Raw genomic sequence first — 72,089 nt, forward strand, 5'->3', positions numbered from 1 at the left:
GAAAGCACTTTAGTCAAAGTGTTAGGAGGCCATTGGGTCGCAACAAAAGATTGCAAGGCATTGTAAGTGAGTTTATGGTCAATGGACCATACTTAATGGAGTTTACGGCCCAGGGGAGTTTACTCCTGGCCGTAAACTCTATAAAGGGTCTCCATTTGAGGCTTAAAGCTATGATGTCTTAAGTGGTTAAGTGTTTTAAGGCTAAACAAGAGGCTAGGTGAGTTTAAGGTCCAAGAAATGACCTTAACTTGTGTTTACGGCCTAGGGACCACTTCCGCATGCGTTTACGGCCGTAAACTCATGGTATGAAGTACCATTTCGATGTTGAAGTCCCTAGTTCAATGGTGTATGGTTCTAGATAAAGTTCTGGGCATAAGGAAGGAGAAAAGGGCATCATTGCACCCTTAAAGGGAGTTTACGGCCTTGGGAGATCCTTGGCCGTAAACTCTCATTCATCTATTGATTCTTGATGTTTCTAAGCTCTAAGAATGTTAAACCTAGTGTACAACGAGTTAGAACAAGAGTAATTGCGATCTAGGAGCTTGAATGGTCGGTTTTGGCCAAGAACACTAGTGTGTGTTCTTGGTGAAACTTGAAGATCTACACAAATGGAATGATTTCACGGATGAAATCATGTAAGATCACTAGTTCATGTAAGATCACTAGTTCATGTAAGATATCAACTAGTTAGGGCAAGAAACTTACGAGTTTTGAAGATCGGGGACGAAGATCGGGATGATACTTGAGAGGATTTCAACCAAGGGAAAGAAAGGAATGAACAAAATGGCCAACACTTCATCATATAGGAGGATTTTACGGCCCACATGGAGTTTACGGCCGTAAACTCCCTTGTGTTGGCCGTGAACTCCTGATTAAGGTGTTATAGGCCTGTTCTTTGTACTATAGCTTCGACAGATAAACCCCGACACTTATCCCTTAATTGTACAAGGCTCAGAATGCTCAAACAGACTCCAAATTGTGCTAAATGATAGCAGGAATGCGTTTGACTTTCAATGAAGTGTTTGACTGTACATGATAGAAAATTTTGGGTTGTCATAATATTCCTTTGTTTTAAAAGTGCTAAATTGTCTCTCTTAAGATAAATGACATCATCCTTTGACCTCTTAATCTCTAATTCCAACTTCTCAATCCACATCCTTCTCTCTTCACTTTTATTTGTTAACATGCTGATTTGATCACTACGGTTAGAATTACTTAGACGTGTTCTTTTTAAACTATTTCTAAAATTTGAGAAAGTGTAATTTAGTGAAATAACCACCAATTACTAGAATACATGAGGGCTTTGAGTCCTTGTGATTCATTTGCTAAATTTGACAAAACAAAGTTGTTGAAGTTGAGTGAGTCATTGTATAAGAATGATTTTAAAGATTTAGAGAGGATGTAACTTGATGATGAACTTGAAATATATTATCACTCTTTACATAAAGATGGTCAGTTCACTAGAATACATGGGGGCTTTGAGTCCTCGTGATTCATTTCCGACCTTTTTCATTTGATGGTGAAAACATGAAAACATCGTTCTTAGGTTGTTAAAGTAAGTTTTGGTTTTACCCATCCCGATCGCAACAGTGGGAAAATGTTTTTCCATGATGAAGCTTTTGAATACAGACTCGCATAACAAAATAAGTAATGATTTTTTGATCGGTGTCGTGATTTGTAATACTAAAAAGAAGCTTTTATAAAGGTTAAGATCGAAGATGTAATGAATCGTTTTCAAAAAAATATAAATCTAGATGTGAAATTTAAAATTCATGTTCGATAACTACTAGTTTGTTATTTTTAATGAACTCATATATATATATATATATATATATATATATATATATATATATATATATATATATATATATATATATATATATATATATATATATATATATATATATATATATATATATATATTTGTAATACTGCTGCTCTTGGTTTAAAAATGCGCCGACTAGGCGCGCTTAAAGCGCTAGGCGCCAATGCGATCAGCAGAAGCGCTTCTAACCTAGTTAGGCGATGCGATTCCTTAATGTGCTCGACTCGGGCCACTTTTAGCGATTTTTTTGTACACGGTAAACGGCGCTTAAGCGCGACTTAATGGGTGACAGGCTTTTAATTATATGTGGGCCATTAGGTTAAATAAATGAATAAAAAAAAATCTTGGAAACCAAGAGTTGCACATCACACGACAAGGATTCATAGGCGGCAAAAAAAAAACTTCATCCATCTTTTCCAACTGTTTTCTCCAAGAATTCCGAATCTTCATCCATCTTCTTCAACTCAACTGTACTCCCAGAATTCCAGTGTTCGTTCCAGTCTTCCACTAAACATCAAGGTACTATTCTTTCTTTCATTTTACTCTGATTCTACTCTTATATCAACTCTTAAGTCTTAACTTTTCATTATGCATTCATGAATCTTGATTCATGATCACGAATGTAACAGAAACAGAGTAACAGTAACTACTAATCTACTATTATATATATTATATAATATATTATTTACTGATGCAGAAAGTGTTATATACAATTATACATCTCTTTTGATCTTTCTTTCCCCCTGTATATAACTTACTTTTTAATATAACTTACTGTTTAATGTATCATGTTTGTTTCCAGTTACATCTCTTTCATGTTATCACGATTGTGACATACTTTTTAATCTGATGTGATCTTCTTCATAATATCATATATGATATATTATATATAAATTATATATAATGATTATGATGTAATCTGTAAATGTATTATATTAATACAAGGTATTAATGTTGTAAATATGTAATTTGTATGACTATATATGTGCTGTTAAATTGTTATTTGTTAAATAAAGTGACAATTAAGTGTTTTAACTGTTAAACTATTAATTAAGTGTTACTTAACTTTGGTTTTCTTACTATTTACAGAATGGTTTCGGATGACCTGGGTAGGAGATATGGTGTTCAAGATCCAAATAATAAAAACAGTTTTACGTGCACTTTTTGTGGACAAGTTACGAAAGGAGGAGTATACCACCTCAAAATACACTTAATTGGTGGTCATAAAGACGCAAAGAAATGCCCAAATTGCTCGGATCATGTTCGAGAAGAATGTAGGGCATACATGCAAAAGAAGGGTGAAACAAAGGCACAACAACATATGGAAGCAAATTTTCGGATGCAACAACAAGCTTATGGATATGAGGGCATTGAAAATGAGGAGGAAGATGTTATTGAAGTAGGTGGTAGTAGCAAGATGCCCCCTCCTAAAAAACCAAGAACAAAAGGTCAAATTGATATGTACTATACTCCTAACCCACAAGACGCAATGAAAGGTAAGAAGAAGGATGGGAAACAACAAACCATCAATGAAGTTTGTCGAAAGGACCTTAGAGATAAAGTTTGTCGCCACATTGGGAGATGGTTTTTTGATGCGGGCATTCCTTTCAATGCTGCGACGTATGATAGCTTCAAAATTATGATTGAAGCTATTGGACAATTTGGTCCTGGGTTGAAACCACCATCTATGTATGAGTTAAGAGTGTCTATACTGAATAACGAAGTAAAAGATGTTCAAAAACAACTTTTGGAGCATGAAGAAGAATGGGCTGAAAAAGATTGCTCTATATTATCTGATGGATGGCGCGATTCCGTGGTGCAAAAAGACATCATCAACTTCATGGTGAACTCTCCAAAGGGTTTGGTATTCAAGAGGTCACTTGATGTTTCCGATGTTTCAAAAGATGCAGATTTGTTGTTCCGTGTTCTTGATAAAATGGTAGAGGAAATTGGTGAAAAGAATGTGGTACAAGTGGTGACCGATAATGCATCAGCGTATGTGAAGGCGGGTAAAATTTTTAACTTCCAAACTTAATATCTTATCTTTTATGAAGGCTAATATCTTGTCTAATTTCAACTACTTTTTATGTGTGGACTTTGTAGGGAAGTTGTTGGAAGCTAAAAGACCAAATCTATATTGGACACCATGTGCCGCACATTGCCTAGATTTGATGTTGGAAGATATAGGCAAACAAGTTCCAAAGGTGAAAAGTGCATTAAAGAAGTCGATTTTTGCAATTGGGTATATATATAGCCATGTGCCTCTTGTGAACATGAGGAGAAAGTTCACAAACCAAAGAAACTTACATAGGCCGACTATCACAAGATTTGCAACATTTTTCATCATTCTTGCCCAAATCCACAAACAGAGAGCCAATTTCAGGAATATGGTGGTTTCTAAAGAGTGGGAATCATCTAAGTGGTCTTCAGATGGGAGGGGGGGGGGGGTAAAAGTAAAAACCTACTTTATGCAAGACATGTTTTGGAGAAATGTGCATTATGCTCTTAAGTTGACGGGTCCCCTAGTTACAGTTCTTAGGATTGTTGATGGAGAAAAATATCCGGCTATGGGCTTCATTTATGAGGCCATGGATAGGGCTAAGGAGGCCATTCGTGATAGCTTTTCAAGACCGGATGACTACAAGACAGCTTTTGAAATTATAGATCGAAGGTGGGAATGTTAATTACATAGACCTTTGCATGCGGCGGGACACTTCTTGAACCCGGGAATCTTTTATAAAGATGTTAGTGGGGTAGCTTGTGAAGAAGTGGAAAAAGGTTTGTATGATTGCATTATGAGGCTTGTTCCCGATCAACGAGTTCAAGACAAGATTTCGGAAGAGTTGGACAAATATCGGAATGCACAAGGACTCTTTGGTAATCCTATGGCTATTAGACATAGAGAGACAAAATCACCGGGTAAATTCCAACTTATTTTTTTCTTCTAAATTATAATTTATAATCTGCCTTTATGTTTTTGTTTTTGTTTTTTATAGCTGATTGGTGGGGAGCATTTGGATCTTCAACTCCTAATCAAAATTTTTTTGCTATAAAGGTTCTTAGCCTCACTTGTGGTGCTACAAGTTGTGAAAGAAATTGGAGTGTTTTTCAACATGTAAGTCTTTTTGACATGTTTTTTAGATTTTACAAATTAATCTGTTTTTTACAGGAAATTTTTTTTATATAAATTTTTTTTACAGAAAAACTGTTTTCTTTGTAGAAAAAATACTGTTTTACAGAAAAAACTGTTTTTTTTCTTCAGAAAATCTGTTTTTTTTTTTTTTTGCTGGAATTTGTTTATTATTGCTGGAAAATCTGTTGTCTATAGAAATTCTGCTTTGTGTTCTTACTTTCTTTGATTTTCTTATTTGTAGCTTCATACGAAGAAACGAAATAGATTGGCACAAGAGAGATTGAATGACATGGTGTTTGTCAAATTCAATCGGTCCTTGGAGCGACGGGCAAAAGACAAAGAGAACGATCACCTTATCCTACAAGAGATTGATGAAAGCAACGAGTGGTTGATGGGAAGAATGGAAGACGAGACTGATGATGAGGCGGTATTTGTTGGTGAAGATTTAACTTGGAGAGATGTAGCTCATGCCTCCGGTGCTTATAAGCCTAGTTATCGAACTAGAGCATCAAGAGTACAAAATGATGGAACCGGAACATCCAGCGTTAATAAGGGAAAAACAACCGTTCAACCATCTCATAGACATTTGGTAGATGAAGATGTGGAAGAAGATATCGGTGTCTATAGTGATGATGGAGGAGGAGATGGTGTCGTCCAAGTTGACGACGAAGATGATGATAGTTTAGACGATCTCTAATTATAACTTATTAGTATTTGGGATCTAATATGATACTATTATGAAACTATGATTTTTGGATATTTTAAGTATTTAAAACTATTTATAAGTATTTACATATTTTTTTTATATATATTTTTTTTAATTCTTGGCGCATCATGTGCTCTAGGCGAGCGCTTTCGCTTAGCGCTTAGCGCATTGGCTCCCAAAGGCTTTAGCGCCTTAGGGCGCATTACGCTTTTTAAAACCAAGCTGCTGCTATAAATTCCTACGTCCGTCGGAGTTGTTGCCCCTTAGAAGGTGATACTCTTGGTCATTGCTTTAAGAATAACTTTGTTGTTATTATTGGTGTCTACAAACCTGTTGTCTAAATTTTTTGACGATATCACCCTTGGTCTACATACTTTAATTGTTGGTAATATTGAAGCTGTCTACAATCTTCATAGCCATTAATAGATGCAACAACTCCTGTCTAGTTTATTAAAGCCCAAAATGCCATGGTTACAATCTTCGTAGCCATTAATAGATGCAACAACTCCCGTCTAGTCTCTTAAAGCTCAAAATACCATGTTGGAGATCCGGGAGAACAAAAAATACTGTCTAGATCATTAAGCCTTATCTTGATGTATGGTTTGCGGTTTTATTATTTTTTTCCTTTTGTTTTTATAAATTTTCCAGCTTGTTTTTATTTTTTAATAAAATTTCTATTGCCGTTAGAAAAACCAAAGTGATAATTATACCATTGATCTAAACCATGACTCTTCTGCCGGTGTTGGTCATTGAACCAACCTACCAACCCCTTGAACTATGACAATTTTAATGGCATTTTAGTGAATACGAAGCCGGAGATGAGACATTTTATAAATGCATCACAATTTGATAATCTTAATTCTTAAAGCACATGGGAATAATTAATAAAGGTTGGTAAGGCACGTGCTAGTTCTGTTATACTCATTTTGCAACTACGCAATTCATCATCATTAAATGAATCATCAGTTATGTAAGGAGAGAAAGGTCGACTAAGATCTTAAGTTTTAGATATTTCTAAGAAGTGCATGCAAGCTGGCAATTCATTATTTTAGTAAGACTGAACATCGATTAGGTAAGGAGAGAGTTGACTAAGACCGTATGTTTTATATATTCACAAGCAGCAATAGACGCAATATCTTCTCAAACACATCTACTTTTATTCTTTGAAACTTTTACTCTTGTTTCCTATTTTTGATCAATCATCAAAAAGATGCCGATTCTAAAAGGGTTCGAACACCTTAGAATGAAACTAGATGCTATAAAAAAAGCAACTAACGAATTTGCAATAGATAATCACATCGGCGGAGGAGGATTTGGACCGGTGTTCAAGGGAGAACTCATTTCGGACGAGACGACGACAAAGACAGTGGCTGTAAAATGTTTAAATCGCAAGTTTGGCCAAGGAGATCCTGAGTTTTTGAAGGAGATCATTATGCTTTCAGCTTATAAGCATGAAAATATTATCTCCCTCTTAGGCTATTGTGAAGAGAAAGATGAGAAGATCCTAGTCTACGAATATGCATCTAAGAAAAGTCTCGACAAACATCTTACCAGCCACGAGTTAACGTGGGTCAAATGCCTTAAAATATGCATCGGAGCAGCTCGTGGAGTGGCATATATTCATAATCCTGCTGGGGGTCATCAAAGACTACTGCATCGCGATATCAAGAGTTCCAACATTTTAATAGATGAAAATTGGAATGCCAAGATCACAGATTTTGGTTTAGCCAAAATCGCTCCAGCCAACCAGCAAAACTCTTTTATTATCACCAATAATAATAATGTTGTAGGTACAGTAGGGTATACTGATCCTCAATATATGGAGAGGGGAATACTAACAAAGGAATCCGATATTTACTCGTTTGGTGTTGTTTTGTTTGAGGTTTTGTGCGGGAGGGTATGTATTATTAACATTAATGATACATCTACTCCATTTTTGACTCATATAGTAAGATACCATCATAGACGAAAGAAGCTAAAGGAACTTGTTTGTCGTAACATAAAGGATGATATACATCCCAGTTCTTACAAGATCTTTTCAGAAATTGCCTATCAATGTTTGCACTGAGAGTACAATTTACGTCCATCTATAGAGCAGATCGTGCGAGAACTTGAAACAAGCCTTGAATATCAAGTAAGTTGACTTTTCTTTTTCGGGTAATTATATTTGTTTTAGCAATCCTTATTACCCTAAACTCTTGGAGGAAGACCCCCTAAAGATGCTCTAACTATCATTGCGAGGAAATATTAACTTTCTTTTCCAAATTGTAGTCAGTCGCAGACACAAATTCGTCCTTAGTGAAAGAGTTTGGACACCTCAGAATTGGACTTGATATCATAAAGCATGCCACAAACAACTTTGGTGATGACCACTTCATTGTTGAAAGTGGATCTGCAGGGAAGGTATACAGAGGAGAATTCAAACACTCTAAGGGACAAGTCATGTGTGCTGTAAAGCGATTGGATTGTACCATGGCCGATACAGATCTTTTGTTTTGGAGAGAGATCATGTTGCTCACAAGCTATAAACATCAAAATATTGTCTCTCTTAGAGGATTTTGTGACGAGAGTAAGGAAAAGATCATTGTGTACGACTATGCATGTAACACCCAAAGTTTTGAAAGCCAAGAAAGGAAAGAAAACCCTAACTTTAAGGGGGACTCGGCGAGTCCAAGGAAGAACTCGGCGAGTCCAAGCGGGATCCGGGTCGAGGAGTAAGTGACCGACTCGACGAGTCGGCCAAGGAGACTCGGCGAGTCAGGTCTGTTCGAGGAAAACCCTAAATTCGGGACTTGGGGCCTATTTAAGCGCCTCTTTCTCTCCCTTAGGGTTCCTTTACAGCCCCTCTAACCCAGAACACCAAACCCTAGCCGTCATATCCATTTTTGAGCTAATTATTGTCTTGAGGAGTGCATTAAAGCTTGGAGAAGGAAGAAGGATCTTGAAGGAGCAAGGAGGGGCTATAGATCTGAGATTGGGAAGATATTTCTGAACATCTGAAGGTATTAAGTCGTTTCCCTTCCTTTAGATCTATTTTGGTTGTGAGTTTTGGGGCTTTTAGCCATGAGTAGTGATCCATGTGAGTTAGAAGCCGGATCTGGAGTTGCTACTTTAAATCTAAGTGTATTTTGGTCTTGGAAAGCATAAAGTTTCAGCCCTTGAGTTGATTATGGAGCCTCTTTGCCTTAAACCCTATTTTGTGGTGTATTTTGCCTAGATCTCCTTCTCTACACGTAAAGTTTGCAACTTTACGTGGGGAATAGGCTTGGGAAGGGTAGATCTACAGTTTGGAGTCCATGCATGACTCAAAAGTCCTCTGCATGTATAGAGATCTGAATGGACTCGGCGAGTCCTTTGAGTGGACTCGGCGAGCAGCATGAAGATGAGGAGGAACTCGACGAGTGGGATGAACAGCTCGTCGAGTTGGATAAAGTTGGGTAGGAACTCGACGAGTTGGATGAACAACTCGGTGAGTCTATTGAAGGTTGTCTTGGACTCGGCGAGTCAGGTCACGAAACCCCAAAAACTTCGAGTTTAGACTCGAATCGGTGAGTCGATTGGAGACTCGGTGAGTTGGACAGGTCAGGACTCGGAAATCGGTAGGCTCGACAAGTCATGGACTGACTCGGCGAGTCGAGTCGCAAAGAGAAGGACTCTGAACATATGAACTCGGCGAGTCCCTAGGGTGACTCGGCGAGTAGGGTTGACCTGGAAGGTTGACGTTGACCAGGACTTTGACTTTGACCAGAGTTGACTTGGTTGTCTGTCGGTGGTCAGTTAGACTCAGTGTTGCATTGATATTGGTAATTCGGGGAGCGAGTGGAGCTGAAGTTCAGAGAGTTTCCGTGCAGCAGCTAGTGGGTTCATCAGCCAGATCAGCCAGTGCAGGTGAGTTTCCCTTTGTATGAATGGGTCTACGGCCACAATGCCGGCCCATGTAGTGATGAGTAGAAGACCCGGGGGTTAGCCCTAGGCACAATATGCTAGCATGATATTCGGGACGAGGTCCAATGACAGAGGGCGGGTGCCCAAGGAATGGTTTATGTGATAGTTTATACTTGTTGTCTGTGTGATACTTGTATGTGCCTGGTAGGGAGGTGAGTGTGGGAGAGGTCCCGTATCTCACCAATAGCAGAGTGTGGATGGTGTTTCACATCTCAGTAGCAGCAGATCAGGGGCGAGGCCCAAGTTAGGGAAGGAGTGATGGTGGGCTAGGCCCGTACCTCACTATCAGTAGGAGCATGGATAGGGTTCCATGACTCATCAGCAGTAGGACAAGGGTGGGGCCCAGAGATAGGCGAGGCCTTAGGACAGGATTCGTTAGTATGTGTTTAGCTTATGTGATGAGATGTGAAATGTTTATGTGCTATTATATGTTAGTGGGCGAGGCCCTGTGACAGGCGAGGCCTAAGTGAAACAGATCTGTATCCGAGCGGGGCTCGAAGCCAGGCGGGGCCTGGATCGGCGGGGTCATTGTAGTGGGCGAGGCCCAGGATAGCGGGCGCGGCCTAGTATGTGCAGTATGTGGTTATGCATGGTATGTGGTAGGGTGGGGAAGTCACTAAGCTTCGTGCTTACGGTTTTCCATTTTGGTTTCAGGTACTTCCGGTAGCGGAGGAAAGAGCTCGGGGTGATCGCATGGCACACACCATAGATTAGACAGCTTGGGAATGTTTACTCTGATAACGAACATGTATTTTGGAAACTAATACTCAGCTTATGTTTTGAAATGATGAATTTGCTTTAAGTAATGTTTTATTAGAAGAAATTTTTAGTCTTAATTTTTGGGACGTTACAAGTTGGTATCAGTGCCTTGGTTTGAGGGATTCGGACATGCTCTCGGGTGAGTCTGAACTCAAACCGAGGAATTGGTATAGAAGTTTTCAAAATGAAAAGACAATTTTGTAAAAGAAGGTTTTGGGAAAGAAAACAGTTTTAGAAAAGCAAAAATAATTCAAAAAGAAAAGAACTTTGAAAAGAGAAAAAGGGTGTGGTGCATGCAATCAACCGAGCTCAAGTAAGTACCCCAAAATACACATACAAGTTTATGTTATGATTATCAGTTAATAGAACAGCATGCTAGAATAGGACTAAGGATCTAGGGATGATGCCTTATGTGCCTGTTATTTGTGCTTTTGAGCTGCATAGTAGTGCTGATTAGACAGTAGTAGGATATTCTGTTTAGGTTATGCCTGAGTTTATGAGCTTGTGTGATTCTATCAGTTTGCGTTGCATGCTAGTTCAGATTTTTGCTATGTGGATATGATTGCTTGAGTATGTTGTGGTTAGAGTTTCCCTTGTCTGAATGCTGCTTGCTTTGTGCATTGTGGGATACTGAGTGATGGGAGTTAGCCATTAGGTGGATACGACACGTCACATGTGATCAGGGTTGAATAATCTCAGAGTGCTGGATTTGGTCCTATTGCGCAGCTCTTGTTTGAGTCCAACCGTTGTAGGGACGAGTCTTTTACTTGAAGGATTATCTGAGCCTCGTCACATGTGAGGGTATCCAGGTGATGGCTAATTGGCATCACAATAAGACCTTCAGCAGCTGAGGATTGGTTTGAGTTGAGTCAGAGGTTTTCCCAGGGTAAGCCTAGGATGAGATAGTGTTGGGAGCAGTAGTAGTGGATAAGGGACCTGGTGGAGTCGAAGCAATTCCTGAGGAAAGTATGGATAGATGTGGAAGGTAGTATGGGACCGTACTACTGAAAGCAGAGGATCTGTACTCGATTCGGGAAAGGCCGAGACAAGAACAGGAACCTGGTAGCGCGTGTGTTTGGTCTCGTAGCAGTGATGGGTATTCTGATAGTGGTCGTGTTATGTGTTTCAGCATGGTGACGTTGCGAGAGAGACCAGTGGGCGGATCAGGCGCCGGAGAGGGATCAGGCTCGGGCTCAGGAGCCGAGCAACTCGAGGAACGAATGAGGGAGTTGATATCCGCCGAGGTTGTACGCAGTATGCTAGATCAGACTCCTGTGATCTTTGGCACGGTCAAGGAAGGTATATTGGAGATTTTGGATGAGAGGCTGGGAGCCTTCCGTACTGAGATGATGGCCTTGATAGGAGCGCGTACCTTGACATTTCGGGAGTTCAGGGCTTGCGGGGCACCAGATTATCATGGGGCTAGGGACCCCATTGCTAGCAGCAGATGGTTGGCTGATGTTGCCAACGCATTTCGTACGAGCCGGTGCCCTGAGGGGGACAAGGTCAGACTCACTTCCTGTCTTCTGAAGGACAGAGCAAGAGATTGGTGGGAGGAGATTGGTCATGCTTTGGGGGATGATGCCGCGTTGGACGCGATGACTTGGAGCAAGTTCTCGGCCAGGTTCAGGGCAGAGTTTTCGCCGATTATTGAGGTGCAGCAGTTGGCACGGGAGTTTCAGGATTTGACGCAGACCACTGAGACTGTGGCGGAGATCACCGCCAAGTTCAGGGAGAGGGCTCTTCTTGTACCGCAGTATGTCGCGGATGAGGAAATGAAGAAGGCCCGATATCACGAGATGCTGAGGGCTGACATCAGGGAGTTCGTGAGCAGGTCCGGCTGTAAGACGCTGGAAGATATGATTTCTTGGGCCAGGGAGAGGGAAATTGATTTGGAGCAGATCCGGAAGAGGAAGCCGGATGAGGTTCAGGTGGCCGCGAGTTCGGGCAAAAGGCCCAAAGGATCGGATTCGAGATCGGGGGATTATCAGGACCGCAACCGATGCGGGAAGTGTGGCAGGGCGCACAGGGGTGCATGCAAGAGTGGTAGCGGCGGTGAGTCTGGCTGCTTCAAGTGCGGTCGGACTGGTCATTTTAGCAGGGATTGTACAGCTACCACGACACAAGGATCAGACTTGATATGTTTTCACTGCAATCAACGGGGCCACAAGAAGGCCCAGTGCCCCAGTTTGTTTTCAGCAGGACGGGTGATGGCACCTGCACCTGCAACTTTGAGGATCACAGACGGCCGTCAGGGCCGTGCAGAGGCGCCTGCGGTAGGAGGTAGAGCTTTTCAGATGACTACCTTAGAGGCGCGATCAGCACCGGACATTGCAGGTATGCGATTTTTGTTTTCATTTCTTTTATTTGTGCATGATCATATTGTTATGGTTCTGCATCATTATCGGTATGAGTATTTTTTTGTGAGCATTTGATTGTGATCGAGTTATATGGCATCTGCATACCTTGGTTATTCGAAGGGTAGTGAGGGGATGTGCCTTATTGGAAAAGGTTACATAGGATGCAGTAGCGGTAGCATGTTTGGGAGGGACTTGGTATGTCTCGCTAGATCGGAGTTGTATAGTGTTAGAGATGGATTGGTTAGATCCCTAGCTATGGTGAGCTTGGGTTCCTCAACAGATTGATTATGGAATGGTAGCAAGGATTGGGATTTCTTTTTGAGTATTGAGCAACAAGGGGTAAGCAGGATCGAAGTGGGGGAAAATCCCCCGAGTGTGCAAAGGTAGGGGCACGCAGACCCAGAATGAGTGCGCGACCTCCGAGAAGGAAAAGAAGTGGTTCATCGTTTGATGGATTGAGGACTTCAGGGTTGGGAGTTTGAGAAACTCCCCATCAGCTAGGGCGTGTGATGGCAATGGTTAGTACATGGTTGCGAATTCAGGTTGTGAATCGCCCGTAGGACTCGAGGGAGTTGAAATGAGGATCTTGAGAGCTAATGGCACATGGGTGCCTTCATATTAGCAGTTAGAGGTGGAAGTGTTGTAAGACTATGGGGCAGCCGTAGCATCCACTAGCAGTCAGCAATGGATGGTGATGAAGGACTACGGGTAAGCCGTATCATTCCTTAGTAGCTTCATTGGCGGAGTTGGGGCGAGGCCCTTACCTCCTAGTGATCAGATAAGGATCAGGAATGGGTACTGAATGAGGATGATAGGGAGTCTGCCAGTATGGCCCTAGAGAGGTGAGACCTTGGGAGAGGCTGCTCCAGGATATAGTTGGGTGAGACCCGTGGGCGAGGCCCGAACGAGAGTGTTTAGACTAGTGGGACTAGAAGGATAGAGGCGGGTGGGATCCGTGGGCGAGACCCGTGAGTTTTAGCAGCACAGGTGGGACCTGGTAGGGACATTAATGTCAAGTTAGGGGATCGGGGATCCCAGGTTTGTAGTGCCTGAATGGCAGAATAGATTGAGCAGTTATAGGTAGTCGAAGTTCTTCGGAAGTCGCTGGGAGCGACTAGTGGTGGTGTTGGGACTAGCTACCGGTGGGAGCCGGTAATCCAGATATTGATAGGTTGGTAAGGACCAGAGTGGTCTCAGATCATCCAGAAGGCAGATGAGGAATGGCAGAAATTTCCAGTCAGTAGTGGTGCAGGCAAGCAGTGTATGGTCGAATTTAGTTAGTTGAATCGAGGGGTGCTCGGCACAAAGTTTTGATAGAGAAGAGTGTCAGTGGTTACTGACGGTGACGACCCGTACTGGAAATAGCGAGGATGATGGATTGGTGAAGATAGGATCTTCACAGTGACAGAGGAAATAGTTGGTTATGGAGCTTTGCCTTGGGAAGGCAAGGATTTTGCGTAAGGGAAAGAAAGGGTGAACCCCTATTGGTTCAGTGCAGTACTCGTTGAGTACCAGAAGTATTATCGGTGAGTAAGTTGTGTTCCCAGGATGTTCAGGGTCAGGTTCGACCCGAGGTTTTTTATCCGCGAGGATTATGTTAGTCAGAATGACCGGGTGGAACACCAGCAAAGGTAGGCAGCTGGTGTTGGGATAATTGGTGGGTTGAAAACAGATCGCAGGCAGTGGGCCATAGCAAACTTCGAGGACGAAGTTTAGTTTAAGTGGGGGAGAGTTGTAACACCCAAAGTGTTGAAAGCCAAGAAAGGAAAGAAAACCCTAACTTTAAGGGGAACTCGGCGAGTCCAAGCGGGATCCGGGTCGAGGAGTAAGTGACCGACTCGGCGAGTCGGCCAAGGAGACTCGGCGAGTCAGGCCTGTTCGAGGAAAACCCTAAATTCGGGACTTGGGGCCTATTTAAGTGCCTCATTCTCTCCCCTAGGGTTCCTTTGCAGCCCCTCTAACCCAGAACACCAAACCCTAGCCGCCATATCCATTTTTGAGCTAATTATTGTCTTGAGGAGTGCATTAAAGCTTGGAGAAGGAAGAAGGATCTTGAAGGTGCAAGAAGGGGCTATAGATCTGAGATTGGGAAGATATTTCTGAACATCTGAAGGTATTAAGTCGTTTCCCTTCCTTCAGATCTATTTTGGTTGTGAGTTTTGGGGCTTTTAGCCATGAGTAGTGATCCATGTGAGTTAGAAGTCGGATCTGGATTTGCTACTTCAGATCTAAGTGTATTTTGGTCTTGGAAAGCATAAAGTTTCAGCCCTTGAGTTGATTATGGAAAGCCTCTTTGCCTTAAACCCTAGTTTATGGTGGGATGAACAGCTCGTCGAGTCGGATGAAGTTGGGTAGGAACTCGGCGAGTTGGATGAACAACTCGGCGAGTCTATTGAAGGTTGTCTTGGACTCGGCGAGTCTGTTCTTGGACTCGGCGATTCAGGTCGCAAAACCCCAAACCCTTCGAGTTTAGACTCGAATCAGTGAGTCGATTGGAGACTCGGTGAGTTGGACAGGTCAGGACTCGGAAATCGGTAGGCTCGGCGAGTCATGGACTGACTCGGCGAGTCGAGTCGCAAAGAGAAGGACTCTGAACATATGAACTCGGCGAGTCCCTAGGGTGACTCAGCGAGTAGGGTTGACCTGGAAGGTTGACATTGACCAGGACTTTGACTTTGACCAGAGTTGACTTGGTTGTCTGTCGGGGATCAGTTAGACTTAGTGTTGTATTGATATTGGTAGTTCGGGGAGCGAGTGGAGCTGAAGTTCAGAGAGTTGTCGTGCAGCAGCTAGTGGGTTCATCAGCCAGATCAGCCAGTGCAGGTGAGTTTCCCTTTGTATGAATGGGTCTACGGCCACAATGTCGGCCCATGTAGTGATGAGTAGAAGACTCGGGGGTTAGCCCTAGGCACAGTATGCTAGTATGATATTCGGGACGAGGTCCAATGACAGTGGGCGGGTGCCCAAGGAATGGTTTATGTGATAGTTTATACTTGTTGTTTGTGTGATACTTGTATGTGCCTGGTAGGGAGGTGAGTGTGGGCGAGGTCCCGTATCTCACCAATAGCAGAGTGTGGATGGTGTTCCACATCTCAGTAGCAGCAGATCAGGGGCGAGGCCCAAGTTAGGGAAGGAGTGAGGGTGGGCTAGGCCCGTACCTCACTATCAGTAGGAGCATGGACAGGGTTCCATGACTCATTAACAGCAGGACAAGGGCGGGGCCCAGAGATAGGCGAGGCCTTAGGACAGGATCCGTTAGTATGTGTTTAGCTTATGTGATGAGATGTGAAATGTTTATGTGCTATTATATGTTAGTGGGCGAGGCCCTGTGACAGGTGAGGCCTAAGTGAAACAGATTTGTATCCGAGCGGGGTTCGAAGCCAGGCGGGGCCTGGATCGGCGGGGTCATTGTAGTGGGCGAGGCCCAGGATAGCGGGCGCGGCCTAGTATGTGCAGTATGTGGTTATGCATGGTATGTGGTAGGGTGGGGAACTCACTAAGCTTCGTGCTTACGGTTTTCAGTTTTGGTTTCAAGTACTTCCGGTAGCGGAGGAAAGAGCTCGGGGTGATCGCATGGCACACACCATAGATTAGACAGCCTGGGAATGTTTACTCTGATAACGAACATGTATTTTGGAAACTAATACTCAGCTTATGTTTTGAAATGATGAATTTGCTTTAAGTAATGTTTTATTAAAAGAAATTTTTAGTCTTAATTTTTGGGACGTTACAATGCAATTCATCAGCGCCTTGATGTTCTTCTACTTGACCCCAAATTCACTTGGATTCAACGTCTCAAGGCATGTCTTGGGATTGCATGTGGCTTGGAGCACCTTCATGATCATAAGGGTACCCATCAAAGTGTCGTGCATGGTCATATTAGAAGTGCCAACATCTTATTGGACCGAAATTGGAATGCATATATTACAGATTTTGGCCTATCCAGATACGGGAAAGACAACGAAGATCACAGGCTCCTTTTCTTCGATGAGGAAATCCCTCTTGGCTATTTTGATCCAATATATAAAGATACTGTGTTATTGACAAAGGAATCCGATGTCTACTCGTTGGGTGTGGTACTATTCGAAGCTTTGTGCTCAAGGCCTTGTATTGATAATAGTTATGAGGATGCTCGTCGATCCTTACCAATATTAATTAAGAAGAACTATCTAGAGCATAAACTAGATAGTGTTTTGGATGATAATCTAAGGAAACAGATTGGTCAAAATTGTTTTGACACATTCGTAGAACTTGCATACCAATGTTTGGAAAGTAATAAGTCACGACGCCCCACAACTAATTTGGTTGTGAGCACGCTTAAAACTGCACTTGAATATCAAGTAAGTTGTTTTTTTTTTGAGTAAATTATACGAATGGTGCCTATGGTTTGATAATTTGTACATTTGATTCTTAACTTGTTTTTTTAAATCGGAAGGTCCTATTGTTTATTTTTGTTGCGTTTTTGGTCTCTGTCTTACCTAAAACAATTATTTTGCCTTGATTTTTTAATTTATTTATATAAACAAACCTCCAACCACACTTCCACTCACCTTATCTTACCTATCCCATATTATTTAAATAAATTAAAAAAATTAAGGGTAAAATAGTCTTTTTGGGTAAGACAGGAAGTAAGCACACAACAAAAACAAATTGTAGGAACCTTTCGAGTAAAAAACAAAATTAAGGATTAAATGTGCAACTTACCCCAAACCATAGGGACCATTCGTGTAATTTACTTTTTTTTTTATTCTATTGAGTTATTTTTTTATAATCATCTTAACCTGTTTTTTACTACTTATATTTTGAAGAAATAATTAGAACATGAATATAGATTGATATACCTACGTAAGATAAGAAATAGAAATAATATATTCATATTCTCCTACCGTACACATTTGACTGGTTTATGGTAGAAAATTCTGAATTTAGAGTAAAATTTTTAATTTGTCATTATGGTATAGTAAATATGAAAAAATAAACAAAAAAAAAATACACATCAAGTTTCTGATTGGAAAATTATGCATGGTTTTTGTACTATGAGCTCAATTCATACAAAATAACAATTCTTTGGTTTTGGAATAAATCCCAAAAATAAATCTTAAGTTTATTACAAAACATCATCATCTTTTACCCACTTTTTGAGCAGGAGGTCTTTGAAGCAAAAGCAAATCGCCTATTGGATTTTGAAGAAATCTGTCCTCCCGGGGGAAGCGATTTGGTAATTTTGTACACAACAAGCATCAAAGGCATTAGAAAGACGTCAAAAGATTGCTCCAGGGTTCACTCTCTTCTCAAGAGTTTAAAGGTTTTATACCAAGAAAGGGATGTATGTACTCGGATTTCAGAGATGAATTGCAGAAATTGGGAAAATTAACGGCATTACCCCGACTGTTTATAAAGGGTAGGTACATTGGCGGAGCAAATGACATTTTTCTGTTGCACGAGCAAGGAAAATTCCAGCCACTCGTTCGTGATATACTAAACATATCGGAAGAGCCATGCAAAAGGTGTTCTGGAGCTCGGTCTGTGGTGTGCCGTAAGTGTAATGGTAGCAATATTCTGAAATCTGTTGAAGGGGGCAGAACGATGTGTACGGAATGTAACAAGAATGGTTTGATCAAATGCCCCATTTGCTTCTGAAAATATTTATTTTTAATTTGGTCCGTGCCATATGTATTGTTGCCACTTGCCACTATCATGTGATGATAAATCTGGTTTGAGTATTTATATATGTATATGTTATTATCCCATATTATTGATGGATTACGGTCTCATCTTCCTCTATGCATTGAAGTAAAATCTCTCTTAAGGTCGTGCCTTGTACAGCATACCGTGGTATAGTACGGTATGCGGTAAACACCGCACTGACCCCCAAATTAAAAGTGTGGTATGCATATTTTGTGGTACAACTTTACCGTACAGGGAACAAAAACTCTCCTTCATATTTACTATTTCATGCATAAAAATATGTATGGTGGGTGTGGTAAGGTATGGTATGACACCCACTAGTTTTGTGGGATGTGGTAAAAAATGACATGACACAAAAAATGTGGTGAATGTGCCACCCTAAAACCACTTTTCGAGATAAAATCCAAGACTTCACACACACACACACACACACACATATATATATATATATATGTATATATATATATATATATATATATATATATATATAACTATTGTATACCATAGAATCTTAATCATTCATAATTGTAATCTAATGGTCCATATCTTGTCATATATATATATATATATATATATATATATATATATATATATATATATATATATATATATATATATATATGACAAGATATGGACCATTAGATAACAATTATGAATGATTAAGATTCTATGGTATACAATAGCTATAGTGGAATACAATACACATAAACATTTCTTTAATAACTAGTCTAATTAAAAAAAAGGTTAATGGGGTATAATGGACAACTTTGATTAATAAGCATTAAAGTTGAGAGAATTTAGGAGTTAACAATTATGATTATGCAAATCACAAATCGGTTACAGTAATAAACCAAAATATCAAAACACAATAAACTTTTATATACGAAGAATATGCATTTGAAGATTAAAGAAATTCTTTAAATATAGTAAATTCTTCAAGAATTCATTATGTTTTTAAAGTACATACATTTCTTACGGTTTTTTTTTTTACATGAAAAATAATTGCATATACGTAAAACATAGTTTAAAAAGTAGTGAATATATGATATTCTTTAAGAATCTACCTACATTTTTGTTAAAGTTTGCAAGATATTCAACTATATGGAAAACTTTAATTATAACTAGCTGGGAAACCCCACTCCGCGGGGTTCGGTTAAGAGCAGTAAAGTATGTTGCTATTGCCTACCATTTGGTTAAGAGCAGTAAATTAATGATTTAATTTAGAAATCATAAGGCTAGAATTTGCTTCCAAGTGATCTTACTTGTTGGTTTTGTATTACAAATGTTTCTTCTACCGATGGTGTCAACAACTACATCATTTGAGTATCAGCATAATCATAACAAATGTGTTCTAATATATCTTTATCAGCAACAAATCGCACCGGTAATAAAAAAAAGTATGTACGATCCAATACAAACAAATGTAAATTTTGCCCTTCATTAGCTCATTTAAGAGAAGACACTAACCTGCTAAGATATAATCACGGAAAATAGATTATTGCTTGCATTACTTTCGAAAGAGCCGGTCTTTACTTTACCAGCTTCTCTAAGATACCAATCACTAAACTAAACAAAGTAGCAAAAATCATAAGAGAAGAAAAGCTCAACTAAGGGTTTGCTTCTTAAGTTGTTGTATTCATAAAAGGTTCTTATCTTTTCTGGGTTGAACGAATTTTTCTTGATCGCATGTAACAGGCTCATAAGAGTGGCAGCTATCTGTGAGTACCTGAAGTGAAAACACAGGATCGGTACTCCATTACAAGTTGAAGAATAGTAGACTTAATAGATGTTTTTATAGTAGTAGACTTACGGTTCTATCCAAAAGTATAACATATGTTTTTCCTCCAAAAGGTGATTGTATCTTTCCCAACTCCCAAAACCCATGTTGGACACGACACCACACTAGGAGTTGCTGAAAGGGTAAAATAGTCATTTACTCACTGGCACCAATGATCTGATAAATCTTCTTAGTTTCCAACTGCTTACAATCTCATTTCAACCCAGTTGATGTAGGCATTCAATTTTGTCGAAGAGTGACCTGAATTTCTCTGAATCTGCCTTCGTTATATAATGTCTGTTGTCTGCAAGAAAAAAAAAAGCAATAAAAAACCTAAAAAATATGCTCTTCATAAGGCTTGATTCTTTAAACAAAATTAGATGACAGGCTTTGTCTGCCGCCGACGACCTCCTTCTGCCGCTGTCGCTGCTTCTACCATCGCAAGTAACCATCGTCGCCCTCCCGTCGTTGATGTCCTGGGGATTGAGCAGGCAAAACAAAGAGACCTATCGGTGGGTGACGATGGCTTACTAACATCGCATACCTGCAATCTACGTTTTGGACTCGCTATCTCCGACTGCATCAATCTCCTCCACGGTTTGTTCCCAATTGTTTCTTGCACTCTCCTATTATCACATCCCAAAACCAAGAACAACAGAAACGTTCAGGGGTGGAGGATGTCATGTGAAGTATCATAACAGTGTAAAGTAGTAAACAAGCAACAACATCATCAATTGAATTAAAAGTAAATTTTTAATACATGTGTGTTCTTTCATAGTAATAAGACACCAAAATATGTAATCAAAATAAAAGACGAGACTTGTCTGCTCCGTCTTCTCAAACCTGGTCATCGTACCTGTCTACTGGTGACCTGAGAATACAAGTTATTTTGAAAGAGTAAATCAGCATAAAGCTGGTGAATTCATAAGTATTTAAGTGTCATTACTCTGTTTTGGAAAGTTGTTATGAATGCCATGTAAATCTTTGAATGAAACATTTGATATAAGTGTGAAAACCCTAGAAAATCCCATATTTCCTACTAGTATAAAAGTAATCTTCTACCAAGACCTAAATGTTTTCAAAGTAACAAAGATGGTTTTTCCCTCGTATGACTACTATTAACAATATATACAGTCTACCTCATCGTTTACGTGAATGTATCACAAAATAAAAGTAATAGGGAAAATATAGCCATATAAGTATTATCCTTTTGTATTAGGATAAACCCGACATCACGACTGTTGAAGAGTATTAACCTTGAACATCCATAGATGTTCATTGTCCTTTGTAGCTAACAGCAGGGTTTAGGAATGGTTAGTCCCGTAAAGGTACCCTAGTATAAGTATTAACCGTAGGCATCCGTGGATGTTCATTACCTCTGTTGCTAACAGTTGGGTGCCGGAATGGTTAGTCCCGTATAGTATCATTTTGTACTAGGATAGACAGAACTAATCTACACGTATAATATGTAATAGTATCTCATCATATAGTATCTAGGTACAAGTATCCATGTAAGTGTATCCATGTAAGAGGATCCAGGTAAGTGTATCTCGTCATATAGCATTTAGTATAGACTCATGAATGAACTGACTCTGGTGTAATTCCTTGTAATAGGAATAATGTTTTGTATCCCCTAAACTATCTCTATAATAGTTTACTGGAATGTATTTGATGTCCAAGAAGGTTTATACACCCTTGTTACTCAAGAGTGTGGGAACTGAATGAAGGATTAAAGCTATCATATCAATACATATATTTATGAAAGATAAGTATATAGATATGGTTTTGAAATAGGTTTTGTAAAACATTTAAGAGTTTTGTACAATAAATAACAATGACTTGATGTCATTTCTTAAAACATTTCAGAAGTAAATCGTTTTGATAATCAAAGTATATTAGTCCAAACCATTGTGTTTATCACATTTTGAAGTATGTGAAATCAGTTGGATGAAAACACAATTATAAGCACGTGTGATTGATTCTATAACATGCTATTTTCTACTTGTATCCCCCCCCCCCCCATTAAAGCATTTAAAATCATTTAAAACATTGATTAAGGGGTATGAACTCACCTGTAGCTGGTGGTTTGGATGAACGGAAGATGTAGGATGCTAAGTGACAAGTGAGGACTTGTACACACACAATGATCCTAGTTAACATATAATCAAACATATATGTATCTAATTAATCAATTAACAACTAATTAACCAAGTTAAAACACCCTAAGACATAAAAACACTTTGATTCAAGTGTTATAGATACCAAAGGGTTGCATCTAAAGGTTGTATGGCATGAAAATGGAGTTTAGGGCCCAAAGACCACTCTTTATGGAGTTTACGGCCTAATGGCATTACCCCCATGAGTTTACGGCCGTAAACTCATGGTACTAAGTGCCATTTGGTGATTTAAGGTCTTACAAGTCAAGATTGAACATCCAATGATCAAGTCCAAGCCTTAGGATAGCATTAAGGGCACAATAACACTACCTAGTAGAGTTTACGGCCTAAGGACCCTTTCCATAGGTGTTTACGGTCGTAAACTCCTATGGGGAGTTGTTTTGATTGTTTTTTAAGGTCTTAAACATTTCTAGGAAGGATAAAGGTTGGCATCTAAGGCATAGGAAGGAACTAAGGTCCAATTTACCACCTTGAAAGGGGTTTACGGCCCAAGATCATCCTTGACCGTAAAATCCTTTGTTTTATGGTTTCTTGATGATTTTCAAGTGTTATTAAGATCATACTAAGCATAAAAGAAGCTAGGGCGAGTGTACTTACAAGATAGGAGCTCGATTGGGTGATTAAGGTCCAAGAACACTAGTGTGTGTTCTTGGTGTTCTTGGTGTTTTGAAGATCTAATGAAAATCAACAATTGAATGGATGAAATGATGTATAATAACTAGGAGATAGGTTATAACAACAAATCAATTCAAGTAATACTTACATTTTCGGAAAATCAGGTGAAGAACGGTATGCTACTTGAGAGAGAATGGCTTTGGTTCTTGAGTTTGGAAGTTAGGAAATGAAAGAATGGAGAGTAAACTCATGCTTAAGGCATGAGTTTGCGGCCCTAAGAGAGTTCACCACCCAAACTCTCTTTGTTTGGCCGTGAACACCAATTCAAGGTGTTGATTGTTCCATTCCATTCCCGATTAACTAGAAATCGCTTCCTTTTATCCGTCCGATTCGTGAATAATTAATTAAAATACTCAAACGGACTTTAAACTGGCTAAAAATTAGCAGAAAAGTATTTAACTTTTAATTGAAGTGTTGGATTGTAGAGTTCGTACGAATGAAAATTTTGGGTTGTCACATCATCCCCCCGATAGAAGGAATTTCGTCCCGAAATTATAGTTTAAGCAAACATGTAGTTACAAATAACTAATCAAAAAGATGAGGATATTTCAGTTTCATTTGATCCTCTCGCTCCCAAGTGAATTCAGGTCCTCGCTTGGCGTTCTAGCAAACCTTCACTATCGGGATATGGATTTGTTTCGTTTGCTTGACCTCTCGGTCCATGATCTCTACTGGTTCTTCCACGAAGTTGAGGCTCTCGTTGATCTCAATCTCGTCGAGTGGGATAACAAGAGTCTCGCCGTACAGACATTTTTTCAAGTTCGAGACGTGGAAGGTAGAATGTACGTTAGTGAGTTCGCGCGGTAGATTGAGTTTGTAAGCTACGGGGCCGATTCGGGAAAGAATCTCGATAGGCCCTATGTATCTTGGATTGAGCTTCCCACACTTTCCGAAGCGTATCAAGCCCTTCCAGGGTGAGACCTTCAGTAGAACGCGGTCGCCCACCTGGAATTCCAATGGTTTCCTTCGCTTGTCAGCGTAGCTTTTCTGTCGGTCTCTAGAGGCTTTCAATCGTTCCCGAATTTGAATGATCTTCTCTGTCGTTTCCTAAATGATCTCCGGACCCGTGAGAGTGCTTTCGGGAACTCGTCCCTTAGCTAATTGGGTATCACCCACCTCAGCCCAACACAGAGGGGATCTGCACCTTCGGCCATAGAGGGCTTCGAAAGGAGCTGCCTTTATGCTCGTGTGATAACTGTTGTTGTAGGAAAATTTGACAAGGGGTAAATGAGTATCCCAAGCTTTCCCAAAGTCAATCACACAGGCTCGCAACATATATTCTAAGGTTTGGATAGTTCTCTCACTTTGTCTGTCGGTCTGTGGATGGTAAGCGGTACTCATGTCCAACCTAGTTCCAAGGGAACTTTGTAACGATTGCCAGAACCTAGAAGTGAATCTACTATCTTTGTCTGAGATAATGGATATGGGAACACTGTGCATTCGTACAATCTCCCTAATGTAGGTTCTCGTAAGTTTCTCCATTTTGTCAATTTCTTTGGTGGGTAGGAAGTGTGCGGACTTGGTCAATCTGTCGACGATGACCCATATGGTATCAAGTCCACCCGTTGTCTTGGGCAACTTGGTTATGAAGTCCATAGTGATCTGCTCCCACTTCCATTCCGGTATCTCCGGTTGTTGCAGAAGACCGGAGGGTTTCTGGTATTCGACCTTAACCTTTGCGCAAGTAAGGCATTTACTTACAAAGGTAACAATATCTGCTTTCATGTTAGGCCACCAGTATAGCTTTTTAAGATCCAGATACATCTTATCTGAACCTGGGTGGATGGAATAATGGGTGTTGTGTACCTCGGTCATGACCAAGTCTCTAAAGCCACCGTGTTTCGGTGTCCAGATCTGATCCATGAGGTATAAGGCTCCCACCCTTGACTTCTAAATTCTTATCCATCCCTCTCAGGGATTCACCTGCCATATTTTCGGGTTTCATAGCGTCGAGCTGAGCCTCCTTAATTTGCGTGGACAAGTGTGAATGGATAGTTAGAGTCAAAGATTTGACTCTACGACCAGAGTATTCTTTCCTACTTAGGGCGTCGGCTACTACATTGGCTTTACCCGGATGATAACGAATTTCGCATTCGTAATCTCTGAGTAGCTCGACCCACCGTCGTTGTCTCATGTTGAGCTCCTTCTGGTCGAATATATGTTGTAGACTTTTGTGGTCGGTAAAGATCGTGCTTTTTGTACCATACAGGTAGTGTCTCCAGATTTTCAGAGCAAACACAACTGCTCCTGGTTCAAGATTGTGGGTGGTGTAGTTAACCTCATGTGTCTTCAGCTGTCTCGAGGCATAGGCAATGACTTTACCTCACTGCATCAGAACACATCCGAGTCCTTGGTTTGATGCATCGCAATAGACAACGAAGTCTTCTATCCCTTCGGGGAGGGATAGTATTGGTGCGGTGCACAAGGCTCGCTTAAGCGTTTGGAATGCTCTCTCCTGTCTCTCTTCCCAGTCAAAGGCCACACCTTTCTGGGTCAGTGTTGTAAGAGGTTTCGCTATGCGGGAGAAGTTCTGAATGAACCTGCGATAGTAGCCAGCGAGACCTAGAAATTGACGAATTTCTGTAGGCATCTTCGGTGCAGACCAGTTCTCAACGGCCTTGATTTTGGAAGGGTCCACGTGTATTACCTCTTTGCTAACAACATGACCCAAAAATTCGACTCTTCGAATCCAAAATTCGCACTTAGAAAACTTCGCATAGAGCTTCTCCGATCATAATGTTTCTAAGACTCTGCGAAGATGTTGACTATTTTCCTCCTTACTTCGAGAGTAGATGAGTATGTCATCAATGAAGACGATGACGAACTGATCCAAGTAAGGACGACACACCCTATTCATCAGATCCATGAATACTGCGGGCGCGTTAGTTAATCCGAATGACATCACTACAAACTCGTAGCGTCCATAACGAGTTCGGAAGGCTGTCTTCGGAACATCCTCCTCTAGCACTCGTAGCTTGTGATATCCGGATCGTAGATCTATCTTCGAGAAGTAGTTGGCTCCTTGAAGTTGATCAAATAAGTCGTTAATGCGGGGTAAGGGATAACGATTCTTAATGGTAAGCTTGTTGAGTTCCCTGTAGTCGATGCACATGTGAAACGATCCATCTTTCTTCTTGACGAACAAGACCGGTGCTCCCCATGGTGAGAAGCTTGGCCTAATGAATCCCTTCTTGAGAATTTCGTTAAGCTGACTAGAAAGTTCCTGCATCTCTGCCGGTGCCATACGGTAAGGAGATTTGGCTACGGGAGTAGCCCCTAACACTAAGTCGATTCTGAACTCGACTTGGCGTTATGGTGATAATCCGGGAAGTTCTTCTGGGAAGATGTCGGGAAAGTCGCGTACTTCGGGGATGTTCTGAATGTCTTTTTCTTCTTGACTCGTATCGACGATGTGTGCGAGGAATGCATGATATTCCTTTTGTAAGCACTTCTGGGCTTGGATGCACGAAATGATGCGAAGGCTCGTACTAGGTTTGTCGTCATATATAACTAAGGTTTCGCTGTTAGGAAGGTTAAGACGAACTGCTTTTTCAAAGCACATGATGTCGGCGCGAAGAAGACTCAACCAATCCATGCCGATAATAACGTCGAAACATTTAATTGGGATTGGCATGAGGTCTATCTTGAAAGTATGGCCATCTAAAGTTAAAGTACAACCTACGTATATGCAATTAGTACTTTCCGTTTTCCCGTTTGCCATTTCTACCATGAATGATTTGTCTAATGCACATGGTTTTTGTTGAAGTAGGTGTGCAAATTTATGACTTACGAAACTTTTCTCTGCTCCACTGTCGAAAAGTATGCAAGCATATGAGTTATCGAGGAGAAACGTACCCATAACTATCATAGGATCAGCTACGGCTTCCTCGTGGCCTATGGCCAGAACTCTTCCTACTCCGCCAGCCATCCCCGCCTTAGGGCAGTTCCTCTTGTAGTGGCCTACCTCGCCACAACCGTAGCAAGCTTGGCCCACACCAGCGTTAGGAACTTGGGCGGTCGGCCCTGCTGGAGTCTTGCAGAAACGGGCAGTATGCCCCTTCCTGTTGCAGTTAGAGCACTGCATTTCCTTGCAAGGTCCGTGGTGATGGAAGTTGCATTTGTTGCACCTCAGAAAATTTCCAGCATAAGTTTTTGCTGGTAAGGGGTTTGCAGGGACAACAGGGGTTACCGTGGCAGCATTGATTGCCACAAGTTGTTGTCTCTTTAAGGATTCTTGCGAAGCCCCTCTTTTCCTCTTGTTCCACACCTTTTTCTTCTTGTTGTTGTTGTTGTCCTTTTGTGGCCCGGGTGCAAGGATTGTTGGGTTCTGGTGTTTCCCGTGATCTATGAGAGATTGTGCCAGCTCCTTGGCGCTGTCGAAAGTAACAGGCCTGGATGCTAACACACTTGACTGGATCTGGGGCGACAGTCCCCAGATGTATCTCTCTATTCTTTTGCTCTCCAGAGCAACCATGTCAGGGAATAGAATTGCCAGATCACATAATCTATTTGTATAGGTTGATATGTCGGAACCAACCATTTCTAGACCCCAGAGTTCCTGTTCGAGTTTTTGTATTTCCACTCGAGGACAGTACTCTCTCATCAGCATGGCTTTCAAGTTTTCCCAGCTGATAGAATTTGCCACCACTATAGTCAGAGACTTAACATGGCCATTCCACCAAGTTAGCGCTTTGTCAGAAAAGGTGCAAGTAGCAAACTTGCCCTTGTTGCCCTCCGGGCGGGCGCAGATCTCAAAGACTGCTTCTGTCTTTTCAATCCACTATCTTAAGACCATAACCCCACCAGTTCCATTGAAGTTTCGGGGTTTAGCATTCGTAAAATCCTTGTAGGTGCATTCCCGGGGATGCCCATGGCTCTCGTCGTGGTTGGAAGGATGTGCACCTGTTACCGATCCACTAGGGACATGAGTATTGATGGCTGACACGGCAGCTGCTACTGTTGCCGTGAAGGCTGCCTAGAACATAACAACATCGAAAGGAGGAGGTGGTTGAGGTGGTGGAGGAGGTGGAGGTATCGGTGTTTCGTTATTAGGGTTACGCCTTGGATTTCTGTGTGGCCGCATCTTTCAACTATACTTTTAAAAAGATGACAACATTGATACGAACAATTGAATAATGAGAGTGACTCATGGACTAACTCTCCATAGTCCAACAGCACAATGAATAGTATGATTGAATGAAGATGATAGCATTTGGATAATAATTTCCATATGATTAGATATCTGTCAATAATACTGGAATTACAGATGTAACAAGTTTGGAAAAAATGGCCTAGAAGTAGGCCTTACATCAACCAAGATAGGAAAATTTTGACAGAACTATGACTAGATCAAGACCTAACAGGTCTAAGATTTACAAAGATAGGAAATTAGACCAAAGTTTTTACATAAACTAGGTTATATCCAAAAGAGAAGTCGATGAGATTCTATCAGCGACGAGAACTATGAGAGTGAGTTCTTGATCCAGACAGTAGGCGTTCTATGTCCCTCATACGCCTGTCAGCTCTCACTTGCTGAGCTCGAAGTTCCCTAACTTCAGCTTGGGTTTCAGCAAGTTCACTCTGTAGAGTTACATTTCGGACCAGAGTCCTTTCATGAGCAGACTCTAGTTGGCGAATGTGGACTGTGTTAACGCCAGAGTTGGCGTCAATATCTACGACTCGATTGATAGTTGATTGACCGAGTATTATGTTCCGATAAATCCTACGAACCATGATGGGTAGGACCCTGTCAGTAGAACCTCCCTTAGTGAGGTTGTAGAAGCTTCTGTCTCCATTGTAGGGGATAGGTTGACCCTGTTCCTAACTCCATCTATTCAAGTTTGTGGCCCACAGGGGCGTGGGCCCTTGAAATGCTAGGCGAGGGTTTGGGTTTTGAGCAGCTGGAGGTAGGTTGTTGACTTCAGGCTCCGAGTCAGAACTATCAGAAGAGCCTTCAACATGGTGATCATCCAAAGGGATTGGGTGATCATCTTCTGGTTCTTCCTCTATCCATCCAGCGTTGCCTTGGTTTAGGAAGTACGGGTCGCCATGGGGATAGAATCCAACCATGATATCTACGCGAGAAAAGGGATATAAGAAATAACTAAATAGACGAACTAACTAAGATAATTATAAGATGATCTTTATCAGTTGCTTCAATAATTGTTTAGTGCATACCATTTATATGTAGTTAGGATAGGATAGACCTTCGAATAAGCGACCCTAACCCTAAGCCCCCAACCCAACGAGGACAGGACATAAGGCAATTAGTTCACAGATTCTAAGTCTATGACATCCTAGTACATATAACTTTAGTGTATCCACTAAACAACTATTGACATATTAATAAAAATCTATTTAGTTCTCAAATAAGTAATTACAGTAAGACCAAATACCCCTATGGTATTTCTTTGTGGTTGTGTTGGTAAGTTTTTAGACTTGTTGCCACATCACAACCATTCTTGGACATATGTTAATCACTCCTCGGACCAGCATAGTTGATCAAGCTATGTCACTACCAAGACTAACCATACATCCCCAAGCTTACTTGTGATATTCAACAATCGTAATACTTTTGTTCTTGTCATTGCAACACTGTTTTTAGTATGAATGCAGACACATATACTTACTTAAATATTTTATAATTTAAAAGTATAAACTCTTAGTAAGAGTGTTTTAATCCCAAAATATTTATAGTTAGTATATCTTTTATGGGTTGATATACTATATTCACTATAAACAATGCTCTGATACCAATCTGTCACACCCCAAAACCAAGAACGGCGGAAACGTTCAGGGGTGGAGGACGTCATGTGAAGTATCATAACAGTGTAAAGTAGTAAACAAGCAACAACACCATCCATTGCATTAAAAGTAAAGTTTTAATACATGTGTGTTCTTTCATAGTAATAAGACACCAAAATATGTAATCAAAATAAAAGACGAGACTTGTCTGCTCCGTCTTCTCAAAACCTGGTCATCGTACCTGTCTACTGGTGACCTGAGAATACAAGTTATTTTGAAAGAGTAGATCAGCATAAAGCTGGTGAATTCATAAGTATTTAAGTGTTATTACTCTATTTTGGAAAGCTGTTATGAATGCCATGTAAATCTTTGAATGAAACATTTGATATAAGTGTGAAAACCCTAGAAAATCCCATATTTCCTACTAGTATAAAAGTAGTCTTCTACCAAGACCTGAATGTTTTCAAAGTAACAAAGATGGTTTTTCCCTCGTATGACTACTATTAACAATATATATAGTCTACCTCATCGTTTATGTGAATGTATCACAAAATAAAAGTAATAGGGAAAATATAGCCATATAAGTATTATCCTTTTGTATTAGGATAAACCCGACATCGCGACTGTCGAATAGTATTAACCTTGAACATACATAGATGTTCATTATCCTTTGTAGCTAACAGTAGGGTGTAGGAATGGTTAGTCCCGTAAATGTACCCTAGTATAAGTATTAACCGTAGGCATCCGTGGATGTTCATTACCTCTGTTGCTAACAGTTGGGTGCCGGAATGGTTAGTCCCTTATAGTATCATTTTGTACTAGGATAGACAGAACTAATCTACACGTATAATATGTAATAGTATCTCATCATATAGTATCTAGGTACAAGTATCCATGTAAGTGTATCCATGTAAGAGGATCCAGGTAAGTGTATCTCTTCATATAGCATTTAGTATAGACTCATGAATGAACTGACTCTAGTGTAATTCCTTGTAATAGGAATAATGTTTTGTATCCCCTAAACTATCTCTATAATAGTTTACTGGAATGTATTTGATGTCCAAGAAGGTTTATACACCCTTGTTACTCAAGAGTGTGGGAACTGAATGAAGGATGAAAGCTATCATATCAATACATATATTTATGAAAGATAAGTATATAGATATGGTTTTGAAATAGGTTTTGTAAAACATTTAAGAGTTTTGTACAATAAATAACAATGACTTGATGTCATTTCTTAAAACATTTCAGAAGTAAATCGTTTTGATAATCAAAGTATATTAGTCCAAACCATTGTGTTTATCACATTTTGAAGTATGTGAAATCAGTTGGATGAAAACACAATTATAAGCACGTGTGATTGATTCTATAACATGCTATTTTCTACTTGTATCCCCCCCCCCCCCCCCCCATTAAAGCATTTAAAATCATTTAAAACATTGATTAAGGGGTATGAACTCACCTGTAGCTGGTGGTTTGGATGAACGGAAGATGTAGGATGCTAAGTGACAAGTGAGGACTTGTACACACACAATGATCCTAGTTAACATATAATCAAACATATATGTATCTAATTAGTCAATTAAGAACTAATTAACCAAGTTAAAACACCCTAAGACATGAAAACACTTTGATTCAAGTGTTATAGATACCAAAGGGTTGCATCTAAAGGTTGTATGGCATGACATTGGAGTTTAGGGCCCAAAGACCACTCTTTATGGAGTTTACGGCCTAATGTCATTACCCCCATGAGTTTACGGCCGTAAACTCATGGTACTAAGTTCCATTTGGTGATTTAAGGTCTTACAAGTCAAGATTGAACATCCAATGATCAAGTCCAAGCCTTAGGATAGCATTAAGGGCACAATAACACTACCTAGTAGAGTTTACGGCCTAAGGACCCTTTCCATAGGTGTTTACGGTCGTAAACTCCTATGGGGAGTTGTTTTGATTGTTTTTTAAGGTCTTAAACACTTCTAGGAAGGATCAAGGTTGGCATCCAAGGCATAGGAAGGAACTAAGGTCCAATTTACTACCTTGAAATGGGTTTACGGCCCAAGATCATCCTTCGTTGTAAACGCCTTTATTCTATGGTTTCTTGATGATTTTCAAGTGTTATTAAGATCATACTAAGCATACAAGAAGCTAGGGCAAGTGCACTTACAAGATAGGAGCTCGATTGGGTGATTAAGGTCCAAGAACACTAGTGTGTGTTCTTGTTGTTTTGAAGATCTAATGAAAATAAACAATTGAATGGATGAAATGATTTATAATGACTAGGAGATAGGTTATAACAACAAATCAAGTCAAGTAATACTTACATTTTCGGAAAACCGGTTGAAGAACGGTATGCTACTTGAGAGAGAATGGCTTTGGTTCATGAGTTTAGAAGTTAGGAAATGAAAGAATGGAGAGTAAACTCATGCTTAAGGCTTGAGTTTGCGGCCCTAAGAGAGTTCACCACCCAAACTCTCTTTGTTTGGCCGTGAACACTAATTCAAGGTGTTGATTGTTCCATTACATTCCCGATTAACTAGAAATCACTTCCTTTTATCCGTCCGATTCGTGAATAATTAATTAAAATACTCAAACGGACTTTAAACTGGCTAAAAATTAGCAGAAAAGTATTTAACCTTTAATTGAAGTGTTGGATTGTAGAGTTCGTACGAATGAAAATTTCGGATTGTCACACCTGCTTTGTGCAGAGCAGTGGAATCTGAATATGACTGGATGAGAAAGCGGGTGGGGGGAAGATAAGGTGGTAGATTGACAAAGAGTAATGAGTCGATCGTGTGGTGGCTCTGTGTAGAGGTGTCATTCACAAATGGAGGAATCTAGAAAAGAAGTGGTGGCTCTGTGTAGAAGTGATGAAAGTTCAATAATCGTAACACTTTAAGATCGATGCAGTTAATTGTGTTTACTAAATTATCAGAGTTTGCAAGAACTTACAGGAAACAGATTATAATTTATTTCATGCAGAAAAGAAAATGTATTTGTCCATCGGAAAGATACTACACCATTAATTAACTATAGAATGGGATTTCAAACTATTGAAAATTAATAAAACTGGAACATGGAACAATAATATGTGTAAAGAGACATTATCTAGATTAAGTAACCAGGACAAAACATTTGATAAATAGTTAAAAGAAAGAATAAAAGAAAAGTATCCAAAAACATGCCTTAAAATACAATAGTTTTATAAACTTACCATGTTTGAACACAAATTGGCACTCCTTGGCCTTATAGCATTGGAAGTATGGAACATTTAAGCAATTATGAAAACTTATCTTAAAAATATATGCAAGTATGACAAATGTTTACCTTTCCAATGAAAACGGATTTTGATTTTTTGAAGCTTGCACCAACTTTTTCCAATGATATATTCTACAGTGCTTACATTGTAGCATGATTGACCAAGAGAATATTGAAAGAAAGTCATTATTAATGCAATTCAAACATTGTAGACAACAAAATTACAATCGGTTGGTAATTTTAAGAACAAAAGTTACCAGCTACAGTCATCAGCGAGCAGATGAATAGTCAGCAAGACATCAAGCATAAAACCAAAACGAAAAAAACGAATATTGCTCTTACCTTTGAACTGTAACGGTAGACCATCAGTAAAACTTCAATATAACATTATAGAGTGAGCTGGAATGAACGTATTTCATCTAAACAAAGTTGATTTTAGTAGAAAATAAATAGAATAAAAGAGGAGAAAGAGGGATTCAGAACCTGATGAGTATATAACCCGAATGATTCAAAACCTGAAAAAAAAAAAAAACAAATAAAATTAGAAACATACACCTAATGGATTTAAATAAAATGAAACAAAATAAAATCGACTGAAAGACCAATTTCAAAGCAGAAGATAGAGCATTCAAATTGGAAGGTAAATCAAAGAGAAACAGATCATTGCAAAAAAATGGAAGGTAAATAGTTGAGTCACTATTATGTACAGGTAATTCAACGACAAAGGCTTAATATCAAAATTTGCCAAATCAGAAAAACAAATAGGAAATACAAATTCAATTGAAAATACCAAGATTAATATCAAAATCATCAAAATGTTGCATATAATTTTTGAAAGCGAAAATACCTGAAGCGATGCAAAAATCATGCATACATTTTAGATATACCTACCGAGATCTGTATATAAGATCATGTTCATGTGCCCCTTTCATTTTCTCCCCAGCCTTCCACATCTCTATCAATATCAACCCATAACAAATCACATAGGGGCCGCTAATCAGGGAGGATATCAGGACATGCTATATTCCTAATCTGGTCCAAGTTTTTTAAGTCATGGGACAATACTTCGTGCATATAAAGAATATTTTAATCAATAAGAGCATAAACATGGAACCAAATGAAACCAGTCAGTCAATGTCTTCCATAAACAGACATTGAACCTTCTTCGGCTCTTTAAGCGAGTTTTTAGGATATTTCACTTTTTGCTCACTAACCAAATAAAGACCAACATACAATTAGAGGCAAGGGAAAACCCCGAGAACACCCCCTTTGGGGTGACAGATACTCTCCTACTATGACAACCCGAAACTTTTATCCGGTACAATTGATCCCTATATCAATATTAAGCTCGAATTTATCATCTTTTAAAGAAATTGTAGGTCAATATGAGTGCTCTAGGCTTAGTATAACCTAGAAATGAGTCTTAAGAAGGATTAGAAAGTGTGTAGCATCATAAAATCGAGCCAATCACACCAAAGGAAGTGTGTGCGGCTGCACACCCGAGTGTGCGGCCAGCTAGCCGCACACACACTCCCAGCCACACACCCGACCCTATATTTAGGAGAGGACCCCCTTTAATTCACTTTTCTTCTTTGGCTGCACACTACTTTCTCTCTCTACTTTCTCTCTCTAAAAATCTCATCCAAGAACATCTAAGGGCCTAAAAAACGTGAATAACTCCATCATCTAACTTGTTATTCAAGTAAAACACCTAAATCTAAGCCTAAAACTCTGCATGTTTTTCATCCTTTGAAGGAGTGCGGCCGCACACCTTCATAAGGTGGCCGCGCACACACTAAAACTCTCCAAAGTGATGAGTTTGGCCTCCATTTACTAGTTAGGCTTGGTTTTAGCACGTGAACACCTCAAAAAGCGACATTTCAGGCACAAATGAGGAGTGAACGGTCGCACACACCCTCTGTACGGCCGCACACCCTTATGTGCAGCCGCACACACAGTCTGGCCGCACACCCTGGCCACACACTCACCTTTATGGCCATACACCCACTCTAATGCTCATATTTGGCCTTAAACGTGTAAAGATCACTGAGTATGGGATATAGAACACATAGTTCTAGTGATTCCAAGTCTTTAGGGTTGTTTTCCATCATGGTTTCTCATGGAATACTCAATCTAATACATATATGTGCAATATATGTTAATAGGGTCCACTCGCATACAAAACATCGGTTGACACTCGACACTCAAAACCAAACGGACATTTAGATCCTACGCTAAATTGTGAGTCCCTACACTTTTCCGAGTTTTTCATGTTTTCAGGGGGGGATACAAGCTAAACATAAAAGTTTTCATAATTTAAAAACTAATGCAATTACAATGGTTTACTATTAAACATTTAGATACAAGTATCCCTTTTGTAATATGCAGAGCATAAAGGATGTTTTCAAATCATAATTGCATAGTTTTCAAAATCATACACGAATGTAACAACCATTCAAACTATAATAGGTATAGTTTGGGATTTCATTACCAGTCTTAAAGATTCAAACTTCATGCAAAGTCAAACATATAAACTATGTCAGATTTAGTTTATCCATTACTACGAATACCAAAACTAGAGTATCATGCTAAATAATTATTTTATGTATAATTATTTATACTCTACACCGTTACAAACGATTTCGAACTCGAGAACAACCGAACAACACGTAAACTATTTAATACCGGATTGTGAGACCATCTTCGTTTTTGCCACTCAGGGTACCAATAAATCCGCACTGCTGGTATAACCAAAGTCTCCTGGAGGGAGAGCGTGAAATTTGTGGATAGATCTATTCGGGACCGACAATACGACACTTGAATTGTTAGCTACAGTTAGGCGGGCACACCTGGGGTGACAAATTTTGTAATCGTACGACGCCTGAAGAACATCAAGGAGGTCACATGTCAAATTAGTATGGTTATACAACTCACAATAAGTATAAACTAATCATTGTTTACGGGATTTCTTTCTTCTATTGTTTTATTTTAAGTAATAAAACTACTTATCTACTTACTGGACGGTATTCCAGGGACAAAATCTATAGTTTTATTTTAAGAAATAAAACTACTATACATACTGGTGGTAACCAGGGTTTCCAAACGATCATACATTACATACTGGTGGTAGCCAGAGTTTTCAAACAGAATGTACTTTTCATGCAAGAACCAACAAACATGTGAGAAAATATTGGATTTTCTTGGAAAACATGCACACGTATTTCAGAACATGATAACGGTTTTCGATACAAACGATATTTACTTATAATGGAAAGAAACTATTTATACAAATTCAGTGACTAGTTTTCAATACAAAAACATGCTTATGAACTCACCAGCTTTATGCTGATATGTTTTCAAAACCGCTTGTATTCTCAAGGCAACGATAGACAGGTACCTAGCCAGCTTTTGGAGAAGACGGAGCATTTTTTTTTGAATCTCGTCTTTATCTTTTGTGATATAATGTTTTGTACAAACTATGTTTTCAAACAGATGTAAATATTCATATTGTAATGTAAAGGTTGTATTTACTTTGATTGCTATGATACGATTGTTGTGATACTACATATAAGGCCGCCGCCCCCGAACGTTTCCACCGTTGTTTTTCTGACGGTTCGGGGGTGTGACACCTACAAGCCTATTTTAAATCTGTGAAGAACACTTTCCGATTAAAACCTGCTTCAATTAATCATAAACCAGATTCAATTAATTCCGACACAACTTTAATCTATCAAAAAATAGGTGTTTTGTGCCATAAATGGATGGGTTCAGATAAAACAGTAATATACTAAAAGTGAAACCTTTAGTTTAACACGAATAAGCTTTATTTATGTTATGCATTTCGTCAAACATATTGTGTACACTAATAAAATATGTGAATTTGTGTTATTTGTTAAGTATCCAAAGTTAATATAATAAATACACATCCATTTAAAAAAGAAGAGCTGAGCTAAAAGCCAATTCCAACTTCAAAATAGATAAAGAATGAATCGATATCCATTTCACATTTGATAAAGAAACAAGTGTTGCAATCAATTTGAAGGTCATCTATTTTTTCTCTGTCATGAAAAAAGTCTCACTAAACAATAAAGTTGCTGAAAATGTATTTCTAATGTTTGTCTACAATATCAATCTGATCAAGTAATAAGAAAAGTGGAATAACACGCCACTCATACATAGAAAGAGAAGCTAGCTTACATCAAGAAAAGTGGAACAACACGCCACTCATACATAGAAAAGTGGATTTTGTAATGGTTAAGGGCTCAATTGTCTGAAAATGAACCCAAGGGTAAATCCGTAAATATTTCCAGCTAATGAGTTGACAGCCTCTTTATGAGCCCTTAATACCAATTGTGTTGCACTGTTGTTTGTGTAAAGGATAAAAGCATACATCAGTAACCTAATTAAAATGAAACTGTTAAATTTTTATAAAATGATTGAATAACTTACTGCAATGTCGCCACCCAAGTTCGTGTGCCTTTTTATGATGGTTAAGAGTTTTTAATCACATGCATTGGAATTAATCAGGTCACAAATTAATCTTTTTTTTTTAAACACCATCCGGCAAAAATCAAAAAGGAAAAAAAATTGAATTCATAAAAGATGAGTTCTTAAAATATATGATGTTTTAGGGTTTGAGCCATTTTCTGTTTCTCTTTCTTCCAACAGATTTCTTAATAGGAGCCACTTAAAATATATATATAATGTTTTAGGTCAATTTTCTTTCTAAATCATGAATTGGGAAACTTGTCATATAAGATGAAACTTAATGAGAAGCTTACATATATGATTTCTGAACTGGAAACAAATCAATCAAGCATAATTTTAGAAATGTGATATAAAAATTTGAACTGGAAACTAATCAGATGAGTAAAAAAATTTCATGAGCTAAGAAAAGTATCACATTTCAAGAAGACCCAATCGTGTTCTAAACTCTTTTATTGAAATTAACCATATAAAGTCAAGAAAACTTAAAATGACTATTAAAGCAACAAAATTCAACCAAACTGGAGACTGGAAATAGTTGGATTTACCTGGTTGGTATTACAGAGTGTCGATAGTTGGAGAAAGATGAACAGGATTGTGGTTGGAGTAGAAGATTGGCATTTGCGGACCACAATGAAGATGAAGAAGAAACCATATCTAGAGTCGAGTTAGGTTCAATTTCAGTTCAGCTCTGAAATAGAAATAAACACAAAGTAATCAGTGAAATCAAGTTGTTTGATTAACTTTACTTAATCCTAAAATAAATAAATAAAATTGCTACCTTCGAGGAGTCGTGATATACTGATATTGGATGAAATAAGCAGTATCAAGGTAGCAGGTGCACAGCCTGACAATACAGGTCCTTCAAGATTCCATCGTCTCCCAACCCTCTTCGTCTCCAATGTGGCCACTCCTAAAAAAACTTTTGATTTCTTTTACAGAACCCAAAATGTGTTTAGTAGAGAAAGAATGAATAAGTTGAGAAAGATGTAGAGGTAGAATGAGGAAACTTACCTGTGATTCATCAACAGGAGCACCAAACGTAAAGCGTAGTCCTTCAACTATCGTCAGGGGTATTATGTTTCTTTAGCAGCCTGGAAAGGAGATTCTTCAATTACCGGTTCTAATCGAGAGAAATAAACAAAATATAATTAGAAAATGGAAAAGAAGCAGAAGGCAGAAGATGTAGTTATCGGGTGAAATATATTTTGTCTCCATCACCTCTGATTCGGAACTGTTAGGGAAAATCTCAATCATTTCTCAGTTCAAGTGTGTTCCTTCTTCGACCATACTATAATCCAAAACCGATATGGTAATTAGGCGATAGTGATATGCCCCATACAACAAACGAAGCCAAATAACGGATACCAGACACCAGGAGAAGGAAAAGATCAAATTCCTTACCGTGTAGAGAGTCCGACAGGAGCGATGGTCTTCATCAAGCCCTAATCGCAGGTCCATATGAGCGGCTGATGGTGGTGATGATCGAGGTAAAAAAAATACGACAGCAGTGGCGTTGGCCTCTGTCAGCGTGTTATCGGGCTGCTTCTCCACCTCTGGCGACTCCTTCCGTCATCGGAATATTGGAGTCGGTGGTGAAGAAGAAGGTAGAAATGGTGGAGAAAAAGAAGGTTGGGAGACGGTGGAATTTGGAAAAGGGATAAAAGGAAATTGTGGAAGGATCAGGGTGGAAGGATCGGGAAGTAAAGTCATAAGTAACCCGAGCAACAGTACCCTGGTCCGGTTGTTACTTGATGAGAGAGACAGTAGGGGAAGATAATGACGCCTTAGATTGCTAACATGTATACATAAAGAATATACATAATGTCAAAAAATATCATAAAGAATATACACGTCAAAAAAGCTAGAAAATAACCAGGGACCATTTCTGACAAAAAAAAATGGCCAGTTCACTATTCAGCTTGGTGCACAACTTATATATATATATATATATATATATATATATATATATATATATATATATATATATATATATATATATATATATATATATATAGATGGGAAAATGACTATTGAGGGTAATTAATTTTTGCGTTTGTATTCATTTGGTCCCTTTTTTTGTATTCAATATACCATCGAACTTGTTGTTGGTGTTTACCATAGCCCTTTTGACCGGCTTTTGAACTGTGATAGCCGGTCAAAGGGTTATGGTGAACACAAACAACAAGTTCGATGGTATATTGAGTACAAAAAAAAGGAAAGGGACCAAATGAGAACAAACGCAACAGTTGGTTACCCTCCTGATTCATTTTCCCTTTACTAATTTACAACAAATCTCACATCATCTCCTACTGATATTAATGACTTTATGAGAGTCATTCTTGCTTCTCTTCAAAACATAACCTACGAAAGGACATTATTCATACATGTACAACTTTGTAATGCACTTGAATATTTATTAGGGGGAATCTTGACTAAGCAGGCGCATTTCATGCCTACATTTACATTTGCAATCAAATGATTTATCGTATTATGGATTCTAGACAAGTCTACAAACGAGTGGAATCACAAGTGCTGTGATTTTGGAGTTTACTTAGCTTTAAGATCGAACTCATGGGATAAGATACAACATCAATATGTACAATATCATGCTGCTTTTTGTAGAGAAGCAAAAATGAATCTCATAAAGTCATTAATATCAGTAGGAGATGATGTGGGATTTGTTGTAAATGAGTAAAGGGAAAATGAATCAGGAGGGTAACCAATTGTTGCGTTTGTTCTCATTTGGTCCCTTTCCTTTTTTTTGTACTCAATATACCATCGAACTTGTTGTTTGTGTTCACCATAACCCTTTGACCGGCTATCACAGGTCAAAAGCTGGTCAAAAGGGCTATGGTAAACACCAACAACAAGTTCGATGGTATATTGAATACAAAAAAAGGGACCAAATGAGTACAAACGCAAAAGTTAATTACTCTTAAGAGTCATTTTGCCTATATATATATATATATATATATATATATATATATATATATATATATATATATATATATAGAATTAAGTTCATTTGAGAACAGTATTTATTGTGAGAACATGAGAACACCATTTGTATGCTATTATTCTTGTTTGAATTTAATATGTATAGTATTGTAGTAATTACAATATGATTATATTCAATTTTATATTGCCATTCTACTATAAAATTTATATATATATATATATATATATATATATATATATATATATATATATATATATATATATATATATATATGTAGTAATTTAGTAAATTCTAATGTGAATGTTAAATATGTGACTCTTCATATATTCGATGATGAATAATATCATAAAGTTGTACATACTAAATTTTAATGTGAATATTAATGTGTGATTGTTTATATATTTGTTGATGAATAATGTCATAACGTTGTATATACAAAATTCATACCAGAATAGTAACATAAAGTAGTGTTCTCACGTTCTCACAATAAATACTGTTCTCACATGAACCTAACCATATATATATATATATATATATATATATATATATATATATATATATATAATTCTTTCAAAATGTTTGTTAATTTGCTAAGATATTCAACTATCTATATTTTCATCATTTTTTAAGAATTTTTCATCATTTTTAAAGAATATACAAAAATTTATAATAAATTACATGCATTCTGTAAGAATAGAAGTTGATATTTTTTTAAAATTAACTTTTCATATCGATTTTGTTAGAGTTTGTTTTGAAGTACTTCCAACTCACGGTAAAATTTCTATTTTTAGTCTTGAAGAATAATTATATTGTTATAAAATATGATCAAATAACAAGATAAATTATAAAGTAAAGAAAGACATGAGAGTTGAGAGAACTTTTATTCCAATACTTGTGATGAAATCATCAAACTTTACAATACATAATATTCACTATTTATACTAGACAAAGAAGATGAAAGGTGATGTATGATATGAATGCTCATTATAGTGGTGCATAATTACACTCATAAAACTTTATAATAATGTTTGCTATAATGTTCACTAATTATGGAGAGTAATGGGGGGATATGGAGAATCCAATAGTCATTCACTAAATAATAATTCATAACACTCCCCCTTGAATGACGATTGTATCGTGCCTCGTTAAAACCTTAATTGGTAAAACCTCATGGGAAAAACCCTTTATTAAGGAAAAAGAGTACATGATTAATAATAGATATTGGAAACAATTGCCTCGTTAAAAACCTTGATAAGAAAACCTAGTGGGAAAAACATAGCTAAGGAAAAGAGTACAATAAGTTTCCAACTCCCCCTGATTAGCACATCACTTGATTTTCTTGAAGCACCGCATAGTAATGTTTCATACCATCTTTTCAAATTTCGATGTAGGAAGTGCTTTAGTAAACCAATCAGGAAAGTTGTTACTGGATTGAATTTTCTAGATGTTGATGCTCCACTCTTTTTGAAGATCATGAATGAAAAAAAATTTGGTGATACATTCTTGGTTCTATCTCCTTTAAAAAATCCTTCCATGAATGGAGCTATACAAGTTGTATTATCTTCATATAGTATGGTTGGAACATCCCTGTTAGAAGTTAGACCATAATTCTTGCAAATGTATTGAGTTAAATTTCTTAACCAAATACATTCATGACTTGTCTTATAAATTGCTATAATCTCTGCATGGTTAGAATAAGTAGCAACTAAAGTTTGTTTAACAAAATGACAAGAAATTATGTTACCTCCACAAGTGAATAAATAACATGTTTGAGCATTCATATCATACATCACCTTTCATCTTCTTTGTCTAGTATAAATAGTGAATATTATGTATTGTAAAGTTTGATGATTTCGTCACAAGTATTGGAATAAAAGTTCTCTCCACTCTCATGTCTTTCTTTACTCTATAATTTATCTTGTTATTTGATCATATTTTATAACACGTTATCAACACGACTCTACCATGGAGCTCTAACTCTTTATCACTCTTGTTATTTTCAGGTATGTATTTTTTTATAATTTTACATGTACAATGCTTACAACTTATTTTAAGGAATTTCTTAACTAATAATTCCTTAAACATACAAGTCTTATTTTGATTTTTGTTTTCATTATGGAAAACCATGCTAAAGAAAACTTTCTCAAGTTTTCATACTACTAACATGCTCTTGCAGTAGCAATATCATGAGAAATGTTTAAAATAAATATGAATTAATCTCATGTCTTCTTGTCACTGAACAAAATAATGAGTTATTGATGAAAAATCACCAATCAATCCCGACTGGTTCTAGTGCATTCCCTGAAGTGATTGCGACATCATATAATCATAATAGTCATGGGTCTAACCGAGGTCGTGGAGGTTATCATAATTATCATAAAAATAACAAGATTACAAGTAACCACCAGAAGTTGGAAAATAGCAAAAATCCACATCCTAATGATAAAGTGGTGAAGAAAAAAAAGTTGAAAAGGTTTGTCACTGATGTGGAATGACCGATCATTGGTCTTGTACATGCCGCTTACCAAAGCATTTTGTTGATCTTTATCAAACTTATCTAAAATCTAATGAAAAATAAAATATCAAAACAAATTTTATTCAAGGTGATATTCATGAAGACCAACCAGAAACTACACATTTGGATGTTGCTAATTTTATTGTCTACCCAGTAGGGACAAGTGATGATATGGATAGTCATTGATCAGAATAATGTGTAGTTTTGTTTCATGACATTTATTATGTTTTTATGTCATATTCGTTTCATGAGAAATGATGTTGTCATAATCTTCTCAAAATAATAATATATGACTTTATTTCTATAAGTTGAATATTTCTTATTTCTTATTATTATTATATATATTTTTTTGAAGAGAAATATGGATATTCGCAAAAGAAATGAGGAAGATATATGTCTTGCAGACAATGCAATAACACAACATTTTTAATAATGAAAAGTATTTTGCTTACTTATCAATTAGAGAAGCATATCTTAATATAATAACATGTAATGCAGAAATGACTGAAGGCTCCGAAAGAGCGAATATAATATGACAACAAGGGACAATAATTACAATTGGTGATGCATTATTTTCATTAAAATCACCAAGAAATTTATTAAGTTTTAAGGATATTCGGTCTAACGGATATCACATTGAAACAACTAATGATGATGATAAAGAGTATCTCAATATTACAAAAATGATATCGGGTAAGAAAAGTTTTTTGGAAAAATTACCCGTATTGTCCTCCGGATTGTATTATACAAATATTAGAATGATTGAATCTCATGCTATTGAAAATAAAAGGTATGATATCACCTACAAAGTTTGGCATGACCGGTTGGGACATTCCGGATCAATTATGATGCGCAAAATAATTAAAAGTTCAATTGGTCACTCCTTGAAAAAACAGAAGATTTTTCAAGCTAATGAATTGTCTTGTGTTACATGTTCTCAAGGAAAATTAATTTCTCGTCCATCATTGAATAAAGTTGGGTATGAAAGTCCTAGTTTTTTTAGAAAGAATTCAAGGGGATATATGTGGACCAATTCATCCACCATGTGGACCATTTAGATATTTTATGGTCTTAATTGACGCGTCAACTAGATGGTCACACGTGCGCTTGTTATCTAGCCGTAATCTCACTTTTGCAAGATTACTTGCACAAATAATCTGTCTAAGGGCACATTTTCCCGATTACCCAATTATGAAAATTTGACTTGACAATGTTGGAGAATATACATCATAAGCTTTTAATGATTATTACATGTGGATTAGGATAACTATTGAACATCATGTTGCATATGTTCATACACAAAATGGTTTAGCTGAGTCGTTAATCAAACACCTTTAATTAATTACAAGACAATTAGTAATGCATTATAAACTTCCTACATTGACATGGGGCATGCAATTTTACATGCAACATCACTTATACACATCAGGCTAATCAATTATCATTAGTTATCCCCTATTCAAATGGTTTGCAGCCAGGAACCAAATATTTCCATCTAAGGACGTTTAGATGTGCAATTTATGTACCCATTTCACTACCTCAAAGAAGAATGAGAATTTATGTTAGATATGAATCTCCATCTATAGTAAAATATTTAAAATCATCAACTGGAGATTTATTTATAGCTATATTTGATGATTATTATTTTGATGAATCATATTTTCCAACATTAGGGGAAGAAATAAAAAAGTTGGAAAAGAAAATCTCTTGAAAGGAATTATCATTTTTATTTTTAGATCCTCGTTCAAGTCAATGCGAACTTGAAATAAAAAAAATAATTCCTTTACAAAATGTAGCAAATGAATTGCCAAAAGCATTTACTGGCCCTAAGAGAGTAACAAACTCTCAAGTACCGGCTATAAATACTCCAATTAGAATTGATATCTCAGAAGAAAAAAAATACAACTGTAAATGAATCTTAGGCACGCTTGAAGCGTGGAGGATCAGTCGGTTCCAAAGATAAAAATCCTCGAAAATGAAATGAAGCAAATACAATTGATGGTCCAAAAGAGAAAATAGAATCTCTTGAAAAGATTAATGAAGTTCTAAAAGAGCCCAATGACATAACAAAAGAAAATAAGGTACCTGAAAAAATGAAAATGATGAGATCTCAATAAATTATGTCATGATATAGGAATAAGACGGAACCAACATAAGACAGAAGTCGACGGTAATTTTTCATATCATGTTGCGCGCGAGATTATGATTAAAATGAGGATCTTGAACCTAAATCCATTGAGGAATGTAGGAATAAAAAATATTGGCCAAAATGGAAAGATGAAATAAATAAAGAGCTTAATTCTCTTACTCAATGAAAAGTTATTGGACCTGTAGTCCGTACACCAAACAAAGTAAGAACAGTGAGACACGAATGGGTATTTGTGCGCAAAAGAAACGAGAAAAATAAAGTTGTGAGATATAAAGCAATACTTGTTGCACAATTGATTATGAAGAAACGTATTCTCTGGTAGTTGATGCAATTACATTCAGTTATTTTATAAATTTAACAACATATGCAAAACTGGAGATGTGTCTAATGAATGTATTTACAGCCTATTTATATGGTTCACTTGAAAATGATATTTATATGAAATCCCAGAAGGGTTTAAGGTACCAGAAGCACAAACTTCTAATTCTCGTGAAGTATATTTGGTAAAATTAAATAAATCTTTGTATAGATTGAAACAATCTGGCCGTATGTGCTTCAATTGTTTTAGTACATTTCTGTTGAAAGAGTGTTATAAAAATGATCCATTAAGCCCATGTGTATTCATAAAAAGATCCATATAAGAATTTATCATAATTGATGTTATTGTAAATGATTTGAACATCATTGGAACTCCTAGAGAATTGGAAAAGGTAATTTCTTGTTTGAAAAAAACTTTTGAAATGAATGATCTTGGTAAGATGAAATTCTATTTGGGTCTTCAAATTAAGCATACAAAAATGGATTGTTTGTACATTAATATCTAGAAAATGTGCTGAAAATGTTTTATATGAATAACTCACATCCATGAGTAACCCGAAGGTGGTAAGGCACTTAGATGCCAAAAAGGACCAATTTCAGCATCATAAAAAACATGAATATCTTCTTGTTCCCGAAGAACTATATCTTAGTGCTACTGGTGCACTAATATATCTTACTCTTAATACAAGACCTAATAAATCTTTTTTCGTAAACTTATTAGCAAGATATAGTTCTTATCCAACAAGAAGATACTGGAATAGAGTCAAACACATTCTTTGATATCTTTGAGATGCTGGATATTTATCTGATCCACACAAAGCTCGATCCCAAACATGTTATTTATTCACTTGAGGAGGTAACGTAATTTCTTGTCATTTTGTTAAACAAACTTTAGTTGCTACTTATTCTAACCATGCAGAGATTATAACAATTTATAAGGCAAGTCATGAATGTATTTGGTTATGAAATTTAACTCAATACATTTGCAAGAATTATGGTCTAACTTCTAACATGGATGTTCCAACCATATTATATGAAGATAATACAACTTGTATAGCTCCATTCAAGGAAGGATTTATTAAAGGAGATAGAACCAAGCATATATCACCAATGTTTTTTTCACTCATGATCTTCAAAAGAGTGGGGCATCAACATCTAGAAAATTCAATCCAGTAACAACTTTCTTGATTGGTTTACTAAAGAACTTCCTACATCGAAATTTGAAAAGATGGTATGAAACATTGCTATGCGGTGCTTCAAGAAAATCAAGTGATGTGCTAATCATGGGGAGATGGAAACGTATTGTACTCTTTTCCTTAGCTATGTTTTTCCCACCGGGTTTTCTTAGCAATGTTTTTAACGAGGCAAATGTTTCCAATATCTATTATTAATCATGTACTCTTTTTCCTTAATAAAGGGTTTTTCCCATGAGGTTTTACCGATTAAGGTTCTAACGAGGCATGATACAATCGTCATTCAAGGGGGAGTGTTATGAATTATTATTTAGTGAATGACTATTGGATTCTCCATATCCCCCCATTACTCTCCATAATTAGTGAACATTATAGCAAACATTATTATGAGTTTTATGAGTGTAATTATGCACCACTATAATGAGCATTCATATCATACATCACCTTTCATCTTCTTTGTCTAGTATAAATAGTGAATATTATGTATAGTAAAGTTTGATGATTTCATCACAAGTATCGGAATAAAAGTTCACTCCACTAGCATGTATTTCTTTACTCTTTAATTTATATTGTTATTTGATCATATTTTATAACATATATGAATTACAAGTTTTTAATGATATTCTTTAAGAATAAGATTAACATTCTTGAAGAATAAGAAATTAATTACAAGTGCTTTGAAGAATAATTTAACATACATATACATCCATACAATCAAATTGGTAATTAATTCGTAACAAAGCAGTAATTATTATTCATGCCTGTACATAAAAAATTAGTTTACAACAAAATTCGACAATGATTAAGAGAAATCATGAAACTTTCTTATGGGATGCAACTATCATAAGAACATAGGATTTTGACTATGAAAATGATAAACGTAACTGTCTCTCTAGACATCTCTTTGGGCTTTTTCTTCATGTCTATCTTCTACCAAGCTCCAGATATGTTGGTATGCTTATGTAGAATGAATTGGATCAAGGGAGATTTCATAAACGCAACTACAAACTCATGTTGTCTCTTTTTTGACCTGCAATTTCTCCTATCGAAAATTGAGGTTTGTGTTGAACTTCTGCCATCAAAATGATCAAATTTAAATTGTTTTCGCTCTCTTCCAACCTAGAAAAATTACAATAAACAAAATTTAACCTCCAAGTAAAATTATCATACAAAAATCAACAAAATTCTTGAATCCTCCTCATTTAATAGGTACAACCAGAAAAAAATAACAATCGAAAAAAATCAAAATGAAAAAACAGTCAGGGTTTGAAATCAATTTTGAGAAATCAACAAGCAATTGATATGATGGAAATACCAAGCAGCGAGCGGTATCAATTTTGTGAAATCAACATACCCAACTAGCCCGGCCGTTCCCATCAGTGTTCCAACTACACTTACATATCTCGTTGAATCGTGATACACAACCCAATCAGTAGAAAATTGAAGACGTTATCGACTGTGTCTCGGTTCGCGTACCATTGGCATTTAGTACGATCGTGGAAATTTCAACGATCCATATGAAGTAGTGATTTGGGGCTTGATAATGCGAGATTAAGAAGATGATCTGAGATCTTAAAAGGGTTTAGAAAAGGATAAAGATTTAAAATTGGTAACTAAACCATGATTTAAGAATAATATAGGTAAATATAGGTTTCATTTATTGTTTACTAAAATAAATGTATGCGAAATTCCAAAATTACACTTATCTGTTGATTGGTCCACAATTAGTCATACATTCACACACTAATTAAAGTTTATATATGAACCTAACTATATATATATATATATATATATATATATATATATATATCATACATATTTATAAGGTAGCATTTTTTCTTGAATCCCATGCATTTGAAACCCCATTTTTTTTTAACTAATACAACTCAAAAGTTTTCTTAATTATGATTTAACACTCAAAAGTTTTATAACTTATATTATGTTTAATTAACATTTAGTGAAAAGTTTACAATAAAAAGGTCAATTTTTTGAAAATATATGCATACAAATCATATATAGATTTCAGAAAGAAAACAAACTTAAAGGTTTTGTTATACTAATTCGTTTTTATATTTTCTTCATTTTTGGATTATTGTAATACAATCGTTGTATATTGTGGTTTAATCGTTAATATATTGATCATATGTTATATATGGTGATGTTGAAAATATTTAATTAAACATTTTAAATATGTTTTGTTGGTTTTGTAATTGTACCATTTCAAAAAGATAATTAATTAAAACTCATACATATGTTATACTTTCCATCTCTCTCTCTCTCTCTCTCTCTCTCTCTCCGTCTCTCTCTCTCTCACCACATTCATTTGAAACTCCTATGCATTTTTTCTTTCACCACATTTATTTGAAACTCTCATCACTTTTCAATTTCTTTCTCAATTTATTTCTAATAATGATTATAAGTTGGTTAACAAGGTTAAATAAATAAAAAACCTAAAGTGTAATCATATATAAAGTAGATTTCAATATTAAAAGAATATCTTTACTTCTACTTATAAACTTATGTTTTTAATTTTTAACATGTTATACTTAATTTATTGATTTTAATATATTGTTAGATGTAAACCATTATCATTTTAAAGCTACAATTTTTGAACAATTTGTATAAAATATTTAAATTATTAATTTAAATAAAACATTGCAGGATAAACATAAATATAAAATTTATTTTAACTTAAACGACCCAAATAATATTTTCTAATTAGTTAAGAGTGATAAATTGTAGTGTCTTTCTAATAATGATTATAAGTTTGTTAGTAAGGTTAAGTAAATATCAAATCTAAAGTGTAATAAAATAATAAACTAAATGTCAGTATTAAAATCATATCTTTACTTCTACTTATAAAGTTATGTCTTTAGTTTTTAACATATTATACTAATTTGTTAGATTTAATATGTTGTTGTATGTAAACCATTATCAGTTTAAAGCTACAATATTTGAACAGTTTAGACAAAATACTTATATTGTTGATTTAAATATAACATTACAATGTCAACTTAAATATAAATTTCAGTTCCACTTTAAAAACCCAAAGAATATTTTGTGAATAGTTAAAAGTGATAAATTATATTGCTAAATGCAAAAACTAAATTATAATCTCAATTTCAGTAAAATATTTCCTAAATATATTTTTATAATCGTGAAAAGTTTTCAAATAAATAGCTTAAAATAACTCTATATAAATGATTATATTGTTACCTTTAAAATCAAAAAACAATATTTGATGTTTAAATAATTATAATGATAGAAATTAAAAGGTTAAGTAAATAAATTTTAACAAATTAATTAACAATAACAACAACTACAATTAACATTAAACCATATATTATAATTAATTTTATTTATGAGTAATTCGAGAGTAGAAGTCATTCAAACGATTGAGATTATGCAGTTATAATAGATGTACATATTATCATATAATTCAAAATAATCAATATAGTATATCAATTTAGTATACGAATTATTATATCAAATTTAACAACATTATTGTTATATTAAAAAAAACATATATTTATAAAGATTTCAACTATATAGGTGTTTATGCGCAACACGCGAGCATTCACCTAGCTATATTTTAAAGGAAACATTTTTTCCTTTTATTACATTCATTTGAAACTCCCATATATTTTTCCTTTCACCACATTTATTTGAAACTCCCATGACTTTTCAATTTCTTTCTAATAATAATTATAAGTTGGTTAATAAGGTTAAATAAATATCAAACTTAAGGTGTAATCACATATAAACTAAATTTCAATATTAAAATAATATATTTACTTCTACTTATTAAGTATTTTTTTAACTTTTAACATATTATACTTAATCTATTAGTTTTAATATATTTTTGGATATAAAACATTATCATTTTAAAGGTACAATTTTGAAACAATTTGTATAAAATACTTAAATTATTAATTTTAATATAACATTACATGGTCAGCTTAAATACAAATTTGAGTTTAACTTAAACAATCCAAAAAATATTTTGTAAATAGTTAAGAGTAGTAAATTATAGTGTATTTCTAATAATGATTATAAGTTGGTTAATAAGGTTAAATAAATATCAAACCTAAAGTGTAATCATAAATAAACTAAATTTTAATTTTAAAATAATATCTTTACTTCTACTTATAAAGTTATATCTTTAACTTTTAACATATTATACTTAATTTATTATATTTAAAATGATGTTATATGTAAACCATTATCAGTTTAAAGCTATAACTTTTGAACCGTTTGGAAAAAATGCTTCAATTATTAATTTAAATATAACATTAAATTGTCAACTTAAATATAAATTTTAGTTTCACTTAAAAACTCAAAGAATATTTAATAAAATGTTAAAAGTGGTAGATTGTGGTGATAAATTCAAAAATTAAATTGTAATCTAAATTTAACTAAAATATTTCGTTAAAAGTTTTCAAATTAGTGCCTTAAAATAATTTACAATAACAATAGTTAAAATTAACTCTATATAAATGATTATATTGTTACCTTTAAAATAAAAAAAAAACATTGTTTGATGTATTAAATAATTATAATGATAGAAATTAAAACATTAAGCAAATAAGTTTTAAAAAATTAATGAACAATAACAACAGCTATAAATAAAATTAAACCATATTATATTTTTATTTATATGTAATTTGCAGGCAGAAGTCATTTAAACGATTGAGATTATCTATTTATAATAGATGTATATATTATCATATAATTCAAAATAATCAATATATTATATCAATTTAGTATACGAATCATTATATTAAATTTAACAACAATGTTATTGTTATATTTAAAGAAAACATATATTTGTAAGGACTTAAACTATATAGGTGTTTCTGCGCAACGCGCGAGCATTCACCTAGTATACATATAAAAGGTTGAGATCCGTTGAGAACCCGTATATTAATGAGAACCCGGGAGCTAAAGATGAAACATTAGATCAAAATTAACTCATTAAAGGAATGATCGTTATTTACGAATCTAATTTAATAGATATTTTTTTTGTTATTGAAAATATTAATAAAATGCCTAAAATTAACATAATAAATATAATTTTTGGATTTTTTAAAAAAATATCATAATTTTCACGTTTTTCTAAAAAGTGTAGATTTTTTTATTATTTTTTCAAAGTGTTATTTAAACAACACTGTTATTTTCTTAAAAACAATTTTTAATTAAAAAAATAGTACTTAGTCTATAAAACATTAATTTTTTTCAAAAAAATTGTCAAATTTTTAACAAAACTGTAAAATTTAAAATAAAAAAGTTGTAACTTTCTTTAAAAAGTTTTATGTAGTTTCTGATGCATATATACATGTTTTTTTATTCTATAATATTCGTAAATGAATCATAAACAATGCATTGTAAATCAAAATATATATAAACACAATATTTCAATTGTTTCAGTTAATACAAAATAAAATAAAGAAAAAGGAAAAATGAAACAAAATTTGAAATATCTTCATTTGTTTGTGCCCATATTGCAATATTTTCTAAACTTTATCACTTTTCACATCTTCAAATCCTTCGACAAATTATTCTAAATCTACATAACATTAAAAAAAAATAATCAGCACAAGCAAACATTTACAAAAATGCATATGTGAATATCAATATATGCATAAATTCACATATTCAATACATATGTATGATGGGTTTAAGCCAAAAAAACATCCTATGTGCTCATGCAAACCCTAAAGCTTGGATCTAGGTTTCTCTATTGTACATGCAATTCATCCAAGACTCAAGAACCCTAATCTAGCATATGCATTTCGGAATTATCACATAAGAGCATATCTAGATGATTACCTCTTGTGGAATGGATTGAATCTTCTTGTCTTTGGAGCTTAGAGTCACAAGTGTCACTCCTCTAATGGCTTACAAACACCAAGAGCAAGAGAATGACTTATGAGAAAGATGAGGATCATCAAAAACGTTTTAGGGTTCTTCCAAAAGAGTTCCTCACGTTTTTGGGGCTATAGGGGTCCTTATATAGTGAGGCAATTAGGTTTATCAGCTAGGAAACCCTAATTTGACTGCTTAGACCCTAAGCAGCCCATGGACTCCCTTTGGAATAGCCCTTGGACGAATTCCTTATGGGCTTCCTATAGAATTCGTCCAACCTATATCTTTTAGTCACAAAACTAATTCTTAATTAATTCTTGACTAATATTATATAAACAATATGATTTCTCCTTTAATATATTATTCATATAATATATTAATAAATCATAATTAATCCTCCTTCTCCATAAATCATCCTATCAAGGTTCTTTGGTGAAGGCAACCTAAAAGGACCATGCACAACCGGGTCAAATACTTACCAAATTTAGTTTCGGGCTTAGACACTAATCCAACAGTCTCCCACTTGGATAAGTCTAGTAATTATAATGTAAGTATAATCCGATTAGCAATCATAGCTCTCAAAGATGTTGTCGAACTCTGATCTTATCAGTAACATGTCCTTTAGATAAGGGATCATATATTCCTCCATTCTAGATATCGCATTTACTGAGACATGGATTTAAATCATACTCTCTTTTCATGTGTTGTTTCCCGATTTCCGATTTATGACGACTGACAACAGACTGCAATTGAAAACGTCAACTTAGTCCCGTCTTGGCTAAGCACTTTGGGTGTCATCACTAAATTATCGAGGGGCCCATAGATATCGCTTTTATCCCACTTTGGGTAAAAGGAACAAATAAACTTCGACTCAATGCTTGCTTGTACTCACTCACCTAATCACACACAACAATACGTTTTATAACACTAAGTTACTGATGCGTTTACATATTATCAATCTGTAACCGACTCGCAAGATACAACTCACACATCTCGGTTTCAAGAATATAAGATATTACCGTCTCACCAATCACTCGTGATAAAATCCATGAAGCGATCCAAGTGAGCATGGGTTTAATCCAATACTTTAATCTTATAGCAGCACTCATGAACCATGCAACAAACTTTTGATATGTCTAAAACACTTTAGACAATCTACAGTCAGATTCATGACAGTCTTCTTTCATTCCTACTTCTAAAGAATGAGCGACTGTGGAGGGTTTGAATAATCTTATTATTCGGGAAGTCAAAACATGCAAAGTGAAACATAAAAATAATACTAATCCTATATGGCCCCAAACCTTTGAGTATAAATAAACCATTTTATTTAATCACCATATTGATTACTCATTATTTGTTGATTTGGGTAATCAACTTCTTACTTGAATTATAACAACAATTTTCCCATGCTCTTAGTATGAACACTATGTTTTCCTATGGTTCGTACTTTGTGAAATAGATCAAATGAAAACATTTCCAATGATGCTCATTTCACAATTCCTAATCCTAACCACAAGTGTGAGAATACCAAATTCTTGCCACTTATAGAATATGTTATATTATAACATTTTATGCAACGATCCTTCCGTAATATTATAGTGCCAAAGTCACCAAGACTTTGCCAATGAAATTACAAAGTACTCTATTGAAGATTGTTACAAGACAATCCCATAGATGCAAAGTCTCACATTCAAAGTACATTCCTTTGAATATCCTTCTTGCATAAAATTTTCTAATCTAGACACAAATTCTTAACGTCCAACTCCCAATAAGAAAACATTTCCATATTTTCCATATAAAAACTCTGAGTAAATAGAATCTCATCTATTCATAATAATGTCAATATAGTCCATCCATGACTATACTTCCAACTGTCCACAAGCGACTAATCCTTGGCGAACCTTAGATTGTCCTCGACAGTTGTTTAATTAATTTTAGTCAAATCTGGTTCTATTCCCTTTTCCCCTCTAAATGCCCTAGGCATTTGGAAAATTTTAGAACGGTCGAATATTACAACATATGCAATCGATCCTACACCCGAAGCGTGTGGGATACAATTCATAATGAAAAACGTGATACTTTACTAGTTTCTTGCTATAATATTTCCATAATATTTCAATTTGACGTGTTCTCATAATTCAAACTATGAAGAGGGATCCTGTAATCATAATCGAACTTTGAGAATGCAAATAATAAATATATCTTTGACTAAATCCAATTAAAATTTCTCGATCTAATCTTTTAGATTGGAAACGAAGTACAACATTCTCTCCCTTAATTATAGTGTCACACCCCAAAACCAAGAACGGCGGAAACGTTCTGGGGCGGAGGACGTCATGTATAGTATCACAACACAGCAAATGTAAATAAGCAAACAACATCATCCATTGCATTAAATATATAATTTTAATACAAGTGTGTTCTGTACAGTTATAGACACCAAAATAATGTATAACAAAATAATATGAGATGAGTCTCGAATGCACTCCATCTTCTCAAAAGCTGGCCTCGGTACCTGTCTACTGATGACCTGAGAATACAAGTTATTTTGAAAGAGTTTATCAGCATTAAGCTGGTGAGTTCATAAGTATTTTAGTGTCAATGTTTCTTGTAAAAATGTTTGAACCTGTCTCAATGTATAAGTTTGTAAAAATGTAAGCAAATGTTTGAAAGTGTTTGTAAAAGTTTGGATCTCTCAGAAAATCCTATATTTTCTATAAAAGTAACCTTCTACCAAGGCTAAACTGGTTTGTAAACTTGTCTGTTGTAAAAGTATGTAATTACCCAAGTATAACTATCATTTGTTAAAAATATAGTTTGTACACTAATGCTTAAGTGAGATTATCACTAAAATATGTAATGGGTAAATCATTGTAGTACTGTAGCTTTGTATAATAAGACTACTGCTGTACTAAATACTACTACCTTAAACCGGATTTATATTAAGGCATAATGTGATAAATTGCACCATGCTATCGACTGGTAACAACGACATAATGAATGGTCGTAATAAAAGAAATGATGTTTGGCACCCGCAGACCTGCAGGTCCGGCTGTAGCTAGCAGCAAGGTGTAGGATAGTCAATCCAGTATAGATCTATACGCAAACTCACGCTCTCCCTCCAAGAGAATTCTGGCTACAACTCGGGCCATGACATTTAAGGCATGCCCGATACAGTGGATCACAATTATTACGTATTTATGTATATGTATTGTTTCTCGTATATCTGTATATGTATTGTTTCTAGTATATCTGTATATGTATTGTTTCTAGTATATCTGTATATGTATTGTTTCTAGTATATCTGTATATGTATTGTTTCTAGTATATCTGTATATGTATTGTCTCTAGCATATCTGTATATGTATTGTTTCTAGTATATCTGTATATGTATTGTTTCTAGTATATCTGTATATGTATGATCCTGCGTTACCCCGATGGTAACCAGCTAATGATGTACTGATGAGTATGAATATGGAAGTACTTTTATGTCTATATATGTATATATGATGTATAAGTAATATTGAAACGACCTTCGGATGGTCACCCGAAATCCCACCAGACCACATCTCAAGGCGCGAAAAGGAAATAGGGCGGATGGCCTTCCTAAGTCCTTTGAACATTATTTATACATCTATACATATATGGGCATGCAATTGAATATATAAAACATAAGTAAGTTTTCATAAAACATTTGAAGCATAAATATTGTATCAAAAGGAGATCGACTTGATGTCGATCTATAAAACAATTTAAAGGCATAAGTAAAATAAAACAGTTCAAGTATAAGAAGCATTTGTTTAAATCACAGTCTATAAGTAAGTTTGGATAGTAAAACAGTTTGTAAAACATTTCAAAGTGAAGTAGTTTGAAAAACAGTTTGAACAGTGGTAAGAATCATTGTTTTCCTAGTTATTAATCACATGTGATTAAATGCAATCACATGTGATTGAAGCAATAACTTATAAGTATTTGACTTGTATCCCCCCCCCCCCCATAAAGTATTTAAAACACTTAAAATCATTTCAAAGGTTGATTCAAGGGGTATGAACTCACTTGTGGTGAGTTGTCTGAATTGCAGTGTCGGCTACCGTGCTAGGTGACAAACGGAGACTGGTTTACACGCACGAGCCTAGTTATCATATAATAAGCATATATATAACTAATTAGACAAATAATAACTTAAATAAATAAGTTAAGACACTTAGGAAACATTTAAACACTTTTATGAGTGTTTAAGGTTCAAATGGTTGCATCTAAGTTGCTATGGGACAAGGCAAAAGGGATTGAAACATCAAAGGGCCTTGTATAGGAGTTCACCATCCAAAAAACCCCACACCTTGGAGTTTACGGCCGTAAACTCATAGGTTTATGGCCGTGAACTCCTCAAATGGTGTTTTTGGGTGTTTTGTGGTGCTATCTTGATCCTAAAACACTCCTAGCTTTATTGGAATAACACATGAAGTAGTTTATGGCTTTAGAACACTCCATATGGGAGTTTACGGCCTAAGGTCCTTCACCTTAGAGTTTACGGCCGTAAACTCTAGGAATTTAATTGATTTGAGGCACTTAAACATCAAGGATTGCTTTCATGAATTTATCTAAGGCTAATGGGGACAAGAGACACACTTTGGTGCCTTCACTTGGAGTTTACGGCCCAAGTCATGTTCCTTGGCCGTAAACTCCTTTCAAGGAGTGATTTCTATGTGTTCTACTCTCCATTCTAGTCCCAAAGGTGCAAGGTAAATTGTCTAAAGGCTTAAGGGTAGCTTGGAATGATTTTTGTCCCACAAAATGGGGTTTACGGCCCAAGAAGAGTTCTGGGCCGTAAACTCACTTTCTTTTGTGTCATTTGAAGTGTTTAAGACCTTAAGCTAATTGGGGAATAAATCTAGATGCAAGCCTTAAAGTCCTTAAGTCCAAAAACCACCATTTAGCCCTTTGAAATGGAGTTTACGGCCTAAGAGAGTTCTGGGCCGTAAACTCCCAATCTTGGGTGGTTTTATGTGTGATTTCACGTCCCTAATGTGTTTCCCTAATGTCCTAAGGCCTTATTCTAGCAACAATGTCGGTTTTGGCCTTGTTTCGGGAGTTTACCGCCCAAGAACACCTTGGGGAGTAAACTCCTAGATCTCATGATTTAGCCACCTAAATCATGTTATTAGCATCTAATATGTATTCTAACATTACTAGAAAAGGGTACTCACAATTTGGGATCAAAACCCGAAGATCCGTCAGAGAGAAAATGGCTTTTCTCTAGTTGGAATTGTGAATAATGAATAATTTAAATTCAGAAAACTATTTATAGTCCTGAAATATTTTGACAGAAAATATTTCCATTCTCAAATTTGGACTGTAACATTATGAAACTTGAAATGTCCAAGTTTCACAAACTCAGGAGTATCCACTCTCCTGATATCTCCTAAAGTGTAAACCCTAATGTACACAAATTTGTTCGGAAAAGCTTGAAAATCACAGAAACTGAACTTGCTTCTATTGAATAGACGAGGTTCGTACAAATGGAATTTCGGGTTGTCACATATAGCAAAACAACTTTTCAACCCCTGCAACTTTGCAAAGTGAATCTTTTGTTTTTCTATAATTAATATTTCCAACTTGCAATACTTAAAATAATAATAGTCATGCTCCCACTAACATGATGATTATATCCATTCCAGCATAACATTAATACTCCCACTAGTTTTGACACATATTCAGAAAACAGTTGGACTTCTAGAAGACAATACTTATTGACTTCCAAAGTTCATATTTCCAATACGATGTGCTTCGATAAGCCTTTCATCTAAGCTTCTCAAACTCACACACCTTTCCTTAGACAACTCACATATGTGTCTAAACTAATTCAGAACTTATATTACTAAGTCCCAAATGTTCAGACTAATTGCCATAGCTCACAATTCGAACTATGAAGAGGGATGTCGTAATCATAATCGAATTTGAGAATGCAATTTACATAATCACTATCTCCTTAAAATCTATCTTAGTGAAAGCGTTTCCTCACAATCATTTTCATGAATGAGAGAAACCTTATGACACTTAGATTTCTTGGTGTATGTGTTCCTATCCATGTGAATTTGCATAACCATTATCGTAAGATAATGTTTGTGACAAATTCAAACTCTTATGGACAGAACTTGTTCATTCTTGATTTCTTGCCATCAAGGGTCCCACCATTGCTTCCAAGTTATTTAGCAGCTCAACTATGTCGGTCAATGTACTTTCATTGAGCAAGGTGTTTTCCCTTATGCAACCTATTGAGAACTCGTAGAACTCATATGCATGATCAACTCAACTGGATTGGTACAAAAAAAAAGAATATGTTAAGACGATGGGTTACAAACTTCAAGTCGTGTGCTAGTGTTTAATAATAGGTTTACTCTTGATTAGTTCTTGAAACTTTCCAACATCATTTAGACTCCCACTGACCTCTTGACATATGAGATTCTCTTGTTGAGAAACATTTCCTAACAAACAAATATTCAAGAGTTAGTGCAGATTCTTATCAAGACAACCACTACACACAAATGGTATTAGTTGGTCTTTGTCTTATCCAAGACATCACAATATACCAATTTCAAACGTTCAAGATCAATAAAAACAATTTTTCTTCTTCACAATTGAAGAGTGTGTTAGAACTTCTTAAGATGTGTCATTCAATTCACAATCTTGGATTATGATTCTAAGACTTGATTTTGGAACGAAGTATGACCAATCCTTTTGATTTAACCATTCAAACAATTTCCTATTCCTCTTCTCAGCCATACTAGTGCACTAAGATGTCCTTATAGGATCAATTGTGATATGATTCTTAATTATTAAGACGATCACAAAACATGATACAAAAGTACTCTCCCTTCTTTTTAGATTGGAGAAACCTTTTATCTTTCTGCTTAATTGATTCTTTTTATTCGTTCTGCCATTCATTGAAACTTTTCAATGATTCAAAATTACACTTAATCTTGTAAGTATAACCACATTTACTAGAACTTTAGTAAATCATGACGAATAATGTTATTATTATTTTTGGTGGACTTAACTAGTGCACAACATTGTATACTAGTTCCTTTAGTCCTTCACTTGACTCACATGCTTATGTAAACAAGGAATTCGCCTTAATTACCTAAGTATCAAGATTTCCATACATCACACAATACAAGTTGTATGATTCCAAGTTTCTGTCCAATTGAAACTTAGGCGATGGGAATTTTTCCTTACTTAGAAAATTATGACACTACCATAAATAGCATGACTAAGAATCACATCCATTTCAACATTGCTAATAATAGAAATACACAAACATCAATTTTTCAAACATGTTATTGCAAGGATAAATAAATAAGATAAATCAAATTTTATTTTATTGCAGAAAAAAATTGTCCTTACAACGCAACTCAAACGAAAAACTATGCTATTACATTTCTTAGCAATCTATGTAAACCCTAAAGTAGCAGCTCAAAAAATATGAACTTCGAATCCATGCGATCGAAATCCATTTCTTCACGATCAGATTCAACACACTTCTTTCTTTAAGCTTCCTTTCTTTTCTTCAATTCTACAAAACATCCAAAATGTAATCTTATCACATAATGTATTAAGAATAAAAAAATAGGAACTTATAGAGTTAGTTAATGGATTTTACCTGAATCAGAGTCAAACGTTTGGACTCTCCCATCTCTTAGATCTCTCAGGTAGACAAGACAGCTTCGTCTCCAATGCCCCTTCTCTTGGCAATAAAAGAAAATTGACTCTTTTGGAACATCACACGAAACTACTTCAGACTTTGCCTTTTTCTTATGATCAAACTTTTTGACCATGGCATGCCTTTCATTGCCATTGCCTAAGTCCATAGCGGTTTGGAATGCAGATCCACCAATCAACTTTGCTTCTCTAGTGCGCCAAATCATTGCTGATTCAGCAGGAACAAGCAAATAGATGAGATCGATGAGGGTCACGTCGTGGTCTATCATATAGTACTCTTTTACGAACTTACTATATAAGTCAGGAAGCGACTAAAGAAACCAGTCAATAGCCAGCTTCTCACAGACAACGACTCCCAACATTCTTAACCTATCAACGTGTGACTTCATCTCTAAGACGTATGCACACACTGACTTTCCTTCTTCATGTTTACTTGCCAAAAGGGCTTGAGTGAGCTTGAACTTTTCAAGCCTTTAAACTTGTGGGTTAGGGAGAACAATAGGAGGAGGTGGAGGAAGTGAAGCATGATCACGTATCCCTCGATCGAATCGTGGAATATCATCTTCATGTGGAAAGCTTGTTCCACGAGATTTGGGAAGACCATAGTTGTCATACTTTGACATCTACAAAACGGGAGAAAATTCAAGTTAGTTGATTGACCGAGTCCTAAATAAATCACCCAAATGAGATATTAAGGCTAGGATCCAACACAATACTCTACAACTTGGGAAAGGGATGCCGTAACCCAAATTGTAGAACATTTGAAGGTAAGTGAATGACAATTCACTAATTTTCCACCATGAAAAACGAAAAAGAGATTAAGTTTTAAATGTATCGAAACTCCTAGATCCTTTGAGATTCATTGAACTTTTCAATGGCATGTTTAAATCTCGATATGCCCCTCGATTTGTTACTGGGATGCCGAGGATCAGAAAACAAGGTGTGAATAATCATGCAGATATACATGGTGCCCCCAATGTTACAGTCACCTATTCGATGTGCCGGTTAACTACACACGCTCCACCGAACTATGACAAACATTGAGTCACCCTTCGCTACCTTTACTTAGAACTCATTTAGTGTGCCGGTTAACCACACACGCTCCACTAACGTCTTAGCAAGGGTACAAAGTGTAATTTCATGGAATTGCATCAAATTCACTTTTGCCTAAAGTAACTAAGATTGGGAATTTTGTAAAAACATTCAGTTACTTTATAATTCATTATACTTTTAATGAAGAGAGGGTTTGCCCTATCCTACCCATTCGGCTAACGACCCTCCACCAATCAAGGAAGCTGCGAATGAGAGTGGACACCCATTAAATGACCATTTTATATGCCATAACCTTATAGCTCGCTTATAGACCAGCTTCGTGAATGAGGCTTACTAACGGTAACACTAGCAGTTTAAGCTATACATATATAATATTAGAGTTTTAATGTTTTATATAGTATAAGGGTGTATTTTAAACTTTTAAAATACTAGGTGGTCTAATTTAATAAATTACACTTTTAATTTAATTAAATGTAAACTATTTCATTATGGATTTATTAACTTTCTTTTAATTACACACTTAATTAATTTAATAAAACCATAAGGGTGCAATTTGAACTTTTTCAAAAATAAGGGTTTTAGAATTTAACATTTTAAAATTAAAATTTTAATTAAACTTTAAATTCCAAAACTTGAGGGCAAGTTTTGAAACATTTCAAATCATTAGAGTTTAGAATTTAAATATTTCAAAATTAAACCTTTTAATTAAAAAAATTTAAATTCCAAAACTTGAGGGCAAGTATTGAAACTTTTCAAAATACAAATGATCAAATAGCAAATAATTTTAAATTAAACAATTGATTTAATGATTATCTAAATTTCACCTAATCAAGATTATATACAAGATAATTTACCAAATAATTTAAATAACCAACTTTTATCATATAAGGAAATAATTATTCAAACAATTTAAAATTATCTTTTGTTTTGGTAAGGATAGTCACATATAAACAATAAAATTTAGATTTTATCATATAAAAACGATTTTAGTGATTTTCCTTCAGCAACACAACAACAAAACCCGAAATATCCTCTGCCTGACTCCCAGACTCGCCGAGTCAATACCTAGACTCGCCGTGTGTGACAAACCGAAATTTTTCAAACCAATGTAAGATTCAAAAAGTCAAATATAATGAACTATTTAGAATCAAAGAAATCAACGTCAAAAAATGATATGTTCTAAAATCTAAATTGGGATGTATAAAGTGTTAGATATCGTGCCAAGGTTTCAGAAAATATAAAGAACACTCAAATCCGAGTAATAATAAAGAAGTTACAATTTTTCTAAGTTTCGGAACAACGGTAGACAGCTAAAAACTCGGGTTAAAGATCGAGCGATTTTTAGCCGACGCAACCTAAACGAGAGTTGAAGGTCTCTACAATAAAAGTACAATGGTAAAAGACAGACGAAAACGGACATCAGATAAAGAAGTTATGGATTTTTAACGAAATTATCCTGTCTCGGCCTATTTAAAATAAAATATTAAAAATTAAATTCAAAATTAGCCGACGAAGTCTAAGGTGTTGCTTGTTTTTTGGAAGCAAAAGTTCAAGAAGTCTGCGGACCACCTCTGCAATCCTCTGCAGTAGAAGAGGTGGACCAAACGGCTGCAGCCTGTAGTAAGAAGCTTGTTTGTTTTTTAACCTCTGCAGACTGTGCAGTAAACTGGAATTTAAATAAATTAATTTTACAAAATTAAAGTACTTTTCAAAAAAAAAAAAAAATTTTAGTCTTACAACATTGAAATAAAATTCATTACATTTTTTTATAAAAACATTCAATACTATTAAATACTATTTACAAATTAAATGAATTAACATTAAAATTACATTGTTTTAACTAAATAACATCTTTATGAATTGCTTCAAACTGCTCTTGATTTGGAGCTCCTTCACAAAAACTTGATTCAACGCTTGGAGCAACATTCTTTTGGCTATTTTTTTTGCTTCACCTGCTTCACAAATACAATTATGATTACAAAATGTATAAATACATCACATTTTGCCTAGCATACTTCTAATTACAAGCATATACCATTTGACCATTTGCATTTGTTACTAGAAATATGCAAGACCAAACAAAATGTAATTAAATTAAACTTTAATATTCTCTCAAGCATTTCATCGAGCACCTGTAGTGCGCAACTTGTTTCCTTCTTAAATTACTACCACTAGATGTATACTATCCATCCACTCTTTAGACATCCAATTCACTGAAGAAAGGAAACATATACATGGTTGGAAGCAAATCAGAATAACAAAAATCAGATTTTCCATTGACTTGCATCAAATCAACATAAACTTACCTGTCGATGTTTAGGGAGATTAGGTAAAAATTCTTCACATCTCAGCAACAATATTGGTACTCAGAGCAGAAATTTGGTACTACACAGCATAAAATCGATAGTAAAATAAGAAATCAGAAAAAAAACCTAACCTGTCGATGTTGAAGACGAGCTGTAGCAGCAAAAAATGAGCACCGGGCAGCAGCGGCGGCGACCGGCGAGAGGCAGCGGCGACTGACGAACTGCTGGAGTCGGCGATCGACGAGAGAAAGCTGAGAACGAAGAAGAAAAACGAACGAAGAAGGAGAATGGCTGGAGCAATCTTCCATGTTTCTGTTTTTTTTGTTTAGGTTTTTTTTATTAGGTTAGAAGAGGTGAGAAGAGCCAAGCCCAATGTTGCGTGGGGAAGAGGACGGGAAGAGGTTTTGGAGCTCGAAGTCTTTTAAAAAACAAACTGCTGCGAACTTAAAAGTGTTGCGCGTGTGCTGCGTCGCGCAACACTAAGAGGTTTGAAGAGATATTTTTAAAAAAACAAATACCACCTAAATGAAAGTTGTAGAGTGTATTCTCACCTACGCGTGGATATAAAGAACGTCAAAAATGGAGCTCGTTTGCGAAAGTTACACATTTTTGAAGTTTTTGGCACACATTACGAAGCTTATCCGAAGGAGTACGACCAACGTACTTCGGAGTACGCCCAACGTAGAGATGCATGGAATCGAATAGGCCACGTCGCCCCTACACCCTCTATTTCCATCCCATCCGAAGACCGGAGACCGTGACATCATCGCTGACGTACGCCCCGCTTACTTCGGTGTACACCCAGCGTACGAGGGTAGTTTTCCTCACCTATAAATACCATGCGACACCTCCGAATTTCCTTGCCCATTTCTCTCCTCTCTCTCACTTTTACTCCCCGTTTAGCATCCCGAGACGACCCCGACACCCCGGTTTCATACCTCAGCCCCGACGAAGGTCCGAAGCCCTGTGATTCTCGAGAATCTCGCCACTTTCCAGTCGGAGTGCCACCCGAGAAAAATCTCATTTTCTTCGAATCATCACACTTTCCAAGTGAGTTCATACCCCTATATTTTCACGTCTTGTCATGTTTTAAGGGGGGGGGGGGGGGGGGAATACAAGTGCAATACAAGAAAAACTCATCGTTTTATACAAATCCAAATACACCACCTACATTTTTATAAATGTTAAATAACTTCGATATCAACATTATAATTTACATACAAATTTAGTATTACATCGAGTTTTCATCACCAAATGGTACACACTTTCGGAAAAACTATAATGGGTATAGTTTACAAGTTATTCATTACATCTTCACGTAAACATTGTGAAAATGAAATACTTTCATCTACATGCAATATAGACTTTTCTTTTTATAAATCTATCAATACTAAGTGTTGTGAGACATTCAGCTTCAACGTACTCTCAAGTACGCATTTCAAGCCCTGTATTATAAACCATAATCTCTTGGAGGGAAAGTGTGATACTTGTGTACAGATCTATACGGGATTGACAATCCCGCAACTAAACTGTTAGCTACAGTTAGACCGGCAGGTCTGGGTGTCAAACATCATAACACTGCAACGCCTGAAGAACGTTGTTACAGGCAGTCTGGGTCAATAGCAATGTTATAAAACTTACACGGAAGTATTAAAATAAGTTTGATTTACGAGACTCTTGAATGCATTCAGTAAATACATTATTTGGGTATAAATACACTTTCACTATTTTGAGCACGAAAGATATTATTGCACTCCAGCCTTTGGAACTTTTTCCAACTATATGTAGAAAATATTGGATTTTCTGGGAAACACGTTCAATTATTTTTGCTAAAGGACATACAAATTTTCAGTACAAAAATGTTTATGAACTCACCAACTTAATTGTTGACGCTTTTTCAAAACTACTTGTATTTCTCAGGGAATCAGTAATACAAGTAACCATCAGCTTTTGGAGAAGGAACGCTAAGGCGTCTATTATCAAAACATTTTAAATCTTCAGATTTGTAATATTCTTTTGAAACATGTATTACACGTAACAATGTAAGCTTTTATTATATTTATGATGGTTGTGTTTACTTTCTTTACAATATTCAACTGTTATGATACTACGTGAAGTCATCCACCTCCGAATGTTTCCGCCATTCTGGTTTGCGTGTGACAGATTGGTATTAGAACATTGTTTATAGTGAACTAAGTATATCGAACCACATAAGATATACAAACTATAAATGGAAAGGGACCAAAAACCTTCTGACAAAACGTTTTCATAAACGATACTTTTAATAAATTAAAATGATATATATATATATATATATATATATATATATATATATATATATATATATATATATATATATATATATTATAAAAGTATAAGCACACGCATGCAAAGGTCTTGTGTCATAGCAAAGTTTTATAAAAAAGTATTAAGGCAAGTTGCGACACTACAACTCGGCCTTGGGGTATGTAATCAAATCGAGAATGAATATAGTCTGATCAACTATATTTATCCTGGATGTGACCAACGTATGTCGAGGAATGGTCGTAGTGGGCAACAAGTCGAAAACTTACCAAATAAAATACTAGAATCAAACTTACAAATTTGAAATACTATAGGAGTATTTTAATAACATAAGGACAATAATAATCGTGCAAACCTCAATATTTGGTTAAATTTAGGAAATCGTCAAATAAAAATTTCCTTTTTACTCCCAAGTTTTTATAAAAATTCTCTTACCTCTATTTCTCGTACAGACAAAATGGCCAGATTCCATATACCGGGAGATCCCTGCTACCCGAACCAAAGTAACGGTGGATGGTTAGAAGAAGATCCGGAAGAAGACCTAGAGGAATTCGAAGAGGAAGTCGAAGAGGAATTCGAAGAGGAAGTCGAAGAGGAAGAAGAGCCTATGGAGGAGGAAGAGGAAAGTGTTGATGGAACAGACTCAGAGCCGGAAATAATCAACCCACCAGCCCCTGACCTCCCGCAATTAGAACGGGCTATCAAGGTCCCACTTCCATTTGGGGGAGCCATATCAACCATTGGAGCCAACAACAGGGTTTACGCCCTCCCTTTGGCATGTGTCGGGAGTTCTACGACGTCAGTGGTGGAAGTTCAGCTGATCGAGCGCTTCCCGTCATTGTGGGCAAGATAGCCAACCAAACCTACCAATCGGGAGTTCAAGCGGTCCGAGTTCGTGAGATCAATGCTGATGTACATGGTAACGCCGCAGACATTCGTCGCCTGGATGGACTACACGAAGATACCCAACTCCACACAAGGACGCTTCAAAGCCAAATGGAGGCAGTACTTGCAGAAATAAGAAAGATGAAGGAACAACAAGCGGTCTAAGAAAGACGTTTAATGGGAGCCAAACAATCGGACGCGGAGTCTAGCTCCAAACGCAAAACGCGTCGCAAGTAGGACTTGCCCGACTCCAAAAATTTTGTTATAGAATAGGACCTCGGATAAAGTTTTTACATTCCTTAACCTTGTAATCAGAGACCTATAGATACGTCAAATTTTCCTAACCACAAAGAAAAATGTAATGCACCATATGTTTAATATGAATATGAAGTATTTCTTTAAATACATTTGCATACCTCTCATAATTCACCAGATTATCTAAATTATTATATCAACTTCGAAGTCATTGACTAAGGTCAAAACAAATTGCTGATATAACTAACCCTCTAATGCACGATTGTCAATCATTAAAGACTTACAGTCTTCATTGTTATTTCTACAAATGGCTAAAACCCAGGTCGCTCTGGGGAATGTACCTATAAGGACTTCTCCAATAGCAAACCCATTTCCTTTAATGGAACTGTGGGAGTGATGGCTCTATCCCAATGGATAGAGAAAACGGAAGTTGTGTTTGAGATATGCTCATGCCCCGAAGAAATCAAAGTAAAATTTGCCGCCTGTACTTTCTCCGAACGAGCCTTAACGTGGTGGAATGGCCACGTCAAGTCACTAACTCTGGTGGTGGCGAACTTCATGGGTTGGGAGAACCTGAAGTAAATGCTACTGCGAGAGTACTGACCAAGGGGCGAGATCCAGAAACTTGAATAGGAAATTTGGGGATTGACTATGATGGGCTCGGACATCACAACCTATACAGAATAGGTTCAGTGATTTCACAATACTTTTCCTAGGGATGATGGCCCTAGAAAGCAAGAAGGTGGAAAGGTATATCTGGGGGCTGTCGCCCCAGCTTCAAGGAAGTGTGCTAGCTTCCAAACCCACGACATTCGACAGTGCCAAACAACTGGCACAGACCCTCGTCGATCATGGGGTCTGCTAAGTTGTCACGACCGTTGTCCCGGAACCAAACAAAGGAAGCAACAACAATGACAACAATGCCAACAACAACAAGAAGAAGAAGTTTTGGAACAAGAGGAAAGGTCAGACTTCGTAAGAACCTTCAAAGAAACAAATAGTGGTGGTTCATATCGCTACTACCCCCACTGCTGTTCCTGCCAACCCTGCGCCGATGAAACAATATGCTGGGAACCTACCAAAGTGCAAAAAATGCAATTTCCATCACAACGGGAATTTCCAGGAGATGCACTGTAAAAACTGCCACAGGAAAGGGCACACTGCCCGTTTCTGAAGGGCACCGGCGTGACCAATCACCCAAGTTCCTAGTGCTGGAGTGAGCCAGACATGTTATGGCTGTGGGGAAACTGGGTACTACAAGAGGGATTGCCCTAAGGCAAAGAATGTTGGCGGTGTAGGAAGAGTGTTGGCAATAGGGCAAACCGAAGCAATAGCCGATCCCACCGTGGTTACGGGTACGTTTCTCCTCAACAACATTTATGCATGCGTACTCTTTGACTGTGGTGCGGAGAGAAGTTTCGTGAGTCATAAATTCAAACACTTACTTAATCAAAAACCCCATGAACTCAATAAAATATTCACAGTAGAAATGGCAAACGGTAAAACGGAAAGCGTAAACGATATGTTAATATGTTGTACGCTAAATTTAAATGAACACTCATTCCAAATCGATCTTATGCCGATTACTATAAGAAGTTTTGATGTCATCATCGGTATGGACTGGTTAAGCCTTCACCATGTCGATATACTTTGTCACGAAAGGGCCATTCACCTCAATCTGCCAAGTGGCAAAACTCTTGTCATTTATGGGGACAAACCCAGTACTAATTTGTAAATCATCTCTTGCGTCAAATCCCGAAAATACCTTCGAAAAGAATATCATGCCTTTTTAGCCCACGTGGTAGACAAGAAACGAAAAATGAAAGACATTAAAGACATTCCGAAAGTCTGCAATTTCCCCGACATTTTCCCTGAAGATCTTCCAGGAGTCCCACTAGAACGTCAAGTCGAGTTCAGGATCGATTTGATTCCCGGAGCTACCCCAGTAGCAAAATCGCCGTAATGTCTAGCACCAGCAGAAATGCAGGAATTATCCAGCCAATTGAACGAACTTCTAAGCAAATGATTCATTAGACCGAGCTTCTCACCATGGGGAGCACCAGTCCTATTCGTAAAGAAGAAGGACGGATCTTTCCGCATGTGCATCGATTACCGGGAACTAAACAAACTCACGATCAAGAACCGATATCCCTTACCGCGCATAGACGATCTGTTTGACCAACTACAAGGAGCGAGCTACTTCTCAAAGATCGATTTAAGATCGGGATATCACCAGCTACGAGTCCTGGAAGGAGACATTCCCAAAACGGCATTCTGAACTCGCTATGGTCACTACGAGTTTGTAGTGACGCCCTTTGGATTGACAAATGCACCGGCGGTGTTCATGGACTTGATGAACCGAGTATGTCGTCCCTTCCTGGATAAATTTGTGATCGTGTTCATAGATGATATACTCATGTATTCAAGGAGCAAGGAAGAACATAGCCAACACCTCCGACAAGTCTTGGAAACATTGAGGACAGAGAAGCTTTACGCAAAATTCTCAAAGTGCGAATTTTGGATCCGGAAAGTGGATTTCCTAGGTCACGTGGTTAGCAAGGAGGGGATACACATGGATCCTTCCAAAATCAAGGCAATCGAGAACTAGACAACTCTAAAGACTCCAACAGAAATCCGACAATTCTTGGGACTTGCCGGGTACTACCGGAGGTTCATACAAAACTTCTCGAAGATTGCTAAACCACTTACCACCCTGACTCAGAAGGGTGTAACCTTTAATTGGGGAGAAAAGCAAGACACTGTGTTCCAAACACTGAAGCAAGCTCTGTGCAGCACACCTGTATTATCCTTGCCAGAAGGAATAGAAGACTTTGTGGTCCACTGTGATGCGTCCAACCAGGGACTTGGATGTGTCCTAATGCAGCGAAGGAAGGTCATCGTCTACGCCTCAAGACAAATGAAGACGCACGAGGTAAACTACACGACGCACGATCTCGAGCTAGGAGCAGTCATTTTCGCTCTAAAGATCTGGAGGCACTATCTCTATGGCACGAAATGTACAATCTTCACCGATCACAAAAGCCTCCAGCATATCCTCAACCAGAAAGAACTCAACATGAGACAAAGACGGTGGGTAGAACTACTAACCGATTACGAATGCGAAATTCGTTATCATCCTGGGAAAGCTAATGTGGTAGCTGATGCACTTAGCCGAAAAGAATACACGGGCCGCCGAGTGAAATCCTTAACAATGAATATCCATTCACACCTATCCGCACGAATCAAGGAAGCTCAAATAGAAGCCTTGAAATCCGGTAATGTGGCGAATGAAGCCTTAAGAGGGATGGATAAGAACCTTGAAGTCAAGGATGATGGGGTTCACTACTTCATAAATCGGATCTGGACGCCGAAGTTTGGCGGATTTAGAGATGTGGTCATGGATGAAGCCCATAAGACACGATACTCCATACATCCCGGTTCCGATAAGATGTATCTGGACCTCAAGAAACTGTATTGGTGGCCGAACATGAAAGCTGAAATTGCTACCTATGTAGGCAAATGTCTGACTTGCGCCAAGGTCAAGGTGGAATACCAAAAGCCCGGGATTGTTGCAACAACCGGAAATACCTGAATGGAAGTGGGAGCGGATAACCATGGACTTCATAACCAAGTTACCCAAGACGGCAAGCGGACTTGACACCATCTGGGTGATCGTCGACAGGTTAACTAAATCCGCGCACTTCCTACCAATCAAAGAAACGGATAAACTGGAAAAGCTAACTAGAACATATATCAGGGAGATTGTACGACTGCATGTTGTACCAATATCCATTATCTTGGACCGGGATAGTAGATTCACCTCGAGGTTCTGGTAGTCGCTACAAAGATCTCTAGGAACGAGATTAGACATGAGTACCGCTTATCGCCCACAGACCGACGACCAAAGTGAGAGAACCATACAAACCTTAGAAGATATGCTGAGAGCTTACGTGATCGATTTTGGTAAGGCATGGGACACCCATTTACCATTGGTCAAGTTTTCGTACAAAAATAACTACCGCACTAGCATCAAGGTTGCCCCATTCGAAGCCCTCTACGGCCGAAAGTGCAAATCACCTCTATGCTGGGTTGAAGTGGGTGACACACAACTAGCAAGAGGAAAGGCAACGGACAACACTCTCACTGGGCCAGAAATCATAAGGGAAACTATAGAGAAGATTATTCAAATCCGGGAGCGACTGAAGGTTTCAAGAGACAGACAAAAGAGATATGCGGATAAACGACGGAAACCCTTGGAGTTCCAGGTTGGAGACCGGGTACTACTAAAAGTCTCGCCCTGAAGGGATTAATACGTTTCAGAAAGTGTGGGAAGCTAAACCCAAGGTATATCAGACCATTTGAGATCCTTGCCAGGATCGGTCCGGTGGCTTACAAATTTCAATTACCGCAGGAACTCAACAACGTACACCCTACCTTTCACGTGTCGAACCTAAAGAAGTGCTTGTCCGATGAGACCCTCGTTATCCCTCTAGACGAAATTGAAATCAACGAGAATCTACAATTCTTAAAAGAGCCAGTAGAGATCATGGATCGGGAAACTAAAAGAACTAAACAAAGTCGCATACCCATTGTGAATGTCCTTTGGAACGCCAAGCAAGGACCAGAATACACCTGGGAACATCAGGATCAGATGAAACAAAAGTACCCGCATCTTTTTCCTAGCACTCTATCTTAGATTAAATTTCGGGATGAAATTCCCTCTAATAGGGGGATGATGTGACAACCCGAAATATTTCAAACGAATGTAACATTCAAAAAGTCAAATATAATGAACTATTTAGAATCAAAGAAATCAGTTTAAAAAAATGAAGTGTTCTAAAATCTAAATTGGGATGCATAAAGTGTTAGATATCGTGCCAAGTTTTCCAAAAATATAAAGAACACTCAAATCTGAGTTATAATAAAGAAATTACAATTTTTCTAAGTTTCGGTACATCGGTAGACAGCTAAAAACTCGGGTTAAAGATCGAGCGATTTTTAGCTGACGCAACCTAAACGAGAGTTGAAGGTCTCTA

The 72,089-nt window shown here is 36.6% G+C and overlaps 2 protein-coding genes, 2 long non-coding RNA genes and 1 pseudogene across 13 annotated transcripts; 3 read left to right on the top strand and 2 right to left on the bottom strand.

Annotated features, from left to right (window-relative positions):
* Positions 1-2,915: 2,915 nt before the first annotated feature.
* Positions 2,916-3,947, top strand: LOC111897578 (uncharacterized). Its single transcript, XM_023893533.1, has 2 exons — positions 2,916-3,820; positions 3,929-3,947. Exons 1-2 carry the CDS (start codon positions 2,916-2,918, stop codon positions 3,945-3,947), a joined length of 924 nt encoding a protein of 307 aa, XP_023749301.1.
* Positions 3,948-4,098: 151 nt separating this feature from the next.
* On the top strand, positions 4,099-5,659 carry LOC111897577 (uncharacterized; annotated as a pseudogene).
* A 1,150-nt stretch (positions 5,660-6,809) lies between these two features.
* LOC111897582 (probable receptor-like protein kinase At5g24010) lies at positions 6,810-8,926 on the top strand. The gene is made up of 2 exons (XM_023893536.3): positions 6,810-7,798; positions 7,936-8,926. Exon 1 carries the CDS (start codon positions 6,875-6,877, stop codon positions 7,730-7,732), a length of 858 nt encoding a protein of 285 aa, XP_023749304.1. The 5' UTR covers positions 6,810-6,874; the 3' UTR covers positions 7,733-7,798; positions 7,936-8,926.
* A 10,720-nt stretch (positions 8,927-19,646) lies between these two features.
* On the bottom strand, positions 19,647-20,821 carry LOC111897584 (uncharacterized). The gene is made up of 3 exons (XR_002852322.3): positions 20,738-20,821; positions 20,227-20,497; positions 19,647-20,142 (listed from the first exon to the last, which is right to left on the bottom strand). It is a non-coding gene; the product is annotated as an uncharacterized LOC111897584 (long non-coding RNA).
* Positions 20,822-32,480: 11,659 nt separating this feature from the next.
* On the bottom strand, positions 32,481-39,316 carry LOC111897579 (uncharacterized). 10 transcript variants are annotated; one of them, XR_006192305.2, is made up of 8 exons: positions 38,934-39,316; positions 38,751-38,820; positions 38,311-38,652; positions 37,242-38,220; positions 36,380-36,719; positions 35,730-35,925; positions 33,114-33,559; positions 32,495-32,623 (listed from the first exon to the last, which is right to left on the bottom strand). It is a non-coding gene; the product is annotated as an uncharacterized LOC111897579 (long non-coding RNA). The 10 variants fall into 10 exon arrangements; XR_006192303.2 differs by having other exon boundaries at positions 32,481-33,559; positions 38,934-39,314; XR_006192304.2 differs by lacking the exons at positions 32,495-32,623; positions 33,114-33,559 and having other exon boundaries at positions 35,520-35,925; positions 38,934-39,313.
* Positions 39,317-72,089: the final 32,773 nt, after the last annotated feature.

Source organism: Lactuca sativa, chromosome 5 (assembly GCF_002870075.4).
Source record: "Lactuca sativa cultivar Salinas chromosome 5, Lsat_Salinas_v11, whole genome shotgun sequence".
Taxonomy (NCBI): domain Eukaryota; kingdom Viridiplantae; phylum Streptophyta; class Magnoliopsida; order Asterales; family Asteraceae; genus Lactuca; species Lactuca sativa.

Coding starts and splice junctions, on each gene's coding strand:
- LOC111897578 (XM_023893533.1), top strand. CDS start 2,916: ATGGTTTCGGATGACCTGGGTAGGAGATATGGTGTTCAAGATCCAAAT.
- LOC111897582 (XM_023893536.3), top strand. CDS start 6,875: ATGCCGATTCTAAAAGGGTTCGAACACCTTAGAATGAAACTAGATGCT.